Source organism: Notamacropus eugenii, chromosome 3, assembly GCF_028372415.1.
Source record: "Notamacropus eugenii isolate mMacEug1 chromosome 3, mMacEug1.pri_v2, whole genome shotgun sequence".
Classification (NCBI taxonomy): Eukaryota; Metazoa; Chordata; class Mammalia; order Diprotodontia; family Macropodidae; genus Notamacropus; species Notamacropus eugenii.
Window position 1 is genome coordinate 382,560,919 of NC_092874.1, and position 72,089 is coordinate 382,633,007.

The 72,089-nt window shown below is 36.5% G+C and overlaps 1 protein-coding gene across 1 annotated transcript; it reads left to right on the top strand.

Annotated features, from left to right (window-relative positions):
- Positions 1-7,360: 7,360 nt before the first annotated feature.
- LOC140497112 (cytochrome P450 3A12-like) lies at positions 7,361-43,812 on the top strand. Its single transcript, XM_072597675.1, has 13 exons — positions 7,361-7,544; positions 10,024-10,117; positions 11,824-11,876; positions 28,685-28,784; positions 29,698-29,811; positions 30,255-30,343; positions 34,395-34,543; positions 35,079-35,206; positions 37,034-37,106; positions 39,187-39,347; positions 41,120-41,346; positions 42,157-42,319; positions 42,984-43,812. The coding sequence occupies exons 1-13, from the start codon at positions 7,474-7,476 to the stop codon at positions 43,077-43,079; spliced, it is 1,518 nt and encodes a 505-aa protein (XP_072453776.1). The 5' UTR covers positions 7,361-7,473; the 3' UTR covers positions 43,080-43,812.
- Positions 43,813-72,089: the final 28,277 nt, after the last annotated feature.

The following is a 72,089-nucleotide window of genomic DNA, read 5'->3' on the forward strand; positions in this document are numbered from 1 at the left end:
CATCCTATCCTGCCCCCCATTGCTTCTATTCTCTCTTTTCATCCTGTCCCTCCCCAAGAGTGTTGACTTCAAATTGCTCCCTCCTCTTATTGCCCTCCCTTCCATCCTTCCCCCCACCCTGCTTATCCCCTTCTCCCCCACTTTCCTGTATTGTAAGATAAGTTTTCATAACAAAATGAGTGTGCATTTCATTCCTTCCGTTAGTCGAATGTGAGGAGAGTAAACTTCTTGTTTTTCTCTCACCTGCCCTCTTTTTTCCTCCTCTAAAAAGTCTTTTGCTTTCCTCTTTTATGAGAGATAATTTGCCCCATTCCATTTCTCCCTTTCTCCTCCCAATATATTTCTCTCGCACTGCTTAATTTCATTTTTTTAAAGATATGATCCTATCCTATTCCATTCACTCTGTGCTGTGCTGTGTGTGTGTGTGTGTGTGTGTGTGTAATCCCACCAACTACCCAGATACTAAAAAGTTTCAAGAGTTACAAATATTGTCTTTCCATGTAAGAATGTAAACAGTTCAAGTTTAATAAGTCCCTTATGATTTCTCTTTGATGTTTAGCTTTTCATGCTTCTCTTGATTATTGTGTTTGAAAGTCAAATTTTCTTTTCAGCTCTGGTCTTTTCATCAAGAATGCTTGAAAGTCCTCGATTTCATTGAAAGACCATTTTTTCCCCTGAAGTATTATACTCAGTTTTGCTGGGTAGGTGATTCTTGGTTTTAGTCCTAGTTCCTTTGACTTCTGGAATATCCTATTCCATGCCCTTCAATCCCTTAATGTAGAAGCTGTTAGATCTTGTGTTATCCTGATTGTATTTCCACAATACTTGAATCGTTTCTTTCTAGCTGCTGGCAATATTTTCTCCTTGACCAGGGAACTCTGGAATTTGGCCACAATGTTCCTAGGAGTTTCTCTTTTTGGATCTCTTTCCGGTGGTGATCATCGGATTCCTTGAATGCTTATTTTGCCCTCTGGTTCTAGAATCTCAGGGCAGTTTTCCTTGATAATTTCTTGAAAGATGATGTCTAGGCTCTTTTTTTGATCAGGGTTTTCAGGTAGTCCCATAATTTTTAAATTGTGTCTCCTGGATCTATTTTCCAGGTCAGTTGTTTTTCCAATGAGATATTTCACATTATCTTCCATTTTTTCATTCTTTTGGTTTGGTTTTGTGATTTCTTGGTTTCTTATAAAGTCATTAGCCTCCATATCTTCCATTCTAATTTTGAAAGAATTATTTTCTTCAGTGAGCTTTTGAACCTCCTTTTCCATTTGGCTACTTCTGCTTTTTAAAGCATTCTTCTCCTCATTGGCTTTTTGAACCTCTTTTTCCAATTGAGTTAGCCTATTTTTCAAGGTATTATTTTCTTCAGCATTTTTTTGAGTCTCCTTCAGCAAGGTGTTGACCTGCTTTTCATGCTTTTCTTGCATCTCTCTCATTTCTCTTCCCAGTTTTTCCTCCACCTCTCTAACTTGATTTTCAAAATCCTTTTTGAGCTCTTCCATGGCCTGGATGTTTGGCATACAGAAGCCTTGATTTCTATGTTTTTCCCTGATGGTAAGCATTGTTCTTCTTCATCTGAAACGATGGGAGGAGATATCTGTTCACCAAGAAAGTAACCTTCTCTGGTCTTATTTTCTTTCCCTTTTCTGGGCATTTTCCCAGCCAGTTACTTGACTTCTGAGGTTCCTCTCCACATCCACCTTGACTCTAGATATGCCCAGCCAGTGCTTGGGGTCTGAGATTCAAATGCTGCTTCCCAGCCTTAGGGCTTTGGCGGAGCTGGGCTGCTATACAGTGTGACATTAAGTTCAGGCGCTCAGGTGGGAGCAGGGCCACCACACAGGGCTCAGTTCCCTCAGGGGATTTGTGTGGAGACCTTCAACAATGGATCCGAGCTCCTGCCTGCTTTGGGAGTACCTGTCCCCTGCTGCCTCCACTGCTGCCTGCCAAGGGAGCTTGAGTTATGGGGGCACCCTGTTCCCCTCTCAGCAAGTTGAAAAGACCCTCTCACTGACCTTTGGCACCTGTGGGTGGAGGGATCTGCACTGTGGCTGGAGATTCTGTCCCTGAAGCCTGCTCGGATCTGTGCCCGACTCGGATCTGCTCCTCTTGGTGCCCCATGGCCAAGGCAAGGCTGGGCTCTGCTCTGGGTCTGGTGCGTAATGGACCTTTGGTGTCGGTTTTTCAGGTCTCTCTGAAACAGAAATCTCCTCCACTCCATTGTTGTGTGGCTTTTGCTGCTCCAGAATTTGTTGGGAGTTCTTCTTTATAGGTATTTTATGGGCTGTGGGTTAGGAGCTAGCATATGTGTACCTTTTTGCTCTGCCATCTTGGCTAAAATGAACAATTTTGATAATATAATATTAATATGCTTTTGAAGAAATGAAAGTAATGCTTCCATTAGTTAGCAAATTAGAAGAAAACCAGTAAACTGAGAATATATCTTTGCAATAAGTTTCAATCATAGAGATCTCATTTCTAAAATATGTAAAGAACTAAGTGAAATGCATAGAAGTAAAAATGAATTTCCAGTTGATAAATGGTCAAGGCATGTAAACAGGAAGTTTTCTGAAAAAGAAATCAAAACTATCAGTAATCATACAAAAATGCTGAAAACCACTGATAATTAGAGAAATGCAAATTAAAACCATTCTGAGACATTGTACACAGTAAAAATAATATTGTTATGATGATCAACTGTGGAAGACTTTGCTACTCTAATCAAGACAATGGTCTAAGTTTCCAAAGGATCCATTACAAAAAGTGCTTTCAGCTTCCAGAGTGAAAATCAACTAATTCTATGGTTTTTGCTTTTTACTGCTTGCTTATTGACACATGGTTAATAGGGATATTGTTATGTTTGTCCTTTGTTGCCAAAGAAGACTGTGCCATCAGAGAAATGATGGTCTGACTTGCACTTGACTTTGTTTTGGGTGGGGAAAGGCTGTACAAGGTCACCAGTCTCACTTCTCCTCTAGAGTCATCTCAATCCAGAGACCAGATATTCATGAGGATGACTGGAGATGGCCCAGGATGTGATGGGAGACCCTTGCCCTTTTCTTTGCCTCATTAAAGGGGCCAGCCCCTGAGTACTTCATAAACAGGCCTATTTACTGAATGGGTGTTACTTCATCCTAAGTGAGTACCTAAATAGGGAAATATGTTTTGGACGACTTCGTGTCAATAATTTCATATACATATAAGTATATATATATAATATATATATGTATATATGTATATACGTAGCCTTTTTAAGTTCTGAGAAGGTGAATGGGGAAAGAGAAATTGTAAGTAAAAAATTTGAAAACAAATGTTGCAATTTTGTTAAAAATGTAATTGGGAAATATTTAACAAAATAAATAAAATATATTTAAAAATAACACCATTCTGAGATAACAACTCACAACTAGGGATTGCCTGAGGTGACAAAAAAAGACATTGAAGGGGGACGTGGTATAATAGTGAACTTTTGATAGAGCTGTGAACTAGTTCAACCATTTAAAAAATCAATTTGAAATATAACCCCAAAACCATGAAACTGTGCATTCCCTTTGACCCAGCAATAATGATACTAAGTATATACCACAACGAAATCAAAGAACTAGTAAAAGAACTCATATGTACAAAAAATATCTACAGCAGTTCTTTTGGTGGTATTAAAGAACTGGAAACTGAGGGATGCTCATCAATTTGGAGTTACTGAATTAACGATTGCATATAAATGTATTGGAATACTATTTTTCTATAAGGAATTATAAAGGGAATAGTTTCAGAAAAACCTGAGAAGACATGTAAATAGATGCAAAATAAAGGGTGCAGAATCAGAAGAGTTTACACAGTAATAATGTTAGAGTAAGGATAATCAACTGTGAAAGACTTCGCAACTTGAATCAACCCACTGAGGAAACTCAGTTCCAAAGTATTGATGACAGAAAATGGTATTCACCTACAGAAAGAGAAGTGATGTATTCAGTGCAGATTCAAGCATTTTTTCTTTTTTTGGGGAACATGACTAGTGCAGTAACTTTTGTTGCAAGACCACTTTTATAACATATTTTGTATTTCTAGCCTTTTGAATAGATGAGGGAAGGTGTTGGGGTAGGAAGACAATCTAAATCTAAAAATAAAATAAAGCAGAATGAAAACAAAAACAAAAACAGAAAAGCAAAATGAATACCAAAGTAAAATAAAATAATTATAGACAAGATAAAATGTTTGGGAGTCTACATGCCAATACACAGATTAATTATTAAGAATACAATTAGAAAATACTCTGTCTATAAATAACAAGGAGATATAAATAATTGAGAAAAAGTTAATTATTCATGGGTAAATCAAAACAATATAATAAAATTTAAAAAAGTTATATAAATTAGTTTACTCATTCAGTGACACCCTAATAAAACTACTAAAGGATTATTTTATGAAGCTTAAACAATACAATTCATTGGAAGTTCAGGTTTTTCTGAAAATATGCTCTTCATCTTTTCTTAAAGTACAGTATTTGTTCCATCATATTTATATACCAGACTTTCTTCAGCCATTTCCCAATTGATATCCCCTCAGTTTCCAATTATTTGCTATCACAAATAGAGTTTCTGTAAATATTTCTGTACATATGGGCCTTTTTACTCATTTTTTAATTCCTTTGGATTATAGAACTAGAGCAAGTACTGTACAAATTATGTGTATGATGAGATTAACAGCTTTTTGTTCATACTTCCAAATCACTTTATGGGATGATTAGACCAGATCACTACTATACTAATAACTGCATTAATGTACCTGTTTCCCCCAGCCCTTCCAGTATTGTCATTCCCACTTTTGTCAACATAGCCTATGTATCTCAGAGTTATTTTAATGTGCATTTTCCTTATTAGTGATTTAGAGCATTTTTTCTTATTGATACTTATAACATGGATTTATCCCTCTGAAAACTGATTATTCACACTCTATGACTACTTATCAAGTGACAAATGACTCTGTTCTTATACATTTAACTAAATTTCCTACATGTCTTAGAAATGGGACCTTTGTCAGAAAAAATGTCCTGCCAAAGCTTTGCCCAGTTTCTTTCTTCAAATTTTAGCTGCATTAATTTCATTAATTCAAAATCTTTTTAAATTTGTGTAACCAAATTTGTTCATTTTACCTTCTGTGAATCTTTCTATCCTTTATATGGTCAAGAATTCTTCCCCAGTCCACAGATCTGACAAGTAATTTGTCCACACTCCTCTAATTTGCTTATGATATCACACTTAGTATTTTAATCATGTATTCATTTTGAGCTTATTCTGACATATTATATGAGATATTGGTATATATGTGGCTTCAGCTAGATTATTTTTCTAACAGTTTTGGTCGCATACTGAGCTCTTGCCTCAAAATCTGGGATCCCCATTGTTATTTAAAAATTGGTTACTATCCTCATTTATTTCTCTAAATTCTGTCCCTGATTTTTCCCACTACTCAGCTTCTCTATTTGTTACCCAATACCAAGTTGTTGTGGTTGTTGTTCTTTACAATTATGTTTTTGTAGTAGTATAGTTTGAATTCAGACTGAGCTCTTTTTCTTTTCATTTTTTCAATATGAAATACTGTGCCAATCATGGCAGCCATACTTGAGAAATGACGCTAAGAAAAAGGAAATGTTTGAAGAAGGACAGCCAAGAGTAGAAGTAGAGCTTTATTCTATGACATCTGAAGATCATCTGAAGGAAGTAAGGATACTTTTCTTGTAGCAGAGACAGTTTAGGAAGGTATGCTGTCTTCAAATGCTACAAGTATTGTCACATTGAAGAGGGATTCGACTTGATTCACATGGCGGCAGAGAACAGAACCAGGACCAATCATGACAGTGAAATAGATATTTGCTTATTGGGACTGGAAAATTTTTGAGGATTAGACCTATCCAGAATTGTAGTAGGGTTGCTTCAAGAAGTAGAAGGTTTGCTTTCTTTGGAGGTCTTCAGAGAAAGACTAAGTGATGCAGTGGATAGAGTGGCAGGTCTGGAGCAAGAAGGACCTAAGTTCAAATCCAGCCTTAGACATTTACTAGCTGTGTGACTCTGGGCAAGTTACTTCACCTTGTTTACTTCAATCCCTCTGTTGTAAAATGGGTTGGAGAAGGAAATGACAAACAACTCCAGGATCCTTGCCAAGAAAACCTGAAATGGGGTCCTGAAGGGTCAGACATGACTGAAATAACTCAACAACTAACAAGAGAAAGGCTGGATCAGCATTTGCTTGGTCTGCTGCAAACAAAATATTTGTTCATGTATTTGCTTAGTAAGATGGCCTTTCAGGTCCCTTTCAACTCTGAAATCATGATTGTGATTTAGGGAAGAGGATAAACAGATTTTATTTTCTTATCAGTAGTTGGAAGCTAGCAGTTAATTAGTACCTGAGGCTTCTTATTTATCTTGTGATGATATCTCTAACCCTGGTCAATACCTGGAGTTTGGTCACATTGTGAAGCTTCCCTAGAGATTTCCATCCATATATGTTTCTCTGTAGATGACTGGAGAACAGATGGTGGGCATTTCCCCCTCCTCCCAACATGTCAGGGGTTCACATGATATAGTTATGTATATATATATATATATATATATATATATACATACTTATATGTATATACATACATATATATATATCCTCATTAGCAGAGTGCAATCTCAGTAATAACTGACATTTATATAGCATTTAAAGTTTGAAAGCCCTTTGTAGACATTAATTCTTTTGAATTTCACAAGAAACCTCTTAGGAATATCTTATACATATTATTTTTCCCATATCTAAGAGGATAAAGTCAAGGCAGAAAGATGATGCATCCAGAGCTTGAAGAAACCTTTGCATTCTCTGAGTGTCTCATTGTTGATGTTAGGGTCTGTGATGTAAAGCAAATTTCTCATATCATAAAGGACATATTTGGTGGATCTTACTTTCAAAGATATGCCTAATGAATCTGAGTTCACCTCTTTCTTATGGTTCTATGACTCATGACTCTCCTATAATCAAACTTGATTGTCACAGGCAGAATTTTCATCTTTGTATCCTATGGACTAAATGCAATATCTGGCACATATAGGTACTTAATAAATGCTTGTTGATTACTTCATTTGTACTTTAGACCTCCATAAAACTTTAACTCCATTCTGATTTTGTCACCCCTATTTCTGATAAGGATTAAAGATTTTATATCTTTGCTATTATGTTTTTAAAGTGGGTGAGGTTAATTATTGTTTTTTGGACTTGACTGACCATCACAGAATTCCATGTACTTTTTCCCCCAGGTGGATCATAATTTCATTGGCTCTTCCTTTAACTCCACCCTTTATTTTACAGCCTATATATTCCTTTCAGAATTTGTTGGGGGAATTACAAGATCACCTGAAGTTGAGGCCTTAAGAACAAAGGTTCAAACAGAGAAAAGGGAGAGAGATCAAAATAAAGAGCTGACTAGGGAGTGTGACAATGAACATCATCCCAAGCTTAAGTGCTGGAACCTGGGCACTTCTTGTTCTCTTCTTGACCCTCCTGTTTCTGTGAGTATCAACCTTATTTTTTCCTCCTATAGTTTATCAAGAGATTAGACCCAGCTGCCTTGTGACTCTCACAGGACATTTCACAAGGACTAGTTTCTAGTTTTTCGTACTCTTTGTATAATGTATTTGTATAATGTATGTTATTTAGGATTTTTATAACTGAAAATGCTGACTTTCTTTGTTTATATAAATCAATCAACATAGTTTGCTAAAAAACTACCAAGGGAAAGCTATGAACTCCGATCAATGGCTCTGCAGTCTTGACCCAAAAGAGTAAAAATATTGGGCAATAAGGAAAGACTTTATAGTAATGAGATGTTTGCGTTGCACTTGGGGATGAGTTAGGATGCAACATCCATCAGAACATCCCATCATCCAGGTGGGGTCATAGATGAGGTCACAATCAATAGAGATCTTGGATGTGATTTTTGTAATGATTTAATGATCTTCCAGGAGAAAAGTAACAGAAAAGAGAAAAATATACTGGGGAAGAAAGTAAAAGGAATGAGGGGTACATATCCCAGAATTGGAGGTATAAATAGAAATCCAAATAATTGAGGAAGGATGGGGCAAGGGTATGACTTGAATGTCACTTTCAACTGAATGTGAAGCCAAATAAGCAGAACCAAAAGAATAATTAATATTCTAGTATTTTAAGAAACAATCAGTTTTGAAAATCTTAAGAACTCTGATCTTCATAATAATTAACTGTGAGTCCAAAGGGCTGAGAATTTAGAATTCTGTACATCTTGTAATGGAGGTGATGGGCTAACTATGCAGAGGGAGACCTGCATTTTGGGGTACAGAAAATGTGAGGATGTATTTTGCACAATTTGTTATAGAGGTTTTGTTTTACTTTTTCTTTTCACTGTGTGTGTGTATGTGTGTGTGTGTGTGTGTGTGTGTGTGTGTGTGAAGAGGATGGAAGGAGATTAAAGCATTGCCTGTAAATATCAAATTATTATTTTTGTCAAAAAAAGTGAAGCTAGAGCCTAGGAAGATATTGACTGGCAGTGGTTTGAGGACTAGTGTTTAATGTAAAGATGAAAAATAAGATCATGAAAAATACAATATGAAAACAAAAGAAATTATAAGACCTGGTCATATAAAGAAATTTCAGAATCCTTGACCATAGAAGTAGAATATTTGGGGTAATAATGTCAAGGGTGTTATTATCCTTTCATGTGACTGATGGGAAATGAAGAAATAGGAAATTGGAGTTGAGAATAAGAAACAGAGGCCAGGGGATTGGGGGGATGAACTGAATATTGATGCTACTTGGCATAAGGGCAGGGTTAGATTGCAGAGGAAGAGTGAGCTAGAGGCTGAAGAGCTTGTGAAGAGAGCTGTAATGCAATGTATAACTGCCTCCAGAATTGGATTGGATAAGATATATATGGAAGGAATGGAACTCAAATTAGGACAAGATGCTAATTGGTAACAGAGGAAGGATCTAGGAGTGGTAATAAGGAGCAAGGAAGAAATATACTGAGTCCTACACTAGCATGAGTATATGTGAGGGCAAAGAACCCAGGAGATGAAGGAAAATATGTAGATAATAGAATGCAGAGCCAGAGGACATAAAGGAAGAGGTAGGCAGAGCTGGATTGCTACCTGAGTGGGACAGGACTATGGTGTGAAGTGATAAGAGAATGGGAAATTGAGACAAGGAAAATGGGTGATTTTTGCTTCTTCATCAGAGAATTCTGTACCAAATGGAAGAGTAAGCAGTAGGAGTATGCTAGTCATAGCAAAAAGTCATTTTTCTTTCTAGTCTCAAGGAGGGGAGCGATATTAGGAATGGTTTAAGTAGCTTTTCCTGCTATATAAGGTCCTAACAGTAAGAGCCATAGTATCTAATTAAGTCTTTGGTGTTGGGATGGGTCCTTAAGGTGAGTGAAATATTGAAAACTGTATTGTTGTGTCTGGTGTTCTGGTTCTCAAGATGAGTGGTCTGGAGTCTGAGGCACCAGTGCTGGGTTGGGTCGTGGAGAGGAGGGCTTCATGTCTGAGGCTTATGTTCTGAGCTGCTTTGGTTGTATGTAAGGTGAATTGACCTTGGACAGAGTAAAGTCTAGTAAGAGAAACTTGATACTAGTTATAGTACAATAGAGTTCAGCCGCAGTAATGATGGAATAAATCCAGGGGAGGGGTATATTCTAGCAGCAATGCTAAAGATGGTTTACTCGAGGCTTTCCAAACTTGGCTACACCTAATGTGTAGTTTCAGGCTTTACTGATTCTTGGGTTGGATTTCAAGGAATTTCAGCTAGGTTGTATAAAATCTCAGGATATTTGTGGGAGCCATGAAGTATCTTTGGAAGTGCTCCCTTGGCATCTGGATCTGAGTGAACCAAGTCTTACCTCAGGGTTACCTTTATGCTTCCTTCTCTTTTGATTACTGACAAGTGGACTGAACCATTTATGTCTTTGGCTTTGCCTTGACTCTAATGTCTTTGTATTTTTCCTCCACTTTGCAGATATGGAACCTGGACACACAAGGTCTTTAAGGACCTGGGAATTCCGGGACCAGCACCTCTTCCTTTCTTTGGCACTGCTCTTGCTTATTACAAAGTGAGTTTCTATAAGTTTTCCTTTACTTTCTTTGAACTATGGAAAGAGTGTTTGCTCTTGGCTCAGATAACTTTGGTACAAATACCAGCTCTGATGCTTATTACCTATGTGACTTTGGGAAATTAATCATTCTCTTTTCACCTCAATTTCCTTATCTATCAAAGGAGAGATCCAGAATCTTCTGATTCCCTGTATGACTTCAGATTTCCCAAAGAAAAATTACAGTGCACTTGTCTTTCAGTGTTATAAGACAGAGTGTGTTCAGGTTGTCTTTTCATTGGACAAAGGGATTCATTAACAATTCTTAGATGCTAAATGTTTTACACTATATTCTGCCTGAGTGATTGTCAGGGTTATTAATACTCTCTGGTAGATTTAGCCATTGATTAAAAGGTAATTTCCTTTTGAGCCCTGTGACCCAGTGCTTTAGGGCATAACAAGTTGATCTGTGATCTAACTGGCAAAAGAATTCCCAGGTGAGGTAACAACTATTACCACCTGACTTTTCCCATAACTTTTAGTCTTAGAGAGTTTCCTAGAGTATTGATTAATTACCTTGCTCAGGGTCATCCCACCAGCATGTGTGAGAGGCAAAACTTGAACCCAGAAATTCTTTGTCTTGAGGCCAGTTTTGAAAGATCTCTATAACTTTCCACTGACTACTTCAGAACATTTATCTCCTGAAGTGGAAGCGTAGGTAGGACAGACTGCAGGTGAAGCTTTAGATCAGAAGCTTGTGTCATGTACTCCAAAGAACTCAAATTCAAAGACAGGAATTGATCTCTCAGTGCCTGAGCTAGGGAAATCTTTAATATTTTGTGTGCTTTAGTTTATTAACATCTCATTAGGGTGTTGTGAGAATCAAATGAGACACATTGACTCATCAAATGGACATGAAATAGCTTTAGAAAGTGTAAGACTGAACATTAAAAGGGATTTGTCAAAGAATTTCATCATCATAATTATATTAACAATAATCTTTTAATGACATCTATAATCATTTACTTTGAGTGATAGTCATTAAATCAAAGGTTCTTAACATGGGAAATATAAATTTTTGGATAAGTATTTTTCGAAAAATTGGTTTCTTTTGTAACGCTATGTGCTCTATGCATTTTAAAACATTTGGAGATTGTGTTCATAGGCTTTTCTAGACCACTAAAAGGTCTATGAAATTAAACTGCAAAGAACGCTAGGGGAAATTCAAAGATTGAAAAAAAATCAGTTAGGTGACCTAAAGGAGCCTATTATCCAGTACAGAGAATGACACATATTGAGATAATAGCAATATAAATGAGAATATAGTGAGAGTGTAAGTGCATAGAGAGTATCAATCCATTTGATTAAGTGCCTAGAAGGTTCTAGGTACTAGGTTACAAATTCAGAGAACCAAAAAATCCCTTATTTTCAAAAGGCTTTCATAGCACAGGGAAAAGTCATTTGAGTTAAAATCAAGAGAGGAAGGATCCTGGAGAAATCTTATTCTGCTGGAAAGATCGGGGATTCATGGTAGTGATCATGTTTGAGCTGGGTCAGACGTCAACAAGTAGAGATGAGGGTGGGTGAGACCTCCAGGGAAAGCAAAGAGAATAACAGCAATCGTAAGACATATTTATTTTATACTTAACTTCCTAAAATAAGACATTTTAAGCATCATTCGTCAATAAGAATTCATGCTAATATCTGATTTTAAAATATTTTTACAGGGCTTTGTAGAATTTGATCTGAATTGTTTTAAAAAATATGGGAAAATCTGGGGGTGAGTACTCTAAGTAATCTTTCCATTATACCTACACATTTCAGTGGTCAGTCACTCACAACTCCCCATACAAGCCAAACATTTATGTGAAGGTAGAGGTATTAGAGATCTCCCTAAATTCACAGAATTCTAGTTCAGGTCCATTGCATTTTAACCTGGTATGATACTACACTGGGACATGGATTCTTTATATAACCCCTTGTTTTAGTTCTATCCTTATGATAGTACAAGTGCTGAAGAAACAAGCAAACATTGCATAAAATGCCTACCATGTACAGGCCTACTGAACAATGCAAATGCAAAGACAGAACTGAAAAAGAGATCCTGCCCTGAAGAAGAGCCCATTCTATTGTATAATTCAGCATATAAAAAAGAATAGTAATGAAAAAAGATGATCCTAAAAATAATAGCATATAGGGAGAAAAGATGGTAACCAATATTTCTTTGAAAATTAATTTTACTTCAAAAGACTATTTTTCACTTTCTTTAATTTATTGTCTAAAATCTTGTTAATTCTGACCCAAGAATCTGGACCCAAGGAATTTGTGATAATTCATATTTAGTAAATATCATTCTTGGGTGAGCATGAGGAGTTAAATAATAGTGGCATTTTGAGAAACATTAGAAGTTTTGGGTGATACATAATTATATCTGTATAACTGAATCACAGAATATCACATAAATTAATCTCAATTTAATTTCCATGAGTAATCAATGATATACTAGTGAACATTAGTGTAGTACCTGTTACCCTGTCAGTCTGGACCCTTTTATTAGCTACTCCAGATTCGAGAGATTTGGGAAGAGGACCAGAATCCTCTCCAAATCTTAGCTCTTGATCACTAACACAAACGTTTAACTTTTACTAATCTGACATAGGACACGTGGTCCATAACAGGGAATATAACATTAGCAATGAAAATTAATCAGTAGCAGAACACAACCTCTATAAACTTCGAGGAAACTCTCTCATGAACATACTAAAACTCAATGAGAAGAAGAGATATTTGTTGGAATTATGCTGGGACAACCACACATTGATACACATGTGGGTGAGTGTACAGGGAGCACAAGTGAACAAGATACACACATGAACACACAGATGTGAATATATGTATGTATATGTATGTATGTATGTATGTATGCATGTTTGTGTATGTATGCATATACACATGCACATTTGTTTATTTGTTCTGGATAAGCAGTCATATTAGCACACTTGTTATATTGCCTTCATAATCATGATCATCAATCTCATCACTTTAGGTAGAAGTACCCACAATGCTTCATTCTTGAATATTTTTATTTATTTTAATCACTCCAGTTATTTCCTAGGGCCACTCCAACCCAATTTTCCTTTGCTTATAGCTTCTGTCCTTCAAAGAACCCTTATTCTATCAACTATGAACTTTCCTACACATATCTAAACTTTTCAATCAGCTTGATTTCTAATTATTTAATAATATTAATAAAAATCGAATTCCTTAGCAATAGAAATCTCACCCTCTCCTGATAATATGGTCTCCCTTAAAATGCTTTCTGCTCTGTTTCCTCCTCCCTCCCACTCCCTATTCTCAGGGTCGGAAGACAGAGAAGGCATACTCCTTAATCATTACTGTGGTTTCCAGATCATTCTTCTTTCACTATTCCCTAAATACTTTCCCTTTTATCTGCTCATCTCCAAGTAACTTTCCCAACTTTTTCAAAGACCTTAGTGCCAGTTTCACCATCTTCTCCTCTACTTACCATCTACTCTTAGCAATAAAACAATATTTCAGTTGTTAGCCTGACCATGCAAGTCCTCAACCACTAGAGTTCCAAAAGTTCTATTTCCCAACTTCAGGTAGCATTTTTCACACCTTTGAACTAAGAATCTCTCTAATACCAAAATCCAGAATTGAAATTCCACAATTTAACCACCAGTTTATATCATTTTACTTTTCCTAGTCACCACCACTAAACTTAGTAGTTCTAACTCTTATTGTACATGATGATCCTTGCACATTTTCCTGTTCTGCTTCCTCCCCTGGGGTTTTATTTTCTTCAGTGTTTGGCTTTGACCCTGTTGTTTGCTACTTTAATGCTATCCTACTTCTTCCAGTATCCCTCAAATGCTTTTCTTCCATCATCCCCAACTTCCAAACCTTCACTCTGTACTAAATCCCAATAACAGATTCTTCTCCTTCTATTACAGGAGAATGATCATTCATTGAGAAATTGGGTCAGTTTCACCCAGTTCAAATTCATGTTCCATAACTTTAGCTTGGAAAGTAGGTAGCACAGTGGACATAGTGTTAGGCCTGGAATCAGGAAGATCTGAGTTCAAATTTAGCGTCAGGCATTTAGTAACTGCGTGAACTTGAGCAACCTTGTTTGCCTCAGTTTCCTCATCTGCAAAATGAGCTGGAGAAGGAAATGGAAAGCATCTCCAGTAAATTTGCTAAGAAAACCCCAAATGATGTCATGAAGATTTGCACATAACAGAAATGGCTGAACAACAACAACATTATATTATATTTTTATTTATTTTGTTAAGCACTTTCCAATTTCGTTTTAATCTCATAACCAAGAGTTTTAAAGCTCTTTGTAGAACAACAATGAATTTGAAACCTCTGATCTACATAGCTATCTATTTATATCAAGTCCTTTTTCTCCCCCTTTTATGAGTTTTGATCCTTTTGTTTATATTTTTAAAATTAATTTATTTTTAGTTTTCAACATTCACTTCTACAACATTTTGATTTCTGAATTTTCTCCCCATCTCTCCTTTCCCTCCATCACAAGACAGAGTGCATTCTGATTACCCCTTCCCCCAATCTGCCCTCACTTCCATCACCCTCCCCACCTTTCCTTATGCCCTTCCCTTCTACTTTTCTGTAGGGCAAGATAAATTTCTATACCCTATTGCCTGTATACTTTACTTCCCTGTTGCAGGTAAATACAATTTTTGACATTCATTTTTAAAACTTTGAATTCTACATTCTCTCCCTTCCTTGCTCCCACTCTCATTGAGAAAATAAACACTTTGATGTAAGTTATACATGTGTAGACATGCAAAACCCTTCTATGAGTCAAACTGTGAAAGGCTAATCATATTTCCCTCCATCCTCTTCTACCTCCCATTTATTTTATTCTCTACTTTGACCCTATTCCCCTCTCTCTTATTCTCTTCTCTACTACTTTCCTGAAGGGTAATATAGATTTCCATATCCCTCCTTAAGTCAAATCTGATGGTAGTAAGGTTCACTTCTTTCCTCTAACCTCCCCTGTCTCTCCCTCACTGTAAAAGCTTTTTCTTGCCTCTTTCATGTGAGATAATTTACTCCAATGGACCTCTCCCTTTCTCCTTCTCCCAGTAGATTTCTTTCTCTTACCCCTTAATTTTATTTTTTTATATCATCCCTTCATATTCAACTCATCCTGTGACACTTCTTTCTTGCTCTCTCTCTCTCTCTTTCTCTCTCTCTCTCTTTCCACACACACACACACACACACACACACACACACACACATATATAAACATACATAGTTACATATGTGTGTGTATTCCCTCCAACAACTAAGAAAGATCTCATAAGTTACAAATATCATCTTTCCATATAGGAAGGTAAACAGCTCAACTTTAATAAGTCCCTTATGATTTCTCTTTCCTGTTTACTGTCTTTTTCTTTTTAAATTTTATTTAAGACTCAAATGCCAGAACACAGAGAAGAGGGAAAAAAACAAAAATATATCATAAACTTAAATATTAGAACTTAAATACAAAGTTAAAAAGAAAGAAAAAGCATACCATGTCTATAGCAGAATATAAGAGAAGATTCAAATTATGTAACAATAAATTTTCATTTCAAGAAAACTGTATGATAAATACTACTTGTTGTGATGAAAATTGTCCATCTTTTCTTTGCTTCCTTTTGAAGTCTTTTGTTTTCTGCTGTGCACTTTTTAACTGTGTTCTTTTGTCCCCTCCCCCTTCCCCACAGAAGGCTGCAATAAAGTTTAGATATTTTTCTCTATAACTAAAGATACATACATACATATACAGACATACTTTCCCAAATACATTCTACTCCTCATTCTTGTTTTTTATATTTAGGCATATTTCTTGTTCCTATGCCTCCTGACTCCTGTACTTTACTTTTACCCACTATCTTGCCTTCCTATTACTTGCCTACCCCCTTCAAGGATCCCTCCCCTATCCTCCCATTCCCATAAATCTAGACATCTTTCTATAGCCTCCTTTTACCTATTCCCTTTCCCTGCCCTCTAAAGATAACTTCCTTGTCCTCTCTCGCCTCTTCATACCCCTACCATTTTATTTATTCTGATTTTAGAAGACTTTTACAATCTTCTAAATATATATGCATTGTTCCCTCTTGAATCCATTCCCAATGAAAGTAGGTTGCCCGAAATACCAGCCCTCCTCCCCCACCTCTTTCCTCTATATTAATTCTTCCTCTTCAACATCATTTGTATAAAACAGTTGTTCTTTTTAGCTGTTCCTAAATGGTTTTGCTTTTTAAATTCTTATCCTGCTCAGGTTTTCCTCAATCTTACTTATAAGTCACCCAATTATTAATAAGAATATTAGACATACATTTTATATTTTATATATGCAAAAAATAAAAAGTAAGAAGTAAACAATCTGTCCTTATGAATCTCTTATAATCAGTCTTTGGTATGTACTTTATATTTCTCTTGGTTCTTGTATGCCAAATCTTCTATTAAGGTCAGGATTTTTTAAACCAAAGTCTTGAGAGTCTGAGAGTTTATCAAATGCCCATTTTTTTTTTCATTCAGGATAATACTTAATCTTTCAGGGTAAGGTATTTTTGGCCAGAGTCCCAATTCTTTCCCTCTTCCATATATTATGTTCCAAGACCTGCGGTCCTTTAATGTCTCTGCTGGTAGGTTTTGTGTATGTTTAATTGTGGCACCACCATATTTAAATTGTTTTAATCTTGATGCTTTTAATATTTTATCCTTGAGTTGGGGGTTTTGGAATTTGACTATGATATTCCCATGAGTTTTCCACATTGGATCTCTTAAGTGGTGATTGGTAATTTTTTTCTATTTCTACTCTTCCCCTTATTCTAATGCTTCAGGACAATTTTCTTTAATTATTTCTTGTATTATTGTGCCAAGATTCTTTTTGTTATCATAACTTTCAGTTAGTTCAATTATTTTTTATATTTTCTCTTCTCCAAATCTGTTGTTTTTCTTATATATTTTCTATTTCTCTTCTATTTCTATATTTTCTTCTATTATTCTCTTATTGTATTCTCTTCTACTTTTTCATTATTCATATTTGGTTAATTGTTTCTTGGTCACTTATAATTTCACGGATTTCACTTTGCCCAATTCCAATTTTCAAGATGTCATTTCCTTAAGATTCTGGATTTCCTTTTCTAATTAGTTGACTTTCCTTTCATAACCTTCTTGTTTTTCTTTGATTATCCTTATTTTTTCTTTAGTTTTTTCTTCTGTGTCATTTGGTTTTCAAACTCTTTTTAAAGACCTTCTAAGAATTCTTTTTGGGCAAGTGACCATTTGACATTACTCTTTGGGAGTTTCTTTACTTCAATATCCTCCTGTGAAAATGAACCCTGGTCATCTCTATTCCCACAATAGCTTTCTATGGTTGGATTCTTTCTGCTTTGGCTGTGCATTTTTTGTGGTAATATCTTAATTTTTTAATCACCTCTAGCCCTGAGTTATGGGAAACAATGCCTCTTGCCGTAGTTCTTCATTTCTCCCTTTCTGCCTGGAACCAAAGCCAAACTTCCAACCTTTTGAAAGTGCTCAAATCAAGGGGCATTCAGCCTCACTGCTTCTGCACTCACCAGGTGTGTGCTGGATCCTTCTTGTCCCTTCTTCTCTTCACAGCGCAACTGGACCTGTCTTTCCTTATCAGAAGAGGTTTCCTCAATCTTCCCAGGCTCAAATGTCCAACAACAACAGGGGTGAATGTTCCTGTGGCAGGGGTGGAGGCAGCCTCTCAAACCAAATAAACCCAGGGTTTTTAGCTTATTGTTTAAGGAACTTGTCCCTTGTCAAAATGGACCCTAGCCTGATGTGTTTACTCTTCACAGGGACCAAACCTCATGCTGCGATTTTTCTTTAGATCTTCTCAAATTGTCCTAGGAAGACTCTAGTTGTGCCCCTCTTCTTATTTATCTCCATCCACACTTTGTTTACCCAAAGGTGCTAATTTAACTCTTTGGTGGGGAAAAACCTTGAGACCTTGGAATTTTCTGACCTACTCAACCATCTTCCCAGAATCCTCTCCTTCTGTTTGCCTTTTCATGTCTCTCTTGAGTCTTGTATTTCTTTTTCTTTTTTTTTTGGAGGTGAGATGCAATTTATTTTATTTTTTTTAATTTTTAATTTTTAACACAGTTTATAATAGATAAAACAATTCAAACTTTTGGTCAGGTGATACTTCTTTTTAAAGCATTTACAATATGAAGCAAAAAAGAATTTTTTTAAAACATTAACCAACTGAGACACAAATAATATTTAAGTAGTTAACTTCACAAACTCTTGACCTAATTGTCTCCATAGTATTCCTAAGAATTAAAGGACCCTAACTTGTTGTTGTTGGTCTAAAGTCCTATGCCTAATAGCTTAATAGCTTAATTTTAGACTTAACCTCAGATGTTTCTCTACCAATAATCTATAATTGAATGTATCTGGTATTAAGCTTGCAAACCTTTTGACTATAGGAAATTGCCACCAAGAGTAGGGACATTTTAGGGATAAAATACCACACCAATTTCATGTCAATTCCAGGCAGGATTAGATTATCCACTTGCATTCAGTCAGGCTTAAGATCTGCCAGGTGTCAGTGGGAAAATTAAATCAGGAGAACCCTACCTCAATCCAGGCTGAACAGTCGCTCTCCCATTCTTCCCATGAGATCACCTTTTACAGTTCATACCAGCATCTCACCAGCTTACTGACATCATGGATTGGAGGCTCAGATCTCTTTTCTTGCTACCTATACCTGGAGTTAGACTCAAGAAAACAGTCACTTGATAGTCCCATAGTATCTAAAAAATGGCAAGTTCCAATAACCAGGTTTCAAATATGATTATAATTTTCACTTTGGCTAAGGAACATCTTTTGAGGTAAGTCTTAAGCGGCTTACATGCCTTTCTATACATGTTCTAGTTCCTGATTAAATAGCAATCATAAAGTCAAATTTACCATTAAAACCTTGACTTTTTCATCAATGCCAAATTTTACCCGAGGCTACCTTCCTCTAGGAAATTTAGACTGAAATTCTTTTTCCCAAACTAAAGATGTCATTGATTTATTCTCAGTAATTAATTCAGTCAATTGTTTTGACACTAATTGCTTTTACCTCACTTTGTAACATGTCCAATTTTTCTCCCCATCACTCCCCTCCCCCTGCTTCCTAATACCTTGCATTCTGATTACTCCTTCCCTCAATGTACCCTCCCTTCTATCACACCCCACCCTTCCCTTATCCCCATCCTCTCTCTTTTCTAGTAGGGCAAGATAAATTTCCATACCCCATTCCCTGTAGTTCTTATTTCCTGATTATATGCAATAAAAACTCTCAACATTCATTTCTAATACTTTGAATTCCAACTTCTCTCCCTCTCTCCCTCCCTCCCCAGCCCCTCTGAGAAGGGAAGCAATTCAATAATACTAAATATGTGTTCTTTTGCAAAAAACTTTCCTCATAATCATGTTGTGCAGTACTTGTTATATTGCCCTCTGTCCTATTCTATTCCCCCTTATTTCTCCCCCTACAATTGACCTTGAACTTTCTCGAAAGCGTTTATTTCTAGTGACTCCCTTCTATCATTTGCCCTCCCTTCTAACAATCCCCTCACCCCACTTGTCACCTCTTCTCCTTCTTTCCTCTGGTGTGATATAAATTTTCATATCAAATTTAGTGAACATGTTATTCCCCCCTTCAGCCAAATGTGGGGAGAGTAGCTTTATTCTCCCCCCCTCCCCTTCTCCCTTATGTCCTCTGTTGAATAAGATTTTTCTTATCTCTTTAATGAGTTATAGCCTGGCCCATTCCAATTTTCCCTTTTTCTTCCTGGAATTTTCAACCTTCACCTCTTAATTTTTTATGTTCTTTTATTTTATTTTTGTGTGGATATCATCTCTTCTGATGTAACACACTCTGTACTCAGAAGTCAAGTAACTGGCTGAGGAAATAACCAAAAAAAGGAAAAAAAAATAAGACTATAGAAGGTTACTTTCTTGGGGAACCAGTGTCTCCCTTCATCCTTTCAGATGAGGAAGAACAAGGCCTACTGTCAGAGTATTTACAGACCTTTCCCATTGGTCTTTCAGGTCTCTCTGGGACAGAAATCTCCTCCACTTTGTTGTTGTGTGGCTTCTGCTGCTCTAGAATTTGTTGAGAGTTCTTATTTATAGGTATTTTATGGACTGTGGAGTAAGAATTAAGTGTATGTGCTTCTTTCTACTCTGCCATTTTGGCTCCTCCCATCCTCGAGTCTTGTATTTCAAAGTCCAATTTTCTGTTCAGCTCTGGTCTTTTCATCAAGAATGCTTGAAAGTCCTTTTATTTTCATTGAATGCCCATTTTTTTGAAGTATTATACTCAGTTTTGCTGATTCTTGGTTTTAATCCTACCTCCTTTGACCTCTGGAATATTCCAAGCCCTCTAATCCCTTAATGTACAAGCTGCTAAATCTTGTGCTACCCTAATGGTGTTTCCACAGTACTGGAATTGTTTCTTTCTAGCTGTTTGCAATATTTTTTCCTTGACCTAGAAACTCTGGAATTTGGCTATAATATTCCTAGAAATTTTCCTTTTGGGATCTCTTTAAGGAGGTGATCAGTGGATTCTTTCAGTTTCTATTTTCCCCTCTGGTTCTAGAATATCGGGGCAGTTTTCCATTTCTTTTTTTAAAAATTATTTTATTTGTTTTCAATGTTCTACAATCAATTCCATATAACTTAGATTTCTCCCTGTCCCTCCCACTCCTTTGCCCCTCCCTCCCTCTCTGAGATGGCATACAATTTTATGTAGGTACTACACATATATTCCTATTAAATACATTTTGACCTTAGTCATGCTGCATAGGAGAGTCAAAATGAATGGGAGAAATCCTAAAACAAACCAAAATGTAATACAAAAGAAGATGACCAAAATTACATTCTGCAATCGAATTCCATAGCTCTTTCTCTGGATGTGGAAGTCATTTTGCCTTAAGAGACCACTGGGAATTTTTTAAGTCCTTACATTGCAATGAAGTTCTAAGCCCACCAGAAAAAATCCTAGCACACTGTGGTTGTTGCTGTGTATAAAGTTCTCTTGGTTGTGCTCCTTTCACTCAGCATCAGTTCATATAAGACTTTCCAGGCCTCTCTGAAGTCTTCTTGCTTGTCATTTCTTATAGCATAGTAGCATTCCATTAAATTCATATACCACAATTTATTCAGCCATTCCCCAATTGATGGGGATCCCCTTCATTTCCAGTTTTTGGCCACCACAAAGAGTGCTGCTATAAATATTTTTGCACATGTGGGACCCTTTCCCATTTTTATGATCTCTTGGGGATATAGTCCTAGAAACAGTGTTGCCAGGTCAAAGAGTATGCACATTTTTGTAGCCCTTTGGGCATAGTTCCAAATTGCTCTCCAGAGTGGCTGGATCAGCTCATATCTCCATCAACAATGAATTAGTTTTCCAGCTCTCCTACATCTTCTCCAACATTTATTGTCATCCTGTTTTGTCATGTTAGCCAATCTGATAGGTGTGATACGGTATCTCAGAGTTGTTTTGATTTGTATCACTCTAATCAATAGTGATTTAGAGCATTTTTTCATATGACTATAGATAGCTTTGATTTCTTCCTCTGAAAACTGCTTGTTCATATCTTTTGACCATTTATCAGTTGGGGAATGGCTTGTATTCTATTACATTTCACTCAGTTGTATATACATTCTAGAAAAGAGGCCTTTAACACAGATACTAGCTGCAAAAAACTTTCCCATTTTTTTACTTCCCTTCTAATCTTGGTTGCATTGGGTTTATTTGTGCAAAAACTTTTCAATTTAATATAATCAAACATCCATTTTGCATTTCATAAGGTTTTCTATCACTTCTTTAGTCAAAAATTCGTCCCTTCTCCATAAATCTGATAAATACACTATTCCTTGCTCCACTAATTTGTTGATAGTATCAATCTTTATACCTAGATCATGCATCCATTTGGACTTTACAGTTGTGTATAGTGTCAGGCATTGGTCTATGCCTAGTTTCCACCACACTGTTATCCAGTTTTCCCAGTAATTTTTGTCAAACAGTGAGTTCTTATCCCAGAACCTGGAGTCCTTGGGTTTATCAAAAAATAGATAACTATATTCATCGACTACTGTGTCTTGGATACCTAACCTATTCGCCCGGTCTACTCTTTTGTTTCTTAGCCAGTATCAAGGCATTTTAACAACTGGTGCTTTATAACACAATTGGAAATCTTGTTGAGCTAGGCCACCTTCCCTAGCATTTGTTTTTGTTAGGTCCCTTGATATTCTGGACCTTTTGTTCTTTCAGATGAATTTTGATATTATTTTTTCTAGCTCTACAAAATAACTATCTGATAATTTGATTGATATAGCACTGAATAAGTAAATTAATTTAGGTAGAATTGGCATTTTTATTATATTGACTTGGCCCACCCAAGAGCAACTGATGTTTTTTCCACTTTCTTAGATCTGACTTTATTTGTGCAAAACATGTTTTGTAATTGTGTTCATATAGTCCCTGGTTTTGTTTTGGCAGATAGACTTCCAAATATTTTATGGTGTCTATCATAGCTTTAAATGGGATTTCTCTCTCTATCTCTTGCTGTTGGGCTTTGTTAGTAATATATAGAAATGCAGAACATTTGTGTGAGTTTATTTTCTAACCTGCAGCTTTGCCAAAGTTGTTCACTATTTTAAGTAGTTTTTTACTTGATTCTCTGAGATTCTCTAAGTATATTATCATATCATCTGTAAAGAGTGATAGCTTAGTTTCTTCTTGGCCTAGTCCAATTCCTTCAATTTCTTTTTCCTCTCTTCTTGCTACAGCTAACATTTCTAGTATCATATTGAATAATAGTGGTGATAATGAACATCCTTGTTTCACCCCTGATCTTACTGGAAATGCATCTAGCTTATCCCCATTGCATATAATGCTTGCTGAAGGTTTTAGGTAGATACTGATTATTATTTTATGGAAAGTTCTATTTATTCCTATGTTCTCCAGTGTTTTCAATAGGACTGGGTGTTGTATTTTGTCAAAAGCTTTTTCTCCATCTATTGAGATAATTATATGTTTTCTGTTAGTTTCATTGTTGATATGATCAATAATGTTAATAATTTTCCTAATATTGAACCAGCCCTGCATTCCTTGTATGGATCCTCCCTGATTGTAATTCTCATGATAAGTTGATGTATTCTTTTTGCTAAAATCTTATTTAAAATTTTCGTGTCTATATTCATTAGAGAAATTGATCTATAATTTTCTTCCTGAGTTTTGCCTCTTCCTGGTTTGAGAATCAAAACCATATTTGTATCACAAAAAGAATTTGGGAGGTCTCCTTCTTCCCCAATTTTCCCAAATAATCTATATAGTATTGGAATTAATTGTTCTTTAAATATTTGATCGAATTCACTTGTGAATCCATCTGACCCTGGAGATTTTTTCCTAGGGAGTTCATTGACAGCTTATTCAATTCTTTTTTTGAGATGGGGTTACGTAAGTATTCAACTTCCTCCTCTGTTAGTCTGGGCAAATTATGTCTTTTAAAATAATCATCTGTCTCATTTAGATTGTCAAATTTATGGGCATACAGTTGGGCAAAGTAATTTCTAATTATTGTTTTAATTTCCTCTTCATTAGTGGTGAATTCACCCTTTTAATTTTTGATGTTGGTAATTTGATTTTCTTCTTTCTCTTTTTTAATCAAATTGACCAAAGGTTTATCAGTTTTATTGTTTTTTTCATAAAACCAACTCCTAGTTTTATTTATGAGTTAAATAGTCTTCTTTATTTCAATTTTATTAATCTGTCCTTTGGTTTTCAGTATTTCTAATTTGGCATTTACTTGGGATTTTTCAATTTGTTCTTTTTTGAGCTTTTTCAGCTACATGCCCAATGTATTGATTTCTTCTTTTTGTATTTTATTCATGCAGGCACTCAAAGAAATAAAACTTTCCCTATGAACTGTGTTTGCAGTATCCCACAAAATTTGGTCGCTTGTATGATTATTGTCATTCTCTTGAATGAAGTTGTTGATTGTTTCTATAATTTGCTGTTTAACCCACTCATTCTTTAGGGTTAGATTGTTTAATTTCCACTTAGGTTGTGGTTTATGTTTCTATGGCCTTTGATTACATGTAAGTTTTATTGCATTATGATCTGAGAAGGATGCATTGACTATCTCTGCCTTTCTGCACAGTATTGTGATGTTTTTATGATCTAGTACGTGGTCAATTTTTGTATATGTGCCATGTACCGTTGAGAGAAAGGTGTATTCCTTTCTATCCCCACTCAGTTTTCTCCAGAGATTTATCATATCTACCTTATCCGGAGTTCTATTCACCTTCTTAACTTCTTTCTTGTTTATTTTGAGGTTAGATTTATCAAGTTCAAAGAGGATGTGGTTGAGGTCCCCCACTAGTGTAGTTCTGATTTCTATTTCTTCCTCTAACTCCCTTATCTTCTCCTCTAAGAATGTGGATGCTATACCACTTGCAGCATATATGTTTAGTAATTAAATTTCTTCGTTGTCTACAGTGCCTTTTAGCAGGATATAGTTTTCTTCCTTGTCTCTTTTGATTCGATCTATTTCTGTTTTTACTTTGTCTGAGATTAGGATTGCTACCCCTGCTTTTTTTACATCAGCTGAAGTACAGTAAATTCTGCTCCAGCCTTTTACCTTTACACTATGTGTATCTCCCCATTTCAAATTGTAAACAACATATTGTTGGATTGTGGTTTTTAATCTATTCCACTATTTTTCTCTGTTTTGTGGAAGAGTTCATTGCATTTACATTAACAGTTGTGATTACAATCTGTGTCTTTCCCTCCATCCCCTTTCCTCTTGCTGATGCTTTTAGTTCTCCTTTCTCCCTTCCCCTCTGCAATACAGTTTTAATTTTTGAAAACCTCCTCCCTCAGTCTTCCCTCCCTTCTTTCAGCCCTCCTCTCTTTTAATCCCCTTTTCCCTTACTACTTTTCCCTCCCTTTTAGCCTCCCCTCCCTTTTTTCCCTCCTTCCCCTCCTTTTGCCTATAGAGCTAGTTGTATTTCTGTACATAACTGAGTTTGTTGTGCCCTCCTTGAATCCAGTCAGATGACAGTACCTCTGAAACAATAATCATCTCCCTCCCTTCTTTCCCTCTACTGTAATATACTTTTGTGCCTCCTCCTGTGATAGACTTTATTTTTTTCCTGCCTCCTCCCTTTCACATCTCCCATTACAATCGCTTCGCACCCTTAAATCACATTTGTTATCATCACATCATTTAATTTATACCCGTTTCCTCTATCTATGTATATCCCTTTTACATTTCATAATAAATATAAAATTCTCAAGATCAACAAGTATTATCTTCCTTTATAGGGATGTAAACAGTTTGCCCATATTGTGTAACAAGTTTTCTTCCCCCTGTCTATCTTTTTATGCCTTTCTTTAGACCTACATTTGAAGATCAAATTTTCTATTGAGTTCTGGCCTTTTCATCAGGAAGGTCTGGAAGTCCCTTATTTCATTGAATGTGAATATTGAATTCCTTGCCTGAAATATTATGCTCAACTTTGCTGGGTAATTAATCCTTGGTTGTAGTCCCAGCTCCTTTGTCTTATGGAATATCATATTCCAATTCCTTTGGTCTTTCAATGTAGAAGCTGCCATATCCTATGTGATCCTGACTGTAGCTCCTCAATATTTGAATGAGTTCTCTCTGGCTTCATGCATCATTTTTTCCTTCACTTGATGGTTCTAGAATTTGGCAACAACATTTCTTGGTGATTTTAGTTTGTTGTCCTTTTCAGGTGGTGACTGGTGGATTCTTTTGATGACAATTTTGCCTTTTAGTTCTAGGACTTCTGGGCAATTTTCCTTGATGATTTCTTGGATGATATTGTCTAGGCTTGTTTTTTTTATCATGGCTTTCTGTTAGACCAATAATCCTGAGATTTTCTCTCCTCAGTCTATTTTCCAGGTCAGTTGTTTTTCCAGTTAGATATTTTATATTTTCCTCTACCTTTTCATTCTTTAGATTTTGTTTGACTGATTCTTGATGTCTCATAGATTCATTAGCTTCTACTTGCACAATTTCATTTTTTATCAGATTATTTTTCAGTTAATTTTTGCATCTACTTTTCCATCGGTTCAATTGTTTCTTTTCACGAGTTACTTTCACCAATTACATTTTGTATTCCCTTTCCATTTGTCCAATTTTCATTTTTAAGAAACTGTTCTCTCCAGTGAATTCTTTTTTCATATTTATAAAATCATTGGCCAGGTTTTCCTCTATTTCTCTAATTTGGGTTTTAAAATTCTTCCAGAGCTCTTCCAAGAAGACTCTTTGTGCTTCAAACCAGTTCATATTCCCTTCTGAAGTTTCAAATGGGAGTCCAGTCTCAATGCTGACCTCTTTGGTATTTGTGTTTTGGTCCTTGTCCCCATAAAAACATTCTATGATCTTTTCTTTTCTGCTTTGCTTCTCACTCATGATAATAACACTTTTCCTGGCTTTTAAGGTAGATCTCTGCATCTGTGGCACATGGAGCTCTGTCTCACAGTTCTTGTACCTAAAACTTGAGGCTTTATGTGTTGTGGCCTCTGGTTCTTTTGGCTAGAAATTAACTGTTGCAGCTTGCCTTGTGCTGAGCTGGTCTGGTGTTGGAAAGCAGAGGCCAGGTGAGGTCTTTTTGGGTTTCCCTGCAGTTACCCTGGAGTTAGCTTGGTAAGTGTGGGGGAGGGGTCATCTAGATGCTGAGACTTCTCTGCTGAGATAGAGCATAGGCAAACTCAACTATCTGGGCTAGTGTCTTCCTGATTCCACTGGGGTGCTGAGGCATGCCTGGGGTCCTGGTGTTGGCAGTTGCTGGCTTCAGCTCCCGAGGGTTCAGGATCTTCTCCTGGTTTGTTGAGGTAGGGCTATCTGGGATAGCTCTGAACCTGCATTGATTGCCTTTGGCCACAGCAAGAAGAACCCTCCTTAGCGATCTTTCCAGCCTTCCAGGGTGAGAGTCTGTTTTCCTCTTCTGCTGCTTCCACTCTTCCAGGGTTTATCCCAGGGAGATATTCCTTGGGAGTGTCAAGGCCAACAAGGGGAAAGACATAGTGATTACTGATCACTCCACCATCTTCAGTTTTCTATTTCTTGAAAGATGATTACTAGGTTCTTTGTTTGGTCATGTCTTTCAGGCAGTCCAATAACTTTTAAATTATCTATTCTGGGTGTATTTTCCAGGTCAGTTGTTTTTCCAATGAGATATTTCATGCCATATTCCATTTTTTTCATTATTTTGGTTTTGTTTCGCAATTTCTTGATTTCTCATAAAGTCATTAGCTTCCATTTCCTCTATTCTAATTATTAAGGAATTCTTTTCTTCAGTGAACTTTTGGCCTTCCTTTTCCATTTGACAAATTCTACGTTTTAAGGCATTCTTCTCCTCATTGGCTTTTTGGATCTCTTTTGCCATTTTGCTATTTTAAGGTGTTTTCTTCAGCATTTTTTTGGATCTCCCTCAGCAAGCTGTTGATTCAGTTTTCATGATTTTCATGCATCACTCTCATTTCTCTACCAACTTTTTCCTCTACTTCTCTTAATTGATTTTCAAAATCTTTTTTGAGCTTCTTATCTCAGATTCCTTCAGTTTCATGGAATTTTCATTTCCATCTCTGCATCATGTCTCAAATTCCTTTTATAATTCTACTCCCACCACTATCAACATTAGTACTAGTTGTTATTACCACTCATCTAGAATATTGTTGTGGCCTCCTGATTGTACTCTTCCTGACTCCATTTTCCCTTCTATTTGGTCGATTTATAAATTATTTATTTTTTAAAATCCTTATTTTAAAAAATTGATTAATGATTTTTGAGTCTGTAATAACTGCCCTCTCTCTAGTCTCTCCCTGACTCATTGAGAACATAAATAATATGAAATAATTGTATATAGAAAATCATGCAGATCGTATTTCCATATTAGCATATTCTCAAAACAACTCAAGAAAAATAAAGTCAAAAAACCATGTACTCAATCAGCTTTCCCTCTGGGGGTGGATTGCATTTTTCATCTTGAAAGGGTTTTTTGGAATTTTCTTGGATCATTTTGGTCTATTCTTAATACAATAATAGCTTAATGTTCACAAGTCTGTCTCCTACTGCCTCCTAAGTAAAATGCAAAAACTATTGCTTCATGTTTGAGGCTCTTCCTAGCATGCCACCACCTTATTTTCCTAGGTTTATTTCCTATTAGTCCCTTCTATATAATTTGTTCTTTATCCAAACTGGATGACTCTTTGATTACCAAACCCACTTGCCAGTCGAATGCCACTGTGACTGCTCAAGATGTTTGCTGTCATCGAAATGCCCTCTTTACTTCCTTTTCCTGAGTGCCTAACTGTTCTCTAAAACCCAATTCAAATGTCACTTCCTCAAGAAACTATTTCTTTTCCCCATCATACCGCCCAACAACATCAACAACCACAATAAAATCTACTCTTTAAGCATTTTAAAGTACTTTGTACATGCTGTCTTACTTGTTACTTGTTTCATTTGGTGGTATAGGTTTTATGATGGCAGACAACCTGTACTGGCTGTCACAGATCCAGAGATTCTCAAATCAGTGTTGGTGAAAGAGTGCTATTCTATCTTCACCAATCGTCGGGTAAGTGACAATTGTTGGCAGCAAAGGGTAAAGCATGTTAAGCATTTTAAGAATCACAAAGTTATTTGATCATCTATAGACACCAGCTTTGTTATTGAAATTCTTGTAGAAGACAGGACAAGCAAGACACTCTAGCTAAGGGCAATGAAGTTTGAGTTGGAGACATAAGGCAGCTTTTGCTGGGTAATTTGAAGTCCCATCAACATCACTTGAACCCAAAAAACTTGGAAGTGATGATGCCTTCCAACAATTATACTTGTGTATAATCCAGCCCTCATGACCATTGTTAAGAGGAAAGGTCAGTGTTGAAAATGTGCCTGCTCTCCTCATCTTCGTAGGCAAATTGGCTGCCTCCAACAGACAGATTGGCACAGGAGACAAAATACTAGAAGTATCCCATGCTTCCTTTTATGCTTTTGTCATGGCATTCCTCTGGAAGAGATGCTAGTCATCCCCATCAATTGTCAAACAACTGTCTCACATGTGAAAGGCCAGCCAGAATAACTGAAGCAATTGATGTGTATCAGGTAGGTCAAATTATCAGTACCACCACCACCTCCACCTTCACCACCACTTCAACTCAAACACTGTGAGATATAATCTAGGACATGGCACCAGGAACCTTGGGAACAGCAATGTTTTTTTAACCTACTAGAAATAGTCATCATCCTGGGCAGAAACCTCTATAGTGTTGCAGCCTGGAAACTGCTCCTGCAGGTACAACTGTCACAGCTTTTAAGAACCCAGAAAAGATATTCTTGTCACCAGTGTCCATGGACTATAAAGAGTCAGATAACAAACTATAGATATTTAGAAAGAATTAGTTTTTATACTGGAAAGTGTAATAGATCTTCATTTCTGATTCCACAAGTTAAAACTTGAATGGTCTTGCCTTTTACCTTTTTCCTCCTAGGATTTTGGTCCAACAGGGATTTTAGAGAGTGCTGTTTCAGTTGCTGAAGATGACCAATGGAAGAGGATTCGAACAGTGCTGTCTCCAACATTTACAAGTGGAAAACTCAAGGAGGTAAAGTCAGAAATATTGGTCAGATTCTAGAAAACTGAGTAGATAAAATAAGTTCCAATGGTTTTCTCCAGTTAAAGCCCAATTAATAGGCCTGCTAGTTTGAATATTTTGGAATGGAATATTTTGTTTTCCTTTTTGTGATACAATGGAGAAAGCATATTCACTGAAGTTAGAGAACCTCATCTTTCATCTCACCTCTAATGCTTAATACCTGAATGACCATTGGCAAGTCACTTAGCCATTCTGGCTGCAGTTTCCTCTTCTTTAGAATGAAGTAGCTTGACTAGATGGACAAGAAGACCTCTTCTTCCTGTAAGATGCATGCTGCTTTACATTCATAAAAATACATTTATGAAATATCATTGTGCTTCTTCTGACTTGGGAAATCTGGTTTGTTCTGGAGTTGGGTTTTCCAGATGTAATTTTTGTTATTTGACCTTTAGATGTTTTCCATCATTAACCGATATGGAGATGTATTAGTGAAGAACATGTGGAAAGCAGCAGAGAAAAGCAAGCCTGTAACTATGAAAGAGTAAGTATGGGGTCACAGCTGGAGGAATCTGAGGAGCAACAGGCTCTCTCCTGTCATCTTTCTTCAGAAACTGAAGCACCCACTTTTAGAGTTACTCTCTTGATTTTTAATTAACAAAGTGCATGTAAAGGACAACATGGTGAGATCTCCCCCCCCGTGACTAAACACCTTCATTAAGTCATAGACAATTGATGACTCCACTTATGCTCCTGTTTTTTTCCCTATTCTGAACTCTCTGTAGTCTGTTTTCCAAATTTATCATTCAACTCAGCCTTTAAAAACTTTTAAAACAGTTTTCTCCAAAAGTACTAATTATCTTTTTTACATTTATGAAAACATTTAAAACTCTTTTCTTAAGCTCTTGCTTTATTTTTCCCAGATTATTTGATTTTGTAACCAAGTTGTGTTTTCTTCTGTGGCTTTACATGCAGATGCTTCTGGAGTTCTTTTCTTCTGGGTTTGTATTTTGATCATCTCTGTCACTACAATAGCTTTAATTATGAGATCCTTTTTGTTTATTCATGTTTTTTCAGCTTCCTAACTTTAGACTTTATGTTAGCTCCAGATTCTGCACATTTCTGGAGACAATATCTGGGCTGGTTCTTTTGCTGCTTTCTTGAGTAATTGGCTTTCTTGAGAATTGTTATTTTGGGCTCCAAAGTCCAACTCATACTGGGACCTTATGAGCTTCTGATGCTCTAAGTAGTCTTAGGACAAATTCTGATCAATTCCTCTGTCCTTCCCCATTCACCAGTCATCTGGAAAGTGACAGTTGTTGGCAGCAAAGGGTAAAGCATGCTAAGCATTTTAAGGATCACAAAGTTTTTAGATCATCTATAAACACTAGTTTCATTATTGACTTTCTTTCAGAAGACAGGACAAGCAAGATAAGTGAAGTCTGAGCTTTGTAGGTTCCAGACCTGTGTTTATGTCTGAGTTGTAATGGAATGCTGTTGGACTGAAGCAGTATCATCCAATTGGAAACCTCTCCTGATTCAAAGTGATGGAAGCGTAGGCTTTCCTTCCATCTGAGATTCCTTTCATTATCATTCCTTAGTGGGCTTCAGACTGGTCTATACTAGGGCTGAGAACAAACTCTTTTCCTCTGGTCTCAGGCATATTGTTGTTGCTTACTTCTGAACTTTGCCCTTGCTTATTTGGGCTTGTGACTGATCCTCACATCTAGATCCTAGTATGTTTCATATTCCACACTGTATCTGTGACCCAGAAAAGTGTCAAAAGAGACAAATTCCAAGTTGGTGCCTGTTCCTGTACCCCATATGAGTTCCCATTCTTCCAACATTTGTTTAGAAACTTTTATTTCCCTTAAGCAGACTCTAGTTGCTGGATTGTTAGATAAGACTAATTAATGACCAGGGTCTTTATTTGCCTCCCTATGCCAACCTGGGCTGGGCTCATTATTTTTCCTTCTTCTTGGATTTACCAATCATTTACCAGTCTGGTCCATTTTCTAGACTATTTTTGGAGTGGACAGAGCTCTCTGTGTTTCTTGCTTCTTTTCTGTATCGTCAATTTTCAAATCAATGATTTCTCATGAATTTTAATCTTTGTTGACCCCATTGTAGCATCTGACACTGCTGATAACCTTCTCTTTCTGGGTGCTCACTATTCTTTGTGTTTTCTGATTCTGCTCTGTTTTTGTCCTCCCCCTGTCTGTCTGACCATTCTTCTCAACCTTCTTTCCATGGAACACCTACTACTTGTGGCTTAGTCAATCAAGAATAATTCATTGTTATTTAATTTATTAAGAAGATCATAAAAGGTACCCCTTGCAAAATAACTCTAAATAGTATAAAATACCTGTTGAGTATACCTGACATAACTGACCTAGGAACTATATAAACAAAAGTATAAAAATATCTTTTATATAAATAAAATTAGATTTAATAATTGAAAAAATATTAATTGTTCATGGATAGTCAGGGCCAATATAATAAAAATGACAATTTTACCTAAATTAATTTATGTATTCAAAATATTAAAATAAAATTACTAAAAATATATTAATGAATTAGAAAAATGATAACAAAATTAATTTGGAAGAACCTAAACTCAGGAATATCAAAGGAACTAATGAAAAAAATGTAAAGAAAGGACACTTAGCAATGTAGATCTTAAACTGTTTTAGAAGGTAATAACTATCAAAAGTATCTCTTGCTGAATCCAAAATTGAAAGGTATATCAATGGAACAGAGAAGACAAACAATTTGCAGTTACAAATAAATGTAGTAACCTTGTATTTGACAGATGTAAAGGCTCAAGATTATGGGAGAAGTATTTATTATTTGATAAGAATTGCAAGGAAAATTGGAAAGCAATATGGCAGAAAATGGTCATAGACTAATATCTTATACCATTTACTAAGACAAGGTCAAGATGGATATATAATCTAGATATAAAGAGAGATTTTACAAGAAAATTTGAAGAACTTGGAAAATATTACCTATCAGAGATATATAGATGAACAATTTATGAATAAAGAACATAAATAGAAGAGGTAGATATAAAATCAATAATTTTGATTACATTAAATTCAAAAAAGTTTTGTAGAAATAAAACACATGTAGCCAAAATCAGAAGGAATGTAGAAAACTGGAAGAATATTTTTATAGCAGTTTCTCAGATAAAAATCTCATATCTCAAATATATAAAGAACTTTGTCAAATCTTGAACAATGTGAGTCATTCCCCATTAATAACTGACCAAAGTATATGAACAGGCAGCTTTCTGTTGAAGAAATCAAAACATTTTGATTTTGCATAAAAAATGCTCTAAAAATTGTATCTCATTTAAATTGTCTTTTATTAAAACTATCAGCATCTTCATTTCCTTCAAGAGACCTTTTTGTTTTGAATCACCTCACCAAAGTAGTCATTGTACACCATTTACCTCCATCTTATAAATGCCCTTCTCCAATATGATGCCCAGAACTTTGGACATGATGCTACAGGTACGGTATGACCAGGGCAGGGTCCAACAGCACTATCATTTCATTTATTCTGGATAATGTGACTTTCTTCCTATACCATAAGGTCCCCAAAATTTCTAAGTTATTAATTATTTAAAAAAATGCAAATTAAAATAATTTTGATATATCATTTAACTCCTATCAGATTGGCTGAAATGATTGAAGAGGAAAGTGACACATGTTGGAGGGGATGTGGAAAAACTGGGACACTAATTCATTGGAATTTTGAACTGATCCAAGTATTTTGGAGAACATACTGGAATTATGTCCAAAGAGTTGTTAAACTGTCTATGTCCTTTGACCCAGGAATATCACTACTATGTTTATTTCTATAGAGGAATAGGGAAAAAGAAAAGAACCTCTAAGTTCTAAAATATTTATAGCAGCTTTCTTATGGTGCAAAGAGCTAGAAATTTTTGACATGCCCATTAATAGGGGATTGAACTAGTTGTGGTATATAATTATGATAGAATACTACTGTGCAGTAAGAAATAATGAACTCATACAGAGTTCTAGGAAGATATTGGAGTGTTTGGCATATGGTAAGCACTTAGTAAATGATAGTTTATTACTTGGAAGTAGAGAGTGTTCGTACTCTCAGGAGGAAAATGTGTCCCCGGTTAAATGAGGGAAACCTAACCTGCTCTAACAGCTCAGAAAAAGGAACTGATCAATCCTGCTATGCATTTTGTTCCATGAATATCTAAGCTATCATTCATTCATTTATAAAATGCTTTTTGATCTTCTAGGTAGTTGATGAAAAGAATCAACATTTTTAATCTGAAAAAATCTCATGTAGGAGATGCTACTGACCTGACCAGACCACATGCAAATGTAATAGGGAAGTATGTAATAAAATAGAAAATATAATGAAATATGGGTAAAATTTATATGTGGTTTATTAATTTCAACATACGGCCCACAGGTAACCTTTGGAATGGTTTAGTGACCCCAGTTTCTATTGAGTTTGACACTGCTGGTTTGGAGTCTCACTTCATGTCTTTGCTTAGAGAAGAAAGATGTGGTACCTGTTCTGAGTTGTTTTTTGCTTTCTCTCTTCAGTATTTTTGGGGCCTACAGCATGGATGTGATTGCCAGCACTTCATTTGGTATCCATATTGATTCCTTGAATAAGCAGAATGATCCCTATGTCAGAGAAATCAAGAAATTAATTAGTTTCAGTTTTCTGGACCCACTCATATTCACAATAAGTAAGTTGGTTCTTCTTTACAAATTAAAAATCCAGTGGTCCTAATATTCCTAATGATAACTCAATAAATTGTATCACAGACTTAGAGATGGACAGAAACTTAGAAGCCATCAAGTCTAACCCCTTTATTTAACAGAGATTATAGAGATGCATAGAGAGATTATAACACAATCTCAAGAATCGTGGAGAGTTAACTCTATCATTGCTAGGGAGGGAGGGCCTTTAGAAAGCAACTCAGTTAAATATTCAGAGGAATTATTTGCTGATTGAGTCAGTCATAGTTAGCTCATCTTTTAATATAGAAGACCAGGGATGGGCACAGGACACCTGATTTTAGAAACAGATTCCCTTCCAATGGGCTTTTCATTGACCCTCACCAGTTCATAGATAGTTGGCAATGTCTAAAAGAAAAAGAGTAAGCCATATTGCAATTTGTACCTCTGGTACCATCTCCCCATCTACACTCCAGATAAAGGTGATAAGATCTCTCATAAAACTCTACAGTTTCATAAGATTTTTTTGGTTTTTTTCCTCAGTGGTATTTCCATTCCTGACTCCTTTGCTTAAAAAATTCAATATATCTGTATTTTCAAAAGATGCAACAGAGTTCTTAGCAAAAGCAGTTAAAAAAATAAAGGAAGAACGAATGAAAAATTCACAGAAGGTAAGTAAGTCTTTACAATGATTAGAATATTAATATGTATACCTTATAAATGGTTGTATTCTTTAACTTCAGAGTAGAGCAAAAACAATGCCAACAATTGGTGTTCCATTTACTTCTGTTCATCTGTGTTCTCTCTCTCTCTCTCTCTCTCTCTCTCTCTCTCTCTCTCTCTCTCTCTCTGTCTTTCTCTACACACACACACACACACACACACACACACACACACACACACACACACACATTCAATTTCAATTACCAGATATTTGTGAAGACTTTCTGTAACATGAGGAAGTGTTACTTGGTAGCCTTTAAATTGATTTCCAACTCTAATTATATGTTCCTAATATTTAATATTTATGACATCTTGTGATCTATGTCTCTGGAAGTACAAATATAGAAAAAACATTGTCTTACCTCTTAACTAATTTATTACTCATAGGTAGGATAAGACAGATACTCAATATTATACTATAAATTAATATATGACATGTAACAGGAACCTATGGAGAGAGAAAATACTTCTCACTTTCATTTTCAGACTCCCACAATAAGTCTTGATAACAATACCAAGGACTACATAAAAATGGGCATAAAAATTATAATGTGCCATTACTGTTGTATTCAGTTTCTCCATATGGGCACTTGGCTCAAATATGGAACATTATTCATTTTTCCACAAAGCTTTGACTCTGAAGCCTATTTACAAAAGGGCCATGACCCTTAATTCTTGAAGGCCACATCAGAAAAGTACAACCTATTTTTGGTGCTTGCAAACTGCAAAGTCTTCAAGCATGGACATGTTGATTCATTGCATGTTTGCTGACCTAGGACCAATCTATCTGAGTTTGAGGAGGTATGTCTATTGGATGACCACAGTGAGACAAATTTGTTTGCTTATAATGATCATAGAAAACCAGTCATAAATTAAGAATGTGATCAATGGCATCCACATCAATATTGTTAGAAACTTTTGAAGCATTCTCTTTCTATCCTTTCTGCTGACTTAAGAGAATCCACTTCCTGAAATACTTAATTTTTAAAAAAAAGTTCTTTCCTTTAAAAAAAATGCTTCCCTTCCATCACAATTGGCTGATGATGAGGGCAGAATCTTTTTAAGTTTTTAAAGTTAAAGGATTTGATTTCAAGTCTTAGTGTTATTGTCTCGAGGCTTAGACTCTTTAGCACTCCAGGGTCCTTGTGTAGAATTCTAATGCTGCCACTGAGCTGAAGCTACAATGCCTGTAATCAGTCACCTGTCTATCATGCAGTTGAGATAGTAATTTGCTGTGTTGTATTGGTAATTTAAATGGGAAGAACTTTCCCATTCATTGTTAGGCCCATGAGACCTGCTTAAATCACATGAAAGCCTAAGTCTTATATGATGGGTGGAATGTGATGAAAGAGTGAAACAGGAAGGGTGGAGCAGAACTGGGAGGAAGTTGGTGAGAACAGTTAGGGTGGAGGAGAGAGGATGCAGGCAGGCAGGCACAGCTCTTGTGAGTGTTTGCTTGTGGGAAGGCCCTGGCAGGGGTTTGAGGGGAGAGCTTGGGCTTTGTCCCCTGCCCTGCTAATGTGTATTGACTTCTTGGTTACTGTGATAGATTTGACTTTCTTGTGTTGGGATTTGGCTTTCTGGTGTCTGAATAAATGCTTTTCTTCTACCTTCTATGTGGAGAGTGTGTTATACTTTGTGATTCAGAACTATGCTGGCATATTCATATTCACTGTTGGTGCTATACATGTTGCCTTGGCAATACAGATGTTCATAGCTAATTTCTGTGTTCTCAAGTGTTTTCTCAGCATTATTAGTTTTCATTATTTCTCCAGCACAGGGTAGATTTCCTTCAGCTTATGATGGATTCTCAGACTTCTAACAACTCAGAGAAACACTCTCACAAAGGTAACTTGGGCATAAGGGTGGCCACAAACTGGAATCTTGAAGCCATTATCTAGGGAAGTATGAAAAAATTTCCTATGTGCTTAGATGATATACTAAATGGCAAAAACAATGACCATGATGATGATATTGCAGAATTTCAAAAATTGAAGAGCAATTTACATGCATTTCCTCATGTGATCTTCATAACAATTCTGTGTGCTGTGTCATTCTTATTTCTATTTTAGAGATGAGGAATCTAAGGCTTAGGGCATTTAAACAACTTCCAGAGGATCACAGTTAGTAAAACTTTGAAATAGGATTTGAACTTAGATCTGATTTACCTCTCAGTCTGACACTCTGTGGTGTCACCTAGTCATTTCAGAAAGAAGCTTGACTTCTGTAGCATGAGTTGAATGGAGAAAATTTTCAAAATTATATTTCAATTTGTAATGGTCAAGTTAGTCTGAAGATCAGATGGTGACACTAAAGTCTGTTTTTCATTTCATAGCTAGGACAACTGTGATGCATAGCAAGGTGAAAAAATGTATTTTTTTCCAGAGGAAAAAATCTGTTTTTTTATCCCCCCTGTACCACTCAGTACTTGTGTGACTCTGTGCACATCATTTCTCTTGTCTGGACTTTCTTGTCATAGGTAAAAGCAAGGTATTATGCCAGATGATCTTTCAATTCTATTCTAGCTCTAAGTTATATAGTTTTACTCTCTTCTCTACTCTAGACCATGCTTTTTTGTGTGTGTGCTCAACTAATTGGGCATCTAGTAACATAGTGAACAAGTACCAGGCCTCGAGTCCAGAAGACCTGAATTCAAATCCAATCGCTGGACTATCTGTGTGACAATGGGAAATTCACTGAACCCTATTTACCTCAGTTTCCTCATCTTTAAAATGAGCTAGAGAAGGAAATGGCTAAGCACTCCAGGATCTTTGTCATGAATAAGCCAACTAATGACACAAAGAGTTGGATAGGACTGAAAAACAACTGAAACAAAACACAAGAAATAACAGAGAGACTGTTTTGAGATACATGTTTCTTTAGCAATATAAAACTTGTGGGCAAACTTCTCAACCATAAGTAGAATATGTATTCTCCTATGCTGTACCTAAACATTCTTACAAGAACTCAGCCTGAGAGAAGTAGCATATTTTAGGGAAAGGGACAGCTGGAGTTGGAAGGGAAAAGGCCAGATTCTAGTCTCAGCTTCATCTACTTGCTAGGTCAGTGACTTTAGAATACTTATCTTCCTGCTCTGGGCATCAATTGCCTTTTCTGAAGAATGGAGAGAAACATTCTTTCACTTCCAATTTCACAAGCTTGTTATAGTGGTCAAATGAAATAATGTAGGAAAACATAAACACTAGGCACTATGTGTAGAAATGTAATCAATGTTAATTATTACCTTCTTGATACCTTCCTTTTTTGGAGCTCATGAGAGATAGAATATGGTGGGTATAGTGGGAAGAGCATGGTCCCTGAAGGCTGGAGAGGTGGGTTTGATTCCTACCTCTGACAACTATGAGACTTTGGTAAAAATCAATTAACCTCTTCAAGTCTCAGTTTACTCAACTGAAAAATTAAGGTATTTGACTACGTGACTCTTGAGGTCCCTTCCAAATCTGAATTTGTGATCTCCCTTCAAACATCTCTCCTCTATATTTGCTTCACTTCATACACAGCCATCCTACCACAGGTACTTATCCCCTCTCCTCTGGACTATTGCTAGAGCATATTAGTGTATCTATTAAATGACACATTGTTCTAGAAAGAAGAGACAATTCCCTGAAATGAAATGTTACTTTTATTACATCCATAAAAAACAATTGAGGATAAGGAAGATGTGTGGAAAGAACAGAATGGATACAGGAGAAATAAGACTGAGCAACCTCCATTAGAACTGACTTTTTCTTGCCTTATGATAAATTTGGGTGGAAAATTTCTATCTTATAAATGAATGTGTTTCAGATCTCTTGCAGCTATTCTGGAGAGTCAGATAGATACCTTTCTTAAACTCTAGTGATAAGAGTGAGTGAAATAATAAAGATATGATGACTTTGTCTGAATATCTCCCTTGCCTCTATTTCAGATCTGAGTGATGACGAAATCCTTGCACAATCCGTTATCTTTCTTTTTGCTGGTTATGAAACCACCAGCTCAGTTCTCTCCTTCCTTTTTTACAACCTGGCCACCCACCCTGAGATTCAGCAGAAACTTCAGAAGGAGATAGATGTGGTTTTGCCCAATAAGGTGAGAGGACGAAAGGAATAGAGCTATTCTCCCCCCCCCCCCACTTACTCTGTCTTTACCAATTTGCCTCATCTTTTGGTAGAATCTTTTTCAGAATCACTTGTGCTAATTATTTGCCTATTATTGGAGCATCATCAGGGTTTACAAAAGCAAAGGTATGTTGAGACACCACATGATTACATAAAGCTCTCCTTGTAAAAAATGAAATATCTCAGCAACCATTTCCAATCCTTGGAAAAATTTTGAGAAAGCTCATTTGTCCTCAATTCACAAATCACTTCATAGCCCTTCCTCTATGTGATTACACTCATTTCTCAACTCTTCTAATATTAAATATATTTGTGACTTTTGGTCTGCTCTCTACTCTTCACCTTGCTTGTCCTCCTACTCTCTTCTCATCCCTTCTCAGATTCTCATTCAGTCTCTAATGTGACTGATAACAGGGGTTATAAACTCTTCTTGGGGTCAAAAAGTTTTGTGAATGGACACTGGAGTTTTTCCATACCCAAGAACCTCTTTTTGATCCACCAGGATTACCCTTGTCCATCATTCTTGTACCAAGTAAGGGCCATAGCCATCATGGGAAGGTTTAGTTATTTCCCTATGAAGCTGGTGGATAGTCTTATGCATGTATTGAAATAGACACTTTGAAAAGTGATGAGTGACCAAGCTTCAGTGGTAGCAGTAGGAATGGAGAGTAGGTAAATTTCTAAAAGTAGCCCTGCAGATCGCATTGATCACCTAGCAAAACCAAACCTGAATCACTTTAATGATGTTGAGAACAATCAAGGTCACACAAGAAAACAAGGACAGTCTATCTCGTCTTGGTTTGGGACCAGACCTTTTTCTATGTTGCTAATTTTCTCTATTATTCTGCAGGTTGCCAGGATATTTTTTTCTTGGAATTAGGTGATTTCTATTAAATAGTAATTCTCCTGTACTCCTTCCAAGTCCCATAATATTCTATAAGCTATATAAAAGTGTCAGAACAGAAGGATATCATCAGAGTTGTCCTTTTAAATAGCTTTCTATGTTATCTATTGGGAGGAACATTGGGAAAGCCTCTGTGCCCCCCTCTCCAAGTATCTCTTCTAAATTCTACCATTGGTGATGCATTCCTATGAATCTGTTATACTTTGAAGAACTTTCAGTGTGTAAAATATTAAACTACCAGTACATCCCAACACTGATGATGAACTGACAGTGAGGATTTCTAGAGTTTGGATAGAAGGTAGCTATTTTTGAAAAGATAAGAGATGACAAGAGCTGGAAGCTGGGGAGCTATGAAGACACAGAAGGACTCTACTCAGATTTCAAATGTTTCTAAAGTAAACTTAACTAAGTTAGATTTTGTCTACTGTCTCATCCTAGATTTCACAGTTAACCTGGTGTATCCCAAAAGTAGACCTGGAGGAAGAGGAAAAAGCAAGATTCATCTTAACCTAACTTCCTTCAACTGAGATTCAACAGTTTTGACACAGGCTCAAAAAGGCTCATTTTATGAAAACATTTATAGAGATGTATATCTCACTTTGATTCAGCTCAGAAGTTTTGAGTCACTTCATTAGCACCTTGACAACTACAGTGACCCCCCAACATTCCATAGGTTCAATAGTAAAAATATTTTGGTAGATTTCTTCCAGAAGATAATGCTATAACAGCTTGTGACCACATGTACAATGGAGTTAGTATAGACTCATTCTAAGACCAAGTGAGTAAAAATAAATGTGATTATGTCACCTTAGTACTCAGGACTGTTTGCTCTCTTCCAGGAAGCACTCACATATGATGCCCTGGTACAGATGGAGTACCTAGACATGGTGACAAATGAAAATCTCAGGATGTTCCCTATAGCTGGCAGGATCGAAAGGGTTGCTAAGAAAACTGTTGAGATCAATGGACTGACTATTCCTAAAGATACAGTGGTGATGGCCCCTCTCATGGCCCTTCATAATGACCCAGATTACTGGCCAGAGCCAAAGGAGTTCCGCCCTGAAAGGTAAACACATTTTTTTCTTAAAGGAAAACATTGCTTAATGTGGTCAGTTGAGATAGTTTAGAGAAAACATTGAGTTGGGGGATAGGATCAGAATCTGAATTCTGGTTTTGTGTTTTGCCTGGAATGATGACTTGAAATGATGACAACAACACTGCATTATGCCTACAGTAACTATTTCCATAACTCAGACATTCTTATTTTATGGGTCAAAGAACTGAAGCTTATATGCATAAGTGACATGGCATTAGCTGTACTACTAAGAAGTGGTTGAAATGGGCTTTAAATGCTGGTCTTTATTAGAGTTTCCAAGCTGACAAATGAGTGTCACTTATATTTTCATTCATTTTCACTGGCTTCCTGGATGTCCTACAAACAAGACGCTCCATCTCATTTCCAAGCATCTTCTCTGGCTATTTCCTATTGCTGGTATTGCTCTGACTGCTGACTTCCCTGTCTTCTCTTAAGTCCTAATTCAGATCTGACCTTCTACTGGAAGTCTTCTTCAATACCTCCTAATATCGGTCCCTTTGCTCTGTTAATTATTTCCTATTTATCCTACGTATTGCTTGTATTGTTTAGATTGCTTTGCATATTGATTTTCCTATTAGATTGCAAGCTCCTTGAGGGTAAGGAACATGTTTTGTTCTTTATAGAACCCCACCACTTAGTACTGTGCCCAGCACATAGCAGGCACTAAATAAATGTTGATTGATTGATGCATCTCTTCCAAAGTCAGATTCATCTTTCTCACAAGACTCAGATGTTCTTTTTTCCCCCTGATCTCTTTTCTCTGCCATTTTGAAAAACCAGGTTCAGCAAGGAAAACAAGGAGAGCATCAACCCCTATGTGTACATGCCCTTTGGTGCCGGTCCCCGAAACTGCATTGGGATGAGATTTGCACTTATGAATATGAAAGTTGCAACTTGCCGACTCCTGCAGGAATTTTCCTTCAAAACTTGTAAAGAGACACAGGTGAGGAGTTGTATTCTTTGTTCAATATTTAGGATGAGTGTTTTAGTCAGGATGATTTATTTTCAAATAGGGAAATGTTCTATGCCACCTGGACAAACAATTCAACAGAGTTAGCCTATTTATTGTGAGCAGGCTAGTAAAAATTAACTTTGCATTATTAAGATGGAAATATGCAGAAAGCCAAGAGAGAAGCAATTAAAATGTTGTTGGGTACATAATTAATTTGATTTAACTATAATAACAATGACATAAAATCCTTAGTTACAAACAATATGGTTTTTTAAAACCAAAGTACAGCAGACCCTTTAATCCTTTTGTTTTATGAGAGCAAAATATACTATGTTAAAGGTCATGGGAATGAATAAAATCTCTTAAATTCTGCAAGTTTTTTGATTCTGCCTTACAACAGGCTAATACTAATAAAACCTGAGTATATATTTAATACACATTTATAATATTGTGTGATAGTCTCTGGCATCCAACCCACATTGGGAGTCTATTACAACCATATCAATCTAACTCTCCTTTGTATGACATTCCAATTAGTCTTCATTTGTATAATACTCTTTTCCCTGAGATATCATTAATATGACTACTTGTCTTTCTCTCTATTGTTTGTAGTGTTTACTTATTGAACGCTAATTGTTTTTGTTAACTGTTGCAGGTTCCTCTGAAGCTGAGCAATCAGACACTCATTTCACCAGCTGTACCCATTGTTCTGCAGGCTGTGCCAAGGACCAAGAAGGCAAACCAACAATAGAAATTATCCTCATTCTACTCATCCCTGTCTACAATCATGTCCCACATTCCTCTTCTATAATCCAATGACACTGAATCCTAGGATTCTAAAAGTAATTTAGTTTATATTGTGAACCAAACAGAAAAATAAATGAGTTTTTTTTTTAGCCACAGGAAATGAGTACTGGATTTTTCAGATGATCTTTTGGAGATTTCTGTGTTTGAGGACTATTGTATAATGGCCAGTGGTGTCAAAAATCACATACATTGATCCAATGAGTCATGTTCCAAAGAAAATGACCTCCAACAGTTTAATACAACTTGATATTACTGGACTCTAGTGACATAACGAATGACCAGAGAAAAAGCATGAATTAAGTATCTGGTTATTATTTTTGTCAATAATTGTCCCTGATAATTGGGAAGAATATTACTTGTTTTCAATATTTTGCATTCAATCTCAACAAAATATTTTTTTTACTTTCTGTTTTTTTTTCCTTTTTTACTTTGGGTCTGTTTCTTCACGACATGACTAATATTATAATATGTTTTGTGTGATTGAACATCTCTAGCCTATAACAAATTACTTGCTATCTTTGGAAATGGTAGGTCAGGAAAAGAGACAATTTGGAACTTAAATATAAAATGAATGTTAAAAATTGTCTTTTCATGTAACTGGAGAAAAAATATCATTTCTTTAATATTCTTTATTGGACAACTATGCTCCTACAAATAATAAAATACATTTCTGGAAACCTCTTGTTTGATGTCTAGTATCCCCTAAAGTAATATTATTATCATTTAGTTGGATGAGCAGGGTAGTGGTTTTGATTATCTTAAATTTTTGTTTTGTCAAATAACTGAACAGAATGTTCAAATGGAAGTCCAGTTTAATATTGATAGCTCTTGCTTAATAAGAATGTATACATAGAAGGTATATCAGATTGCATGCCATCTTGGGGAGAGCAAAACAGGGAGGTGGAGAAAATTTGAAACTTATGGAACTGAATATTGAAAACTAAAAATAAATTAATTGATTTATTAAAAAAAATTTATACCTCTGGTAAGGGACAAATAATTCACTTAGTTCTTTTTACTTTTCCATTCTTTCCACAAACATTTGAGGGTAAAGACTTATAAAAACCTTGAACTTACTTGGATCAAAGTCAATCTTAGGGAATCCTTAAAAGTTACATTCTTTTGGTTGTGTCCCCATTCAGGGTTTCACCCAAGAACATTAGCATCCATCTCTTTCCTTATTCTCTATGCAAAAGGTAAAAGGATATTCAGTTTCCACCTAAACATTTAAGCTAATAATTTATCAAATACAGAATAGACTTTCATTTAGGTGATAAAAAATATAAAACAAAAGCATTTATACTGAAGTTTATAAATAGTCAAAACAACTCTCTTCACATATCTGGTTGGTCTATACTTCACTCAACAATACCATGTGTTTGAGGCATAATCAAAACAGGAAAACATTGGAGCCACTAGAAAAACATCACCTATCAAACTTTATTCCTTCTCACACAGTCCTTGGCCACCTTCTCTTTCTGGATGCTCTCTGTGTTCTGTGTTCTACAATTCTTCTCAGTTTTGTTCTTTCTCCTATTTGTCTGACCATTGCTTCTCAGCCTCTTTTGCAGAATGTCCATCCATGGAACACCTACCACTTAGTCAAAAATAATCTATTGCTATTTAATTTATTGAGAAATACATGAAAAAGACACCCCATTCAAAATAACTGTAGACAGTATAAATTACCAGGAAGTATATCAGCCAAAAGAAAACCAGGGACTATATAAGTAAAATTATAAAAAAGACTTTTTATACCAATAATATCAAACCTAAATATGAAGAGAGACACTACAAGAAAAATTGAAGTACTTGGAGCATATTACTTATCAGACCTATGGATAGGTGAACAATTTATTATTAAACAAGAGATACAGAGTGTGTTCGCCCTTTGTTGCTGAAGAAAACCATGCCAGCAGAGAAATAATGACATGACTTGCACTTGACTTTGTTTTGAGTGAGGGAGAGCTGTGCAGGTCACAAGCCTCACTTCTCCTCCAGAGTCATCTGCATCCAGTGACCAGATATTCATCAGGATGACTGGAGATGACCCAGGATGAGGCAATTGGAGTTAAGTGACTTTCCCAAGGTCACACAGCTAGTGAGTGTCAAGTGTCTGAGGTGAGATTTGAACTCAATTCCTCCTGACTCCTGCCCTGGTACTCTATCCAGTGCACCACCTAACTGCCCCTACAGAGTAGAGTAAGGTGTAAAAAGGACAATTTGGGTTTTGTTGAATTATTTCTTTTTATTAACTCATAATTTATTTATTTTTTAGTTCTCAACATTCACCTCCACAAATTTTGAATTCTAAATTTTCTCTCCATCTCTCCCCACCCCCCACCCCAGGACAATATGCACCCCACCCACCACTTCCTCCAGTCTGTCCTCCCTTCCACCACCCACCCTTCTTCCATCCCCCTTCTCCTCTATTTTCCTGTAAGGCAAAACAGATTTCTATACTCCATTGTCTGTTTGTCTTAATTTCCAGTTGTGTGCTAAAACAATCTTTAACATTCATTACCAAAGCTTTGAGTTCCATATTATCTCCCTCCTCCCTCCTTGCATTGAGAAAACAAGCTATTCAATATAGGTCATACATGTGTAAGAACGCAAAACACTTCCATAACAGTCATGTTGTGAAAGACTAATCACATTTCCTTCTGTTTTATCCAGCCCTCCATTTATTCCATTCTCTCCCCTGACTTCTTCTCCCACAATAATGCTTGCTTCTGATTCTCTCATTCCGCAATGCCCCTTGTATTATCTTCCTTCTCTTATCCCCTTCCCCTCTGCCTTCTTGCAGGGTAAAATAGATTTAAATATCGAATTGAATTTGTGTTATTCCTCCTTAAGCCAAATTCCACGAGAGCAAGGCTCACTCATTTCTTTTCATCTCCCCCCCCTTTCACTCCACTGTAAAAGCTCCTTCCCTCTTCCATGTGAGATTATTCACTACATTCCATCTTTCCCTTTCTCCTACTCCTAGTATATTCCATTCAACAGCCAATTTTTTTAGATATTCTCCCTTCACATTCAGCTCACCTTATGCCTTCTGTCTATGTATATACATATATATATACATATACATGTATATGCATGCATATATACATATATATACCTACATATATACATATACATATGCATACATTCACATACACCCATGTGCATATCCACATCTACACAGGTATAACATACACATACAAACGCATCCATATGTACCTAAATATATATTCTCTCTAACTACCCTAATAATGAAAAATGTTTCATGAGTTACAAATAACATCTTTCCATGTAGGAATATAAACAATTCACCTTTAATGAATTCCTTAAGGCTTGTATTTTCTGTTTGCCTTTTCATGTTTCTCTTGATTCTTGTATTTGGAAGTCAAAATATCTATTCAGCTCTGGTCTTTCCAACAAGAATGCTCAGAGGTCCTGTATTTCACTGAAATTCCACTTTTTGCCCTGAAGTGTTATACTCAGTTTTGCTGAGCAGGTGATTCTTGGTTTTAATCCTATCTCCTTTGACTTCTGGAAGATCATATTACAAGCCCTTCAGTCCCTTAGGGTAGAAGCTGCTAAATCCTGTGTTATCCTGATTGTATTTACACAGTACTTAAATTGTTTCTTTCTGACTGCTTGTAATATTTTTTCCTTGATCTCAGAACTCTGAAATTTGGCTACAATATTCCCAGGAGTTTTCCTTTTGGTGTGTCTTTTAGGTGATTGATGAATTCTTTCCTTTTCTATTTTACCCTGTAGTTCAAGAATATCAGGGCAGTTTTCCTTGGATAATTTCTTGGAAGATGATATCTGGGCTCTTTTTTTTTTGATCATGGTTTTCAGGTAGACCAATAATTTATAAATTATCTCTCCTGGATCTATTTTCCAGGTCAGTTGCTTTTCCAATGAGATATTTCACATTATCTTCTATTTTTTCATACTTTTGGTTTTGTTTTATAATTTCTTGTTTTCTCATAAAGTCAATAGCTTCCATCTGCTCCATTCTAATTTTTAAAGAATTTTTTTCTTCAGTGAGCTCTTGAACCTCCTTTTACATTTGACCAACTCTGCTTTTTAAAGTATTCTTCTCCTCATTGCCTTTTTGGACCTCTTTTGCCATTTGGATTAATCTATTTTTATTTTTAAAATTTTCTTATTTATTTACTTATTTTAAGTTTTCAACATTCATTTCTATAAAATTTTGAGTTCCAAATTTTCTCCCCATCTTTCCCCTCCACCCACCCCAAAATGCCTTGCATTCTAATTGCCCATTCCAACAATGTGCCCTCCCTTCTAACATCCCTCCCTTCCCTTATACTCATCTCCTCTCTTCTCGTGTTGGGCAAGATAAATTTCTGTACCCCTTTACCTTTATTTCTTATTTGCACACAAAAACCAATTCTCAACATTTGCTTCTACAGCTTTGAGTTCCAACTTCTCTCCCTTCCTCCCTCCCACCCATTCCCACTGAGAAGGCAAGCAATTCAATATAGACTATATATGTGTAGTTTTGCAAATGACTTCCATAATAGTCATGTTGTGTAAGACCAACTATATTTCCCTCCATCCTTTCTTCCCCCCATTTCTTCTCTTCTCTCTTTTGACCTTGTCCTTTCCCAAGAGTGTTTACTTCTAATTGCTCCTTCTCATTTGCCCTCCCTTCCATCATGCCCCTCACCCTGCTTATCCCCTTCTCCCTTACTTTCCTGTAATTTAAGATAGGTTTTCATACAAAATTGAGTGTGCATGTTGTTCCTTCCTTGAGGCAAATGTGATGAGAGAAAACCTCACTTTTTCTCTCTCACTTTCCCCCCTTTCCCCTCCATTGGAAAAGGTTTTTCTTGCCTCTTCTAGGAGAGATAATTTGCCCCATTGCATTTCTCCCTTTCTCCTCCCAATGTATTCCTCTCTCACCACTTAATTTTATTTTTTAGATATGACCCCCTCCTATTCAATTCACCCTGTGCTCTCTGTCTCTCTCTAGGTGTGTGTGTGTGTGTGTGTGTGTGTGTGTGTGTGTGTGTGTGTGTGTATAATCACTCCAATTATCCAGTTACTGAGAAAAGTTTCAAGAGTAACAAATATTTTCTTTCCATGTACAAATGTAAAGAGTTCAGCTTTAGTAAGTCCCTTGAGATTTGTCTTTCCTGCTTACCTTTTCATGCTTCTCTTGCTCTTTGGGTTTGAAAAATCAAATTGTCTTTTCAGCTCTGGTATTTTCATCAAGAATGCTTGAAAGTCCTCCATTTCATTGAAGGACCATTTTTTCCCCTCTGAACTATTATATTCAGTTTTGCTGGGTAGATGATTCTTGATTTTAATCCTAGTTCCTTTGACTTCTGGAATATCATATTGCAAGCCATTTGATCCCTTAATGTAGAAGCTGCTAGATCTTGTGTTATCCTGATTGTATTCCCACAATAATCGAATTGTTTCTTTCTAGGTGCTTGCGATGTTTTCTCCTTGACCCGGGAACTCTGGAATTTGGCTACAATATTCCTAGGAGTTTCTCTTTTTGAATCTGTTTCAGGAGGTGATCAGTGGATTCTTTCAATATTTATTTTGCCCCCTTGTTCCAGAATGTCAGGGCAGTTTCCCTTGATAATTTAATGAAAGATGATGTCTAGGCTCTTTTTTTGATCATGGCTTTCAGGTAGTCCCATAATTTTTAAGTTGTCTCTCCTGGATCTATTTTCCAAGTAAGTTGTTTTTCCAATGAGATATTTCACATTATCATCCATTTTTTCGTTCTTTTGTTTTTGTTTTGTAATTTCTTGGTTCCTCATAAAGTCATTAGCTTCCATCAGCTCCATTCTAATTTTTAAAGAACTATTTTCTTCAGTGAGCTTTTGAACAATTTGGCTAATTCTGCTTTTTAAAGCATTTTTCTCCTCATTGGCTTTTTGGGCCTCTTTTGCCAATTGAGTTAGCCTATTTTTAAAGGTGTTATTTTCTTCAGCATTTTTTTGGATCTTCTTTAGCAAGCTGTTGACTAGTTTTTCATGATTTTCTTGCATCACTCTCATTTCTCTTCCCAACTTTTCCTCCACCTCTGTTTCTTGATTTTCAAAATCCTTTCTGAGCTCTTCCATGGCCTGGGACCATTGCATATGTGTTCTGGAGATTTTAGATGCAGAAGTCTTGACTTTTATGTCATCCCCTGATGGTAAACTTTGTTCTTCCCCATTTGAAAGGATGGGAGAGAATACCTGTTCACCAAGAAAGCAAGTTTCTATAGTCCTATTTTCTTCTTCTTTTTTGGCATTTTCACAGCAATTACTTGACTTTTGGGTCTTTTGTCAAGAGTAGGGTATACTCTGGGGACCTGCAAATTCTCAGTTCCTCTAAGATGGTACCATCAAGGGATAGGAGTTTACTCCCTGGCCTGGCTAGTGGCTGAGATTGAGATGTTGTGCTTAATTCCCCCAAGGTTTATCCAATAATGGATGCTGACTGTTGCCTGCCTGGCCACTGTAGCTGCTTCTGCCTGGTGCTGCTGCTGTCACTGGTGGGCTAGAGGACTACCCTGCTCCCTTGTCACATAGGTGAAAAAGCTGTCTCACTGGCCTTTGAAGTGTCTTTGGTGCCTGTGGCTTGAGGGAACTATGGACCTCTGATGTTCCTGGGAATTCCACCCCCGAGGCCTCTTCCAGCCCTTCTCCTCCTGGTGCAGCATGGCCAAGGCTGGGTTCGGCTCCACTCTGTGTCCCAGTGTGATAGACCCTTCCTGTTGACCTTCCAGGTCACCCTGCACTGAAAATCTCTTCCACTCCATCATTTTGTGGTTTCTGCTCTTCTAGAATTTGTTGAGAGTCTTTATAGTTATTTTATGGACTGTGAGGGAAGAGTTAGAATATGTGAGTCTTTCTACTCCACCATCTTGGCTCCACCTCCCTTTCTCTATTTTTAAAGACGTTATTTTCTTCAGCATTTCTTTGGGTCTCTTTTAGTAAGCTGTTGACTTGGTTTTCATGATTTTCTTGCATCACTCTCATTTCTCTTCCCAATTTTTCCTCCAGCTCTCTTACTTTTTGAGCTCTTCGATGGCCCGAGACCAATGAATTTTTTTTTTGGGTTTTGGATATAGAAGCCTTGACTGTGATGTCTTCCTCTGATGTTCTTCCTCATGATTATTCTTCCTTATCTGAAAGGATGGAAGAAAATACCTTTTCACCAAGAAAGTAGCCTTATATAATCATATTTTCCCCTCCTTTTTGGGTATTTTTCCAGTCAGTTGCTTGACTTTTGAGTCCTTTGTCAAGTGGAGGGTATACTCTAGGGATCTGTAGGTTTTCAGTGCCTCCAAGAAGGCACAATCAAGGGAGAGGTGTTTACTCCTCTCTTGGCCTGCAATCTGGACTGTGAGCAACCAGAAACACTCTTTTCTGCCCTGTAACTGCGAGTACGATTCTCTCTCTAGAGCCTCCACCAGCTCCACCACTTCAGTGCTCCTCCTCAGCTCAGGACTGCCAGTCAGGGCTGAGATCCAGATCACCTGCTCGTTTTCCACAGCATCTTTAGGCTGAGGGCCCCAAAAGTGGATGCTTCCGCTATAATCATGGTGGCTGCTATCACCCTGGGGCTAGGACTGGGGCCAGACCACACACCCCTCTCACCCATATGAAAGAACTCTTTTACTGGCCTTTGAAGTTGTCTTTGACGTTTGTGGATTGAGAAATTTGAGAACTGCAGGTGCTACCCGTGATTCCATGCCCTGAAGCCTGATCCAGTTCTTTCCATGACATGCTGCATGAACCAGGCTGGGTTGCACTCCACCTTGCTTGAAGTTGATGAGATCGACCCTTCCTGTCAGCCTTCTAGGCTCTTTTGGGCTGGAAATGTATTTCACTCTGTCATTTTGTGGTTTCTTCTGCTCTAGAATTTGTTTAGAGTCATTTTTACAGTATTTTATGGACTATGAGAGGAGAACTAGAGGAGGTCTGTTCTACTCTGTCATCTTGGCTCTGCCTGAATTAATTATTTCTTGCAAATGAAACGAATGTAGTCAAGATCAGAGGAGAAAAAAAGAGTGGTAAAACATTTTTGAAGACAGTTTCTCAGATAAAAGTCTCATATCTCAAATGTGTAAAGAACTCTGTCACATTCACAAAAAAAATGAGTCATTCCACAGTTAATAACTAGTTAATGGATATGAGCAGACATTTTTCTGATGAAGAAATCAAAGCAATTTAAAGTCGTATAAAAATGCTCTAAATTGCTATTTTTAGAATCTTCCTTAAATTGTCATGTGTTTGAACTCTCAGTGTCCTCAGTTCCTTTAGTAGACCTTTTGTTTTGGATCACCTCACCAATGAATCACCTCTGTCATTGTACACCACTTCCTTCCAGCTTATCAATGTCCTTCTCTAAATGTGATACACAGAACTTTGGACATAGTACCAGGTATAATCTGACCAGAACAGGGTACACCAGGACCACCAACGGTTTCATATTGGTTAATATTCCTTTTTTTCTGTACCATAAGGGTCCATTAAGTTTCTAAATTATTATTTATTAGAAAAATGCAAATTAGAACAAATTTGGAATAATTATTTTACACCTATCAGACCGGCTACAATGATTTATGAGGAAAGTGACACATATTGGAGGGGAAGTATAAAGATTGAGATACTAATTCATTGTTGATGGAATTGTGAACTGAGCTAACAATTTTGGAGAAGAAACTGTAATTGTTTCCAAAGAGTTATTAATCTGTCTTTATCCTTTGATCCAGGATTCCTCTACTAGGTCTATTTCCTTGGCCTAAAGGGGCCAAGTTCTCCCACTGCATCTTGGGTCTTCTCCAGTCATCCCGATGAATATCTGGTCACTGGAGTCAGATGGCTGGTGACCTTACACAGCCCTCCCTCAGTCAAAACAAAGTCAAGTGCAAATCATGTCATCATTTCAATGATCGCATGGTCTTCTTTGGCAACAAAGGAGGAACACAACAACTAGGTCTATTTACAATGATGGTGAGTGAAAATGTAAAAGAACTTGTATGTTCTAAAATATTTATAGGATCTCTTTGTAGTGCAAAAAACTGGAAATTGTGGGGATGCCCATCATTTGGGGAATGGCTGAACAAGTTGTGGTAACATAATTTTTATAGAACAGAACTATGCTCTGAGAAATGATGAACTTGATGATCTTAGAAAAATATGGATAGACTTGCACTAAATAATGAAGATGGAAATGAGCTGAATAAAAGAATGTTGTATACAGTAATAGTAAGTTTGAAGAACAAGTTTGATTGACTAAGTAATTTTGACTACCATAAACATCAAAATGAACAAAAAAGAGCACATGAAGAAAGAAGCTATTTGCATCCAGAGAAAGTGCTGATAAATAAGTGTCTATAGAATGATTTTACAAAGCTTACATGATAACTTTATTATATATTTAAGAGAATTAGCTATTTCTGTCTAATAGATTTGTACTTTCATGTGCAAGCATCTTTTTTTTCCTTATGTCATGCTGTGGAAAAGCTTCTTTAACTTTGAAAATAAAAAATTTAATAAACATGTAAAACAAAGAATAACATGAAAGTAAGAGTGGGAATGATAGTATAGCTAATTTGAAGGAGGCAAAAAAATATGGAGTCAAAGGTATAACTATTAATAACGTCTATGTGACCACCTTAAATATTTTCTGTATTAATTTTCTAGGCATTGATTTCTATGTCTATGTGTTTATGTATGTATCTTTATCTATGTATATATGTATTCAATCCCTATTTGAATATGGAAGCTAGAGAATGTTTTCGCATTTTTCTCATATCTCCAGTGCCTAGAATAGTACCTGACAACATAATAAGCACTTAGTAAATGACAGCTTATTGATAGGAAGTAGAGACTTTTCACATTGTGGGGAGGAAAATTTGCCTCTGTTTAAACCTAACCTCCTCTAATAGCTTAGGAAAAGGAAGTGATAATATGAATCAGCAATGCTATTCATTCTGTCCCATGAAAGTCCAAGCTATCATTCATTCATTTATGAAATGTTTTTTGGATTGCTAAGTAGTTGACAGAAAAAAAAAATCAACATTTCTGAAAAATCCCAACTTGCAGATGTTACTGATCATTTTCAACTCTGGCCCATATGTCCTGCTGGATCGAACATATTGCCACAGTTGGCAAACATGTCCAGAACACATTAAAATATAATTGGAAAATATGTAATAAAATAAAAATGCAATAGAACACAGATAATATTACTATGTGGTTTTCTAATTTCAATATATAGCCCACAGATATCCTATGAAATGGTTTAGTGACCCCAGTTTATATTGAGTTTCACCTTATAGATTTAGAGCCTCACTCGATATCTTTACTTGGTGATGACGTGGTGTTTGTTTTGGGTCATTTTTTGCTTTCTTTCCCCAGTATCTTTGGCATCTACAGCATGGATTTGATCACCATTACTTCTTTTGTTCTCAATATTGACTCCTTGAAAAACCAGAATGATCCCTTTTGTCAGAGAAATCAGGAAGTTAATTAGAGTCATTATTATTTTTTTTAAATTTAATTTTATTATTTTTTTTAATGTTTTACAATCACTGCCATAAAATTAAGATTTTATCCCCCCCACACCTACCCCCCACTACCCCCCTCCCTCCCCACGACTGCATACAATTCTGTATAGGTTCTACATATACTTTCCTACTGAGTACATTTTCACTATAGTCATGCTATGTAGTCGAACTAAAATAAATGGAAGAAATCATATAACAAATTGAAACATAATATACGCACACACACATACACACACACACAAACATGATCTGCTACATTCTGCAAATGACTTTCATATTTCTTTCTGTGAGTGTGGAAGGCGTTTTGCCTTAGAAGACCACCATTGGGATTTTTTAAAAATAAGTTCTTGCATTATTATGAAATTCCAAGTCTACCAGAAAAAACTCTCACACACTGTGGTCATTGCTGTGCACAAATTGCTCCTGGTTCTGCTCCTTTTACTCAGCATCAGATCGTATAGGTCCTCCCAGGCCTCTCTGAAGTCTTCTTGTTCATCGTTTCTTACGGCACAATGGTACTCCATTACATTCATATACCATAATTTATTCAGCCATTCCCCAATTGATGGGCATCCCCCTGACTTCCAGTTTTTGGCAACTACAAAGAGTGCTGCTATAAATATTTTTGTACATGTGGGACCCGTTCTCATTTTTATGATCTCTTGGGGATACAGTCCTAGGAGAGATATTGCTGGGTCAAAGGGTATGCACATTTTTGTAGCCCTTTGGGTATAGTTCTAAACCACTCTCCAGAATGGTTGGATGAGCTCACAGCTCCACCAACAACGAATTAGTGTTCCAATTCTCCCACATCCTCTCCAGCATTTATCATTTTCTTATTCTGTCATGTTTGCCAATCTTATAGGTGTGATGTGGTACCTCAGAGTTGTTTTGATTTGCATCTCACTAATCAATAGTGATTTAGAGTATTTTTTCATATGATTATAGATATCTTTAATTTCTTCCTTTGAAAATTGCCTGTTCATATCCTTTGATCATTTATCAATTGGGGAATGACTTGTATAGTGATACATTTGAGTCAGTTCTCTATATATTCTAGAAATGAGGCCTAATTCTTTCCCAATTTACTACATCCCTCCAAATTTTGGTTGCATTGGATTTGGTTGCGCAAAAACTTTTCAGTTTAATGTAATTAAAATTATCCATCTTGCATTTAATAACACTTTCTATCTCTTCTTTAGTAAAAAATTCTTCCCTTCTCCATAAATCTGAAAAATACACTATTCCTTGCTCCTCCAGTTTATTCATGGTATCAGTCTTTATACCTAAATCATGTACCCATTTGGACTTTATTCTTGTGTACGGTGTCAAGCATGGGTCTATGCCTAATTTCCACCACACTGTTTTCCCAGCAATTTTTGTCGACAGTCTGTTCTTATCCCAGAAGCTGGGGTCCTTGGGTTTATCACAGAGGAGGTTGCTATATTCCTTGCCTACTGTGTCTTGAGTGCCAAGTGTATTCCACTTGTCTACCTCTCTGTTTCTTATCCAATACCAAGTGGTTTGGATAATTGCTGCTTTATAGTACAATTTGAGGCCTGGTAGTTCTAGGCCACCTTCCCAAGCATTTCCTTTCATTAGTCCCTTGATATTCTGGACCTTTTGTTCTTCAAAATGAATTTTGATATTATTTTATCCAGCTCTAGAAAGTAATTATCTGATAGTTGAATTGGTATGGCACTAAATAAGTAAATTAATTTAGGTAAAATTGTCATTTTTATTATATTAGCACAGCCTACCTATGAATAACTGATGTTTTTCCACTTACTTAAATCTGACTTTATTTGTGCAAAAAGTGTCTTGTAATTACGTTCATATAATCCCTGGGTTTGTTTTAGCAGGTAAACTCCTAAGTATTTTATAGTGTCTACCCTAGCTTTAAATGGGATTTCTCTTTCTATCTCTTGTTGTTGGACTTTGTTGCTAATATATAGGAATGTGGAAGTTTTGTGTGGGTTTATTTTGTAACCTGCAACTTTGCCAAAGTTGTTTATTATTTCAAGGAGTTTTTTACTTGAATCTCTGGGATTCTCTAAGTAAATCATCATATCATCTGCAAAGAGTGATAACTTAGTTTCTTCTTTGCCTATTCTAATTCCGTCAATTTCTTTATCTTGTCTAATTGCTACAGCTAACATTTCTAGTACCATATTGAATAATAGTGGTCATAATGGACATCCTTGTTTCACCCCTGATCTTATTGGAAATGCATCTTGCTTATCCCCTTTGCATATAATGCTTGCTGAAGGTTTTAGATAGATATTGCTTATTATTTTATGGAAAGTTCCCTTTATTCCTATGTTCCCCAGTGTTTTTAATAGGAATGGGTGTTGTATTTTGTCAAAAGCTTTTTCTGCATCTATTGAGATAATAATGTGTTTTTTGTTAGTTTTGTCGTTGATGTGATCAATAATGCTAAAAGTCCTAATATTGAATAATATTAATAATCCTAATATTAACAATCCTAATTGAATAATAGTAATTCTAATATTGAACCAGCCCTGCATTCCTGGTATGAATCCTACCTGATCATAATGTATTAATCTTGTGATAAGATGCTGTATTCGTTTTGCTAAAATCTTATTTAAAATTTTTGCATATATTCATTAGGGAAATTGGTCTATAATTTTCTTTCTCTGTTTTGTCTCTTCCTGGTTTGAGTATCAAAACCATATTTGTATCATAGAAAGAATCTGGGAAGACTCCTTCTTGCCCAATTCTCTTTTTTTTTTTTCTTCTTTTTTTCTCCCTTTTTTTTAATTTTGTAATGTTTAACAATCACTGCCATACAATTGTGATTTTATCCCCCCCACCTACCCCCCACTACCCCCCCTCCCTCCCCACGACTGCATACAATTCTGTATAGATTCTACATATACTTTCCTATTGAGTATATTTTCACTATAGTCATGCTTTGTAGTCAGACTAAGATAAATGAAAGAAATCGTATAACAAATCAGAACATGATACACAAACACATACCCATACACAAACATGATCTGCTACAATATGTGAGTGACTTCCATATTTCTCTCTCTGAGTGTGGCAGGCATTTTGCCTTGAGATCCTCCATTGGGATTTTTTTTTTTTTTTTTGGTAAGAAGTTCTTGTGTTATTACAAAAATCTAAGTCTACCAGAAAAAACTCTCACACAGTGTGGTTGTTGCTGTGCATAAAGTTCTCCTGGTTCTGCTCCTTTCACTCAGCATCAGGTCATATAAGTCCTCCCAGGCCTCTCTGAAGTCTTCTTGTTCATCATTTCTTATGGCACAATAGTACTCCATTACATTCATATACCATAATTTATTCAGCCATTCCCCAATTGATGGACATCCCCCTGACTTCCAGTTTTTGGCAACTACATAGAGTGCTGCTATAAATATTTTTGTACATGTGGGACCCTTTCCCATTTTTATGATCTCTTGGGGATATAGTCCTAGTAGCGATATTGCTGGGTCAAAGGGTATGCACATTTTTGTAGCCCTTTGGGCATAGTTCCAAATTGCTCTCCAGAATGGTTGGATGCGCTCGCAGCTCCACCAACAATGAATTAGTGTTCCAACTTTCCCACATCCTCTCCAGCATTTATCATTTTCTTGTTCTGTCATGTTTGCCAATCTTATAGGTGTGATGTGGTACCTCAGAGTTGTTTTGATTTGCATCTCTCTAACCAATAGTGATTTAGAGCATTTTTTCATATGATTATAGATAGCTTTAATTTCTTCCTCTGAAAATTGCCTGTTCATATCCTTTGACCACTTATCAATTGGGGAATGACTTGTATGATTGTACATTTGGATCAGTTCTCTATATATTCTAGAAATGAGGCCTTTATCCCCAAGCTTAGCTGTAAAAATTCTTTCCCAATTTACTACATCCCTCCGGATTTTGGTTGCATTGGTTTTGGTTGTGCAAAAACTTCTCAGTTTAATGTAATCAAAGTTATCCATTTTGCATTTCATAATGCATTCTATCTCTCCTTTAGTAAAGAATTCTTCCCTTCTCCATAGATCTGATAAATACACTATTCCTTGCTTCTCCGGTTTATTCATGGTATCGATCTTTATACCTAAATCATGTACCCATTTGGACTTTATTCTTGTGTACGGTGTCAGGTATGGGTCTATGCCTAATTTCCGCCACACTGTTCTCCAGTTTTCCCAGCAATTTTTGTCAAACAATGAGTTCTTATCCCAGAAGCTGGGGTCCTTGGGTTTATCAAACAGAAGGTTGCTATATTCCTTGCCTACTGCATCTTGAGTGCCAAGTCTATTCCACTTGTCTACCTCTCTGTTTCTTAGCCAATACCAAGTGGTTTTGATAATTGCTGCTTTATAGTAGAGTTTGAGGTCTGGTAGCGCTAGGCCACCTTCCCAAGCATTTCTTTTCATTAGTCCCTTTGATATTCTGGACCTTTTGTTTTTCCAAATGAATTTTGATATTATTTTGTCCAGCTCTAGAAAGTAATTGTCTGATAGTTTAATTGGTATGGCACTAAATAAGTATATTAATTTGGGTAGAATTGTCATTTTTATTATATTAGCCCGGCCTACCCATGAGCAACTAATGTTTTTCCACTTACTTAAATCTGACTTTATTTGTGCAAAAAGTGTCTTGTAATTGTGTTCATATAATCCCTGGGTTTGTTTTGGCAGGTAGACTCCTAAGTATTTTATACTGTCTACCCTAACTTTAAATGGGATTTCTCTTTCTATCTCTTGCTGTTGGACTTTGTTGCTAATATATAGGAATGCAGAAGATTTGTGTGGGTTTATTTTGTACCCTGCAACTTTGCCAAAGTTGTTTATTAATTCTAGTAATTTTTTACTTGAATCTCTGGGATTCTCTAGGTAAATCATCATATCATCTGCAAAGAGTGATAACTTAGTTTCTTCTTTGGCTGTTTTAATTCCTTGGATATCTTTATCTTGTCTAATTGCTACAGCTAACATTTCTAGTACCATATTAAATAATAGTGGTGATAATGGACAACCTTGTTTCACCCCTGATCTTATTGGGAATGCATCTAGCTTATCCCCATTGCATATAATGCTTGCTGAAGGTTTTAGATAGATACTGCTTATTATTTTATGGAAAGTTCCCTTTATTCCTACATTCTCCAATGTTTTTAGTAGGAATGGATGTTGTATTTTGTCAAAAGCTTTTTCTGCATCTATTGAGATAATCATGTGGTTTTTGTTAGCTTTGTTGTTGATGTGATCGATAATGCTAATAGTTTTCCTAATATTGAACCAGCCCTGTAGTCCTGGTATGAATCCTACCTGATCATAATGTATTAATCTCGTGATAAGATGCTGTATTCGTTTTGCTAAAATCTTATTTAAAATTTTTGCATCTATATTCATTAGGGAAATTGGTCTATAATTTTCTTTCTCTGTTTTGTCTCTTCCTAGTTTGGGTATCAAAACCATATTTGTATCATAGAAAGAATTTGGGAGGACTCCTTCTTCCCCAATTTTCAAGAATAGTGTATATAGTATTGGAATTAACTGTTCTTTAAATGTTTGATAGAATTCACTTGTGAATCCATCTGGCCCTGGAGATTTTTTCCTAGGGAGTTCATTGATGGCTTGTTCAATTTCTTTTTCTGAGATGGGGTTGTTTAAGTATTCAACTTCCTCTTCTGTTAATCTGGGAAATTTGTATTTTTTAAAATATTCATCCATCTCATTTAGATTTTCGAATTTGTGGGCATAAAGTTGGGCAAAGTAGTTTCTAATTATTGTTTTAATTTCCTCCTCATTGGAGGTGAGTTCACCCCTTTCATTTTTAATATTAGTAATTTGGTTTTCTTCTTTCTTTTTTTTAATCAGATTGACCAAAGGTTTATCAATTTTATTAGTTTTTTCATAAAACCAACTATTGGTTTTATTTATTAATTCAATAGTTTTCTTAATTTCAATTTTATTAATCTCTCCTTTGGTTTTCAGTATTTCTAATTTGGTATTTACTTGGGGATTTTCAATTTGTTCTTTTTCTAGCTTTTTCAACTGCAAGCCTAAGTCATTGATCTCCTCTTTCTCTATTTTATTTATGTAAGCATTCAGAGATATAAAACTTCCCCTAATAACTGCTTTTGCAGTATCCCATAAGTTTTGGTATGTTGTCTCACTATTGTCATTCTCTCGAATGAAATTGTTGATTGTTTCTATGATTTCTTCTTTAACCCAACCCTTCTTTAGAATTAGATTATTTAGTTTCCAATTGATTTTTGGTTTCTCTTTCCATGGCCTTTTATTACATGTAATTTTTAATGCATTATGATCTGAAAAGGATGCATTGATTATCTCTACCTTTCTGCACTGGATTGTGAGATTTTTATGTCCTAGTACATGGTCAATTTTTGTAAATGTTCCATGTACCGCTGAGAAAAAGGTATATTCCTTTCTATTCCCATTTAATTTTCTCCAAAGATTTATCATATCTACCTTATCCAGAGTTTTATTTACCTCCTTAACCTCTTTCTTGTTTATTTTGAGGTTGGATTTATCTAGTTCAGAGAGGGGGAGGTTGAGGTCCCCCACTAGTATAGTTTTGCTATCAATTTCTTCCTTCAACTCCCCCAACCTCTCCTCTAAGAATCTGGATGCTCTACCACTTGGAGCATACATGTTTAGTAATGATATTGCTTCATTGTCTATGGTGCCTTTTAGCAGGATATAGTTTCCATCCTTATCCCTTTTGATTAGATCTATTTCTGCTTTTGCTTTGTCTGAGATTAGGATTGCTACTCCTGCCTTTCTTACATGAGCTGAAGCACAATATATTCTGCTCCATCCTTTGACCTTTATCCTATGTGTATCCCCCCGTTTCAAATGTGTTTCTTGCAAGCAGCATATTGTTGGATTATGGCTTTTAATCCATTCTGCTATCCGTCTCCGTTTTATGGGAGAGTTCATTCCATTCACATTCACAGTTATGATTACAATCTGTGTATTTCCCTCCAACCTCTTTCCCACCATTTGTGCTTTTAGCTCTCCCATCTCCCTTCCCCTCCTCAATAGTATTCACTTTTCTCCCCCTCCCCCTGCAGCCTTCCCCTCCTTCTTTTTACCCCCCTCCCTTTTAGTTCCCTTTACTCTTATTGCTTCTTTCCTCCCTTTTAGCCACCCTCCCCTCTCTTCCCCCTTCCCCTCCTACTACCTATAGAGCTAGTTAGGCTTATCTACTTAAGATTATTGTTCCCTCCTTTGAACAAATCAGATGAGAGTACCTCTCAAACAATGCTCATCTCCCTCCCCTCCTTCCCTCTACTATAGTTTTGTACTTCTTCCTGTGATATAATTTGCCATTTTCTGCTTCCCCCTTTCCACACCTCCTATTACATTCCCTTCTCATACTTAAATCTTATTTTTGACATGACATCATTTACTTTATGCCCGTTCGCTCTACATATATCCCTTTTATCATAATAGCTGCACAGTTCTCAAGATTAACAGGTATCATCTTCCCTTATAGGGAGGTAAACAGTTTGCCCTAATTGAGTAGCAAGTTTTTGTTTTTGTTTTTTCCACTCTGTTTACCTTTTTATGATTCTCTGGAGACCTGCATTTGAAGATCAAATTGTCTATTGAGTTCTGGTGTTTTGGTCAGGAAGCTCTGGAAATCCCTTATTTCGTTGAATGACTTTCTCCTTGCCTGAAATGTTATGTTGAACTTTGCTGGGTAATTGATCCTTGGTTGAAGTCCCAACTCCTTTGCCTTACGGAATATTGGGTTCCAATTCTTTCGATCTTTTAATGTAGAAGATGCAAGGTCCTGTGTGATCCTGACTGTGTGTCCTTGATATTTGAATTGTTTCTTTCTGGCTGCTTGTAGTATTTTCTCCTTCACTTGATAGCTCTGGAATTTGGCAACGATATTTCTTGGGGTTTTGAGTTTGGGATCCCTTTTGGGAGGGGAACGGTGGATTCTTTCGATGACTATTTTGCCCTCTGAATCTAGTACTTCTGGACAGTTTTCCTTGATGATTTCCTGGAAGATATTGTCCAGACTCTTTTCTTCATCATGGGTTTCTGGCAGGCCAATAATTCTTAGATTTTCTCTCCTGGATCTATTTTCCAGGTCAGTTGTTTTTCCAATTAAATATTTTACATTTTCTTCTATCTTTTCATTCTTTAGATTTTGTTTGACTGATTCTTGTTGCCTCATTGAGTCATTAGTTTCTACTTGCCCAATTCTAATCTTCATCGTAGTGTTTTCTTCAGTTAGCTTTTCCATCTCCTTTTCCATCTGACCAATTTTTCCCTTTAAGGAGCTATTTTCTCCATTTAATTTTTGTACTTCTTTTTCCAATCGACCAATTTTCCCAGTTAGGTTTTGGGTTTCCTTTTCCATCTGATCAATTTTCCCAATTAGGTTTTGGGTTTCCTTTTCCATTTGATTAGCTCTTCCTTTTAGGGAATTATTCTGTCCAGTTAATTTTTGAACTTCCTTTTCCATTTCTTCAATTTTCTTTTTCAGGGTGATGTTCTCATCAGTGAATTCTTTTTTTATAGTTTTAAAATCATTGGCCAGTTTTTCTTCTATATCCTTCTTCAGACGTTCCAGGTAATGTAGTTGTGCTTGAGAGAAATTCATAGTCCCATCTGAGGTTTCAGATGGAAGTACAGTCTCAGCTCTAACCTCTTTGGTGTTTGTGTTTTGGTCCTTATCCCCATAGAAAGATTCTATGGTTTTTTCACTTTTCGTCTGCTTTTTCCGATTCATGATGTTGGCTGAGTGTTGTAGCTTTTGGTTCTTTCAGTCAGAAGGTACAGATCTTTAAGTTGAGCTGATGTGTGTCTGGGTTAAAAGCAGGCTTTTGTTTTTTGTTTCCCCGATCAACCCTGGGGTTAGCTTGTTAGGTGTGTGGGAGGTGTGGTCTGGTCTCAGGCTATCTCATCAGCTGACTTGAGGCAAAGGCAGGGTCAGGGGATGGTAATCCCAGCTTCCCTATTGTCTTCCCTTTTCCCCTGGAGGGCTGGGGCACGCCTAGAAGCTAACGCGTGTTCCCGCCCCTCCTGGGGCTCGTCTGCCGGCTCTGAGGCTTGCCTGGGTCTCAGTGCGAATTTTCTCTGCCCTGGGTCGTCTGTCCCTCCAGATCGCCTCCACCACAGTACGAAGAATCCCCCTTTGCCACTTTTCCAGCCTCTGGTGTTATGAGACCACCTGCCCCCTTCTGCTGTTCCTGCTGATCCAGGATTAATCTGGGGAAGAATTTTATGGTTCCCTCAGGGTCATCAGGGGGGAGGAGAGAGCACTTACTGATCACTCTGCCATCCCAGTTCCTGGAAGTTCAAGTAGTGACCCACCGAAGTCCATCTTCAGGCTGAAGATTTCAAGGGCTGCTGCGCTGATGTCTGGCACTCAGCGGCTCTCACCGGCTCGGCCTGGCTTATCTCCTGCTCCGCTGGTCTCGCCCGCCACTCTCGGGCTCCTCTGGTCCCCTCCGCCCTGCCGCGCTGACCGTGCTGTGCTGTGTGCCAGGGTCTTACCCCGGCGGAACAGATCCCTCCCGTGGACCCTCGGGTCCAGCCTGGGCTCCGAATCCGTCAAAGTCCGTCACCCACTGGATTTTACACCTCCAAAGTCTGGTCAGACTCTCCCTCCAGAGATATCCAGAGGAGTTTTTCCAGGAGCTTAGGTGAGTCCTTGCTTTCACTCCGCCATCTTGGCTCCACCCCCCTTGCCCAATTTTCAAAAATAGTCTATATAGTATTGGAATTAACTGTTCTTTAAATGTTTGATAGAATTCACTTGTGAATCCATCTTGCCGTGGAGATTTTTTCCTAGGGAGTTCATTGATGGCTTGTTCAATTTCTTCTCCTGAGGTGGAGTTGTTTAAGTATTCAACTTCCTCTTCTGTTAATCTGGGCAATTTGTATTTTTTAAAATATTCATCCATCTCGTTTAGATTATCGAATTTGTGAGCATAAAGTTGGGCAAAGTAATTTCTAATTATTGTTTTAATTTCCTCCTCATTGGAGGTGAGTTCACCCCTTTCATTTTTAATATTAGTAATTTGATTTTCTTCTTTCTTTTTTTAAAATCAGATTGACCAAAGGTTTATCAATTTTATTAGTTTTTTCATAAAACCAACTATTGGTTTTATTTATTAATTCAATAGTTTTATTAATTTCAATTTTTAAATCTCTCCTTTGGTTTTCAGTATTTCTAATTTGGTATTTACTTGGGGATTTTCAATTTGCTCTTTTTCTAGCTTTTTCAGCTGCATGCCCAAGTCATTAATGTCCTCTTTCTCTATTTTATTTATGTAGACATTCAAAGATATAAAACTTCCCTTAAGAACTGCTTTTGCGGTATCTCATAAGATTTGGTATGTTGTCTCATTATCATTCCCTTGAATAAAATTGTTGATTGTTTCTATGATTTCTTCTTTAACCCATTCCTTCTTTAGGATTAGATTATTTAGTTTCCAATTGATTTTTGGTTTATCTTTCCATGGCCTTTTATTACATGTAATTTTTATTGCATTATGATCTGAGAAGGATGCATTGATTATCTCTGCCTTTCTGCACTGGATTGTGAGATTTTTATGTCCCAGTACATGGCCAATTTTTGTAAATGTTCCATGTACCACTGAGAAAAGGTATATTCCTTTTCTATTCCCATTCAATTTTCTCCAAAGATCTATCATGTCTACCTTATCTAGAGTTTTATTTACCTCCTTAACCTCTTTCTTGTTTATTTTGAGGTTAGATTTATCAGGTTCAGAGAGGGGGAGGTTGAGGTCCCCCACTAATATAGTTTTGCTGTCAATTTCTTCCTTCAACTCCCCCAACCTTTCCTCTAAGAATCTGGATGCTATACCACTTGGAGCATACATGTTTAGAAATGATATTGCTTCATTGTCCACGGTGCCTTTAAGCAGGATATAGTTTCCATCCTTATCCCTTCTGATTAGATTTATTTCTGCTTTTGCTTTGTCTGAGATTAGGATTGCTACTCCTGCCTTTCTTACATGAGCTGAAGCACAATATATTCTGCTCCATCCTTTGACCTTTATCCTATGTGTATCCCCCTGTTTCAAATGTGTTTCTTGTAAGCAGCATATTGTTGGATTATGGTTTTTAATCCATTCTGCTATCCGTCTTCGTTTTATGGGAGAATTCATTCCATTCACATTCACAGTTAAGATTACAATCTGTGTATTTCCCTCCATCCTCTTTCCCACCATTTTTGCTTTTAGCTCTCCCGTCTCCCTTCCCCTCCTCGATAGTATTCGCTTTTCACCACCTCCTCCTGCAGCCTTCCCTTGCTTCTTTTAGCTTGCGTCCCTTTTACTCCCCTTTACTCTTATTGCTTCTTCCCTCCCTTTTATCCTCCCTCCCCTTTCTTCCCCCTTCCCCTCCTACTGCCTATAGAGCTAGTTAGGATTATCTACTTAAGTTTATTGTTCCCTCCTTTAAACAAATGAGATGAGAATACCTCTCAAACAATGCTCATCTCCCTCCCCTCTTTCCCTGTACTATAATTTTGTACTTCTCCCTGTGATGTAATTTGCCATTTTCTGCTTCCTCCTTTTCACACCTCCTATTACAATCCCTTCTCATACTTAAATTGTATTTTTAACATGAAATCATTTACTTTATACCTGTTCCCTCTATGTATATCCCTTTTATCATAATAGCTGAACAATTCTCAAGACTAACAATCATCATCTTCCCTTATAGGGGGGTAAACAGTTTGTACTAATTAAGTAATAAGTTTTTGTTTTTGTTTTTCCCCCCCTGTTTACCTTTTCATGATTCTCTTGAGACCTGCATTTGAAGATCGAATTGTGTATTGAGTTCTGGCGTTTTGGTCAGGAAGCTCTGGAAATCCCTTATTTCGTTGAATGACTTTCTCCTTGCCTGAAATGTTATGCTGAACTTTGCTGGGTAGTTGATCCTTGGTTGAAGTCTCAACTCCTTTGCCTTACGAATTATTGGGTTCCAATTCTTTCGATCTTTTAATGTAGAAGATGCAAGGTTCTGTGTGATCCTGACTGTATGTCCTTGATATTTGAATTGTTTCTTTCTGGCTGCTTGTAGTATTTTCTCCTTCACTTGATAACTCTGGAATTTGGCAACAATATTTCTTGGGGTTTTGAGTTTGGGATCCCTTTTGGGAGGGGAATGGTGGATTCTTTTGATGACTAATTTGCCCTCTGAATCTAGCACTTCTGGGCAGTTTTCCTTGATTATTTCCTGGAAGATATCGTCCAGACTCTTTTCTTCATCATGGGTTTCTGGCAGGTCAATAATTTTTAAATTTTATCTCCTGGATCTATTTTCCAGGTCAGTTGTTTTTCCAATGAAATATTTTACATTTTCTTCTATCTTTTCATTCTTTAGATTTTGTTTGACCCATTCTTGCTGTCTCATTGAGTCATTAGTTTCTACTTGCCCAATTCTAATCTTTATCAAATTGTTTTCTTCAATTAACTTTTGCATCTCCATTTCCATCTGACCAATTTTTCCTTTTAAGGGGCTATTTTCTCCAGTTAATTTTTGTACTTCCTTTTCCATTTGACCAATCTTCCCAGTTAGATTTTGTGCTTCCTTTTTCATTTGACCAATTTTACCAATTAGGTTTTGGGTTTCTTTTTCTTTTAATCAACTCTTCCTTTTAGGGAGTTATTTTCTCCAGTTAATTTTTGAACTTCCTTTTCCATTTGTTCAATTTTCCTTTTCAAAGTGATGTTCTCATCAGTGAATTCTTTTTTTATAATTTTAAAATCGTTGGCCAGTTTTTCTTCTATTTCCTTCTTCAGCTGTTCCAGGAGAGCTGCTTGTGCTTGAGATCAGTTCATGGTCTCTTCTCAAGTTTCAGATGCAAGTAAAGTCTCAGCTCTGATCTCTTTGTTGTTTGTGTTTTGTCCTTATTTCCATAGAAAGATTCTATGGTTTTTTCACCCTTCTGCTTTTTCTTGTTCATGATGTTGATTGAGTGTTATGGCTTCTGATTCTTTCCGTCAGAAGCTGCAGAACTTTGTGTTGAGCTGATGTGTGAAAAAGCTAAAAGAAGGTTTTGTTTTGTGTTTCCCTGACCAACCCTGGGGTTGGCTTGTTGAGTGTGGGGGAGGAGTGGTCAGGTCACAGGAGATCTTCTCAGCTGAACTGAGGGGAAGGCAAGCTCAGGGGATGGTGATCCCAGCTGCCCTATGGCCTTCCCGTTTCCCTTGGAGGGCTCAGGCATGCCTAGATGTTAATACTTGTTCCCACCCCTCCTGGGGCTCTTCTCCTGGTGCTGAGGCTTGCCTGGGTCCTAGTGCAAGTTTTCTCTGCCCTGGGTCCTCTGTCCTTTTTGGTTTGCGTCTGCCACAGTAGGAGGAATCCCCCTTAGCTATTTTTCTAGCCTCAGGTATTATGAGACTATTTGCCCCCTTCTGCTGTTCCTGCTGATCCAGGATTTTTCTGGGAAAATATTTTATGGTTCTTTCCTGGTCATCGGGGGGGAGGAGAGAGAATTTACTGACCACTCCCCCATCCTGGCTCCCAGAAGTTTAAGTAGGTGACTTACCGATGTTTAATCCTTGGGTTGAAAGTCTCAGGAGCTGCTGCACTGATATCTGGCACTTAGCAGCTCTCACTGGCTCAGTTTGGCTTGTCTCCCGCCCTCAGTGCTGCTCCACTGGTTCTGCCTTCTGCTCTCAGGTTTCCTGGGGCCCTTCTGCTCTGCTGCAGTGACCGAGCTGCACTGTGCACTGGGGGCTCACCTCTGTGGAAGAGATCCTTCCCATGGACCTTCCAGTCTAACCTGGGCTCCGAATCTATCACAGTCTGTCTCCCACTGGATTCAGCTACTCCAAAATTTAGTCAGATTCTCCTTTTGGAGGTATCTGAAGGAGTTTGTCCAAGAGCTTAGGTGAGTCGTTGCTCTCACTCTGCCATCTTGGCTCTGCCCCCTAGAGTCATTATTCTGAACCCACTCATACTTACAATAAGTTGGTTTTTCTTTACAGAAATGAATAATTGAAAATTCAATGGTCTTCATATTCCTGAAGCTAACCCAATAAATTGTATCATAGATTTAGAAGTGGACAGAAAGTTAGAAGTCATCTAGTCTAACCCCTTTATTTAACAGAGGATTAAACCGATACATAGAGAGATTACAACACAATCTCAGGAATTCTGGAGATTGAGGTCTTTAATCGCTGTATGTTAGGTATGTTAGGGAGGGAGGGCTTTCAGAGAGAAACTGCCCTAAATCCTCAAGAGAATTATTTGCTGATTGGTTCAGTCTGGTGTACCTTGCAATTAATCTTGAGGACCTGGGATGGGCACAGGACACCTTCCACTGTTGCACTTTTCATTGACCCACACCAGGTCACAGACAAAGGCCTCAAATAGGAAATGAGTAAACCATCTCACAATTTGTACCTCTGGTACTATCTCCACGTGTACGCTCCACATAATGGTGATAGCATCTCTCAAAAAATTCTACAGTTACCCAAGGATTTTTTTTTTCTTTTTCTCAGCATTCTTTCCATTTCTTGTTCTTTTGCTAAAAAACAAAAAAACAAAAACTGATGTAATTCCATTGCCAAAAGAAGCAATAGATCTCTTAGCAAAATTTGTTTAAAAAAAGGAGGAATGAAAGAAAAATTCACAGATGAGTCTCTCCAATATTCAGAATAAGAATATTTGTACATTATAAATAGTTGCATTCTTTATTCTCAGAGTAGAGCAAACAACACTTGTGTTCCATTTTCCTTGATGTTCATTTTTGTTCACTATAATTTTTCAACTCCAATTGACAGATTTTTTGAGGACTTTCTATAACCTGAAAAAGTGTCACTGTGACCTCTAAGCTCATTTCCAGCTCTACCTCTGAGGCTTTTATTTAATATTTGCCAGATCAAATGATTTCTGTCTTTGCAAGTAAGAAGAGAAAAAAAGGCATCGTTACAACTCTCGGGTATTACACAAGCACATAGGTGGGATAAAACACATGGCCAATATTGTATTACAAACTGGCATAAGATATGTAGCAGGAACCCAAAGATGAAGAGATTATCTTTCTCCTTTTCAAGACAGGCTTTGTTAACAATAACAATGGTTATATAAGAATGGGTACAAAAATTAGAATCATGCCAGTAATGTTGTATTCAAATTGTCCATGTGGACTTATGGCCCAAATTCAGAAGATTTTTCATTTTTCCACAGAGCTCCTACTCTGAGTCCATTTTTTGGAATGGCTACAATGAGCCACAAAGTAAGAATGTCAACGACCCACATCAATTGTATTACAAACTTTTGAAGTATTATCTATCTATCCTTTCTGTCAGACTTAAGAGAATTCATTTCCTGAAATACTTAATTAATTGTTTATTATTTGCTATTTATCATGTATATAGCTTGCATTATAGAGATTTTGCATTCACTCTTCAATTAGATTGTAATTTCTTTGAGGGCAAGTGGTATCTTTTTGCCTCTTTATGTATCCTTAGAACTTAGCACAGTGGCTGGCACATAGCAGGCACCAAATAAGTGTTTGCTTATTGATTGATTGATGCATCTCTTAAAGAGTCAGATTCACAAAGTCTTGCATCTTCTTCTCCTCCCCATCATTTCTTTTCTCCTTCCATTTTAAAAACCATGTTCAATAAGGAAAGCAAGGAGAGCACAAACACCTACATGTACCTACCCTTTGGTGGTAGCCCCTGAAACTACATTGAGATGAGATTTGTACTTATATATGAAAGTCACAACCAGTTGACTCTTGCAGGAATTATCCTTTAGAAATTGTAAAGAGACACAGCTGAGGAGTCACATCATTTATTTCAATACCTAGGGTAATAGTTTACTAAGATGATTTTATTTTCAAAGTAGAGAAATGTCCTATGTAACATGGACAAATGTATTTCAACACTATTTGCCTATTAATCTTTAACAGTTTATAAAAAAGTTAAAACTTACTATTGTCAAGATGCAAATATATGGAAAGCCACAATTAATGTTTTGTTGGCTACATAATTAATTTGATTTAACTATAATAATAATACTAATACAAACTTTTTGGTTTCAAATAATGTAGTTTTCAAAGACCAATGTACAGAATATCCTTTTAAATTACTTTATGAGAAAAAAAATGCAGTGCTGAAGGTAATAGAAGTGAATAAAATCTATTAATTTCAGCAAGATTCATAATTCTGCCTCAAAACAGACTAGCTCTAATAAGGGCTAAGTATATAGTAATAAGTGGTTATATTTTGTGACAGTCTCTGAGGTCATATCTTCAAAGGGTCTCTACTATAGTCATATCAATCTAATAGTCATTTGCATCACCTTCCAGCTAGTTTCTCTTCATTTGTATGATCTTCTTTTCCATAAGATAAAACATTTGTAGCTACTTCTCTTTCTCTCTATTCATGGGGACTGGTTGCTTATTTAACTATGATTGTTTTTCTTAATAAGTGTATGTTCCTCTGAAGCTCAGCAAGGGACCAGTCGTTTCACAATCTGTACCCATTATGCTGCAGCCTGTACCAAGGAACAAGAAGGTCAATGAAAACTAGAAATTCTCCTCATTATCCTCACCCATGACTATAATCATGTCTAAATTTTCCTTTCTATAATCCAAAGACATTTAATCTTCAGATGTCAGAAGTAACTGAATTTACCTTATGAACCAAAGAAAGAAAAATATATTTTTTTTTTTTTACCAGAGGAGAAGAGTACTTAGATGTTTCAGATGGTCTTTTGGAGATCTCCATGTTTGAGGTCTATTGTAGAATGTTCAGTGGTGTCAAGTGTCACATACACTGATCCAGTGGATCATGTTTAAAAAAAATGACCCCCAACAGATTAGTACCATTATTAAGTTCAATGGATGAACATAGAAAAATCATCAATTGAGTGTCTGTTATTTTCATTAGGAATGGCACTTGAAAATTACAAGAAAAGTGAATGTACAATATTTTGGATGGCATATTACATAATTTTTCATATTCTGCATTCAATCAAATATATTTAGCATAATTAAATAGGTAAACCTTATGTTAAATTGCTTCCTTCTTTGAGAGGGGAGAGTTGTGGAAGAGAGTGAAAGAAAATTTGTAATTAAAAATTAAAAAAAAATTAATGTTAAAAATTGTCTTTTCATGTAACTGAGGGAAAAAAAGGCATTTCTTCAGTATTCTGAATTGTACAACAATACTGCTAGAAACCCTTTTCTGATGTCTATTAACCCTTAAAGTCATATAATTATCATTTAGTTGGATAGGTAGTGTATTACTTTTGATTATCTATCTTCCTAACTGATATGTGGACAAGTAGTTCAATTAGTTCTCTTTTCCTTTTCCATTCCATTCGCAAACATTTGAGAGTAAACACTAACAAAGACTATGAGCTTAGTTGGATCAAGTTCAGTCTTTGGGATCCTTACAACTCACAAGTCTTTTGGTTGTCTCCCCATTCAGAGTTTCGCCAAGAACATCAGCATTTGTCTCCTTTCTTATTCTCTGTGCAAATGTTAAATGGATCTTTAGTTTCCACCAGAATAATTGTAATAACAATTTATCAAATACAGAATAAGCTTTCTTTCAGGTGATAAAAACTATAGAAGAATAGCATTTATAACTAAACTTGTAAACTGTCAAAACAACTCTCTTTATATATTTGGATGCCTTCTATTTTGCCCAAGGACACCATGTGGTTGAGGTACAATCAAAACAGAAAAATATTTGGAATCATTATAAAGCCAACTTCTATCAAAATTTGTTACTCCTTACACAGTCCTTCTGTCCAAAGCATATTCAATGGAATTCTCTTACTTTAAATCTTCACCTTAACCCCCCAACCCGATCAATTTAAGACATTGGTTTATGTAATATGGGCTGTTTAATGTTTGAAAGAAAAGTCTGTGATGGAGTATAAAATAGTGCTGGTGGAAAGACTGATGAGGTTTAGGGGTGCCCTATCTGGCTTTTGTTGAGTTTGTTGCAGAGAGAACAAAGAGATTATCCCAAAATTTATATTAAATATTATCATTCCCTCCGTTTGGTCAAAGGTAATCCAAAAACTTCCCCTGTAGACCAACAAAGACATGAAAAAAACTCTAAATAACCAGTAGTGTGAGAGTTATTCTTCATGCAAGTCTGGTCCAGGCTCCTGGGAATGTTGTTTATGTCTGATGTCATCTTGTCAGGCCTCTTCAAAATTGGAGGACACAGTCAACTTAGGAGCAGGGATAATGGAAGTGACAGATGGATCTGAGTCCATACAGAAAACCTAATGGGGTCTCCCAGAAAACATATGATCAGATAATTGAGATAAAACAGTACAACATAGTTAACATGACTGAAGGTACATAGAGATAGTTGTTTCCTAGCCATGCAGGGATAGGTTGAAACAATGCAATAAAGTTTCTCTCACAGTTCACAAA

Bases quoted from the DNA above. Each gene is read 5' to 3' on its own strand.
- LOC140497112 (XM_072597675.1), top strand. From the start codon at position 7,474: ATGAACATCATCCCAAGCTTAAGTGCTGGAACCTGGGCACTTCTTGTT. The intron at 29,812-30,254 runs GTAAAGTCAGAA...TTTGACCTTTAG, and splicing joins CAAGTGGAAAACTCAAGGAG to ATGTTTTCCATCATTAACCG. The intron at 42,320-42,983 runs GTGAGGAGTTGT...TAACTGTTGCAG, and splicing joins AAACTTGTAAAGAGACACAG to GTTCCTCTGAAGCTGAGCAA.